This window comes from Mesoplodon densirostris, chromosome X (genome assembly GCF_025265405.1).
Source record: "Mesoplodon densirostris isolate mMesDen1 chromosome X, mMesDen1 primary haplotype, whole genome shotgun sequence".
In the NCBI taxonomy this organism is placed as follows: domain Eukaryota; kingdom Metazoa; phylum Chordata; class Mammalia; order Artiodactyla; family Ziphiidae; genus Mesoplodon; species Mesoplodon densirostris.
The window spans coordinates 115938490-116010578 of NC_082681.1; positions in this window are offsets into that span (position 1 = coordinate 115938490).

Sequence of the window (72089 nt, forward strand, 5' to 3'; positions counted from 1 at the left end):
ATTTTAAACATGTTAAGCCAGAGATCCAGTCAATAATTCATATTCGGGCAAATGAGCTGATCATATAGTTTTTATGTTTTTCTAAATATATATTTCTGGAGTAACCTCTAAAACTTTTTAATCAAAGTTTCTGAGTTATTTAGTGATAAAGAAGAGACCGTCGCAGGGAAACAAACAAACAAAAAAAGCACCCTAGAATAAGAGTCCCTCTTGAAATTCTTATTACAGTTCCTCATCCATTTTTTATATACATATAATGTCTTCGTTTCCTTGCCTCTTCAAAAACTGCTTTTCTGGCATCCAAACTGATTTTGAGATTGAGTTTCCATTTAAAAAGCCTAAATTGGAAGTTAACACGGAAGCAAAGCACAAATAGAAACTCAAACTTGAAAGCTGCCTGGGCCCCCTGTTGAACAGCTACGGAAGCGAGGGTGGAGGGCCTTTGGGCTGTGGATCCTGCCCGGCAGTGCCTCGCTGCTCCAGCTGCTGTGGTCAGCATTTCTCTGTTGACGGCTAGTCCACAGGCAGTTTTTGTTCCCTTTAAAAGGCTAATTTAAGGATTTTATTTTTGAGAGCAATCTGGTTGTACAGTCTCCAATACCTACTGGCATTTCAGAGAGCTCAGATGGGGCGAGAAATGAACATTACTGTCTTCATTCTGAAGCATGCTACTGGTCTACAGGTTCTCCATCAAGGATATTGGATTTCTGTTAGATGACAGAAAGTGTGTGTGTGTGTGTGTCTGTGTCAGTGTGTGTGTGTGTGTGTGTGTGTGTGTACCAGCAAGAACAAGAGTGACTGAGAGAAGATGAGATAGATGAGATGTTCATTTGAGGACCTGCAAAAAAATTCCAGAAAGAAAATATTCTCCAAACAAAAGCACAATTTTAGTGGTAGATTATTACAATAGCTGTTCACAGTGTGTTGACCTCTCCCTCTATCTGTACCTTCCAGCCTTCCCCTCTCGCACAGTCTCTGAGCTGCTTCATATGACTTGCTTTGGTGCTTGGGAGATTTGAAAAATGTTTGTGAATCGAGACTCTTCCTTTTGTTGGAAACTACTGCCATGTGAACAAGCCTGGGCTAGTCTGCTGCGAGATTAGAGACACATAGTGTAACAGAGAAGAGCCAACTTTGACTCCATGTTGGATCTGTTTCTTTGACTTTAGCCTTTGCTTTTCATTGCTTTTGTTATTATAATCATACATAATGGCCTGCCTCCAGGAACCCTACCCACCTGTGAATGGCTGCAAGAAAGAAGTAGTTAGCACTTCCCCTCCCCAGGCTGGTCATTCCAGGAGATGTTTTGCAAGACTGTTGGCCCTTTTTACTTTGCTTCCTCCCCGCCTCTCCCTCTCCATTCTGCCTTTTTACTTTACTTCCCTCTCTGATTCTATCAAAGAAACTGGCATCCAGACCCTGATAAGATGTTTTTATGGGGACCCTAGTCTGCCATCTTCTCGGTCTGCCGGCTTTCCGAATGAAGTCGTCTTCCTTGCCTCAGCACCTCGCCTCCAGTTTATTGATCTGTTGTGCAGCGAGCAGAGCGAGCTTGGACTCAGTAACAAATTTGGCTTAGCCAGCCAGGAGCCCTGCTGCTTGTGGCTAACTGGCCCCGGTCAGGGAACACTGGGGCAAGGCCCTAGCAGCTGCTGGGACCATTTGTCCTAAGGATCTTCCCTTCAAAATTCCCTGAAGGGGCACCAGCTACCCCAGCGCTTGGCAGTTGAAGCAGGGAACTGCTTCAACTACGAATCAAGTCAGTCTACGAGTCGACCGACTTGATTTTGAAAGGTAACTTGCTCTGGTGTGCACACCGGGAACATATTCCCCCCTCAATTTGGGCTTTTCCTTCACAGGACAAGCCAATTTGTTTGGGTGGGGTACCCTGTTGGAGAGGGGAATCGTTGGACTCTACCCTGATCTTGGGAACCGGTTCGTGGGTTTTGGTTTTGGTTTTGTGTGCATCGACGTTGGAATTTGTTTGCGTCTTTTGTGTTTTGATGTTCTCAAGCTTATAGAAATGGGAAATACTCCATCTATCCTGAAGGAGAGCACTTTGTGGCATATATTAAACGGGCAAAACACAGCTATGAGCCTATGACTAAGAAAGACATGATATACTATTGTAATAGGGTGTGGATCCAATATATGTTAGGATCACAAAAACGACGGCCCCTGAATGGCTCACTCAATTATTTTATGATCTCGCAGTTAGAAGTGTTTTGCAAAAGAGTGGGGAAAAGACATGAGATTCCATATGTAGAAGCATTTAGGCTATTGCATCAGGAGGAAAAGGGTCAGAGGGCTGCCACCTTATGGTGCAGCAATCAGAAAGAAAACCTAAGGGTAAGCTATTCTACAAGAAGAGGGAGAAAATGAGAGTGGGGACGTATTATTTCAAAGCTTAAACCCCCCTCCTCCAGCCTATCCAGCTCCCCCAACGGGTGAACAGGCTGCACCTGCAGTTGTTCCAACTGCCCCCCCCATGCCGCCAACATATTCACCGCCTCCTATTTCCCCTACCCATGGGGATCAAATAGTAGTTTCTATGTTAACCCCTGGAGCCCAGGAACCTGGTTTAGTATCACCATCTAAGAACCAACAGAGCACCCAATTTGGACCGGGAGCCACTTCCACAGCAGGGCAATTTCCCTTGCGCCAATATCCTGTAAGAGTCCAGGGGACTCCCTTGGACTTGAGGCGTCCAATTCTAATTTCCCCACAAGAGCCCCAGGTAACATTGACGGTGGGGAACAAGTTGATTGACTTTCTAATAGATATTAGATAAATAGATGATATATTAGATAGATAATATTATCTAATATAGAACAGATATTAGATATTGCCATATTCTGTGGCAAACACCAAGGTGGCACAGAAAACATCTGTCTATCCCGGTCATGGAAGTTTCTGGAGAAGTACAAAACCGTTTGTTCTTACAATCTCTAGAAGGCCAACTAGGGGACCTCACCCTACAGGGCCATGGATCCCGAGCGAACGTGGACCCCTCCTCCCCCAAGGTACAGGCCCTTTTGGCTATGCATTTCATGGCCCAGTCTGACCCACACATCAGGTGCAAAATTCAGAAAGCAACTGCTGGTCCTCAGACCCCAATGAACGATTTGCTCCAATTGGCTTATTCGGTTTTGAATAATAGGGATATGGTCGAAAAGGCTGAATGCACTCAGAGAAATACACAAAAGTCCCAAATGATTGCAGTGGCTTTGTCTGCTCAAAGACCAGTAACTAGCAGGCCAGGTTTTCCGGGCCAATCTGGCCCTGGCGGACCACTAGGCCCATGGGTACCCAGACAGGACCAGTGTACCCTGTGTGGACAAAAGGGGTACTAGAGGGAAGATTGCAATCGATGTTCTCTTTGCAAACAGCCAGGGCATTGGAAGAGGGAATGCCCCAGATGCCAGAGAGCAACAGGAGCCCCTCGGCCATTGATGGTTTCTCAATCAAAGACTGAGGGGGCCCAAGGCTGAAAGTGGCTCTGCCTAGGGGTACCATCTACATAACTAATGTCAAGCCTTGGGTGGTCATTGATGTGGCAGGCCTCTTGATAGAATTTAGCTTATAGATACTGGTGCAACCTTTTTGGTCTTAACCCAAAGGACTGAAAACCTTAGTAATCATAAAGAGTATGTAATGGGGGTGTCAGGGAAGAGGCAGGGGCACACATTCCTGGAACCCCTTTTGTGCAACATCAATGGCCAGTGTTTTTACATTCCCTTCTGTTTGTGCCTGATTGTCCCATCCCTTTAATGGGAAGAGATTTATTAACTAAGTTAGGGGCCACTATGTTCCTTGAGGGGCAAGGGAACCGCCCTCACAAATTTCTTAAACCTAAGGAAGATCCTCAAAAGTGTTTGTAAATAGATTACCAAAATAGGAGGCCACTGGTCTGACTAAACTACCCATAGCTGATATTCAGAGCCTGATAGGAATTTTGGAAGAGGCCTTCTCCCCTAAGCTAAATGAGGAAAAGTAAAACTTTCCAACACAGGTAAATGGGTATGTTAGTCCTTCAATATCATTGAGGTAGCCACCCAAGTCTTTGAAAAAAAAAAAAAAAAACTGACCTTGTTTCACAGATGTAGTCTTTACAGGACCAGAAGTATGGCTCCAAAGATAATCCAAAGCCCACCAATCCTTTTACCACTCCCCAAACCTTCCCTATTTATCTTAAGAGGCTTGTAAGTATTAAAAGGAGAAACAAAGACATCCTAGGAGAAACTTGCCTATATTATTAAGATTGAAATTTCCTATCTGGTGTCTCAGGAACCCTTATCTCTGCCATCTTTCTAAAATGCAAAGTTTTTATATAGATAACTCCCGTGAATTAATTGCAAAAATAAACACTTCAATAGAAGAATGGATCAAAAACGTAAACAAGCAATTCATAAAATAATTATAAATAGGCATAAAACATATGAAAAAAGTTTCAAACAAATCTGCAAATAGGGCTTCCCTGGTGGTGCAGTGGTTGAGAGTCCGCCTGCCAATGCAGGGGACATGGGTTCGTGCCCCGGTCCGGGAAGATCCCATGTGCCACAGAGCGGCTGGGCCCGTGAGCCACGGCCACTGAGCCTGCGCGTCCAGAGCCTGTGCTCTGCAATGGGAGAGGCCACAACAGTGAGAGGCCCTAGTACCACAAAAAAAAAAAAAAAAAAAAAAATCTTTATTGGAGTATAATTGCTTCACAATACCGTGTTAGTTTCTGTTGCACAACAAAGCAAATCATCCATATGCATACATACGTCCCCATATCCCCTCCCTCTTGAGCCTCCCTCCCATCCTCCCTATCCCAACCCTCTAGGTCATGGCAAAGCACTGAGCCGATCTCCCTGTGCTATGCAGCTGCTTCCCACCAGCCAACTATTTTACATTCAGTAGTGTACGTATGTCGATGCTACTCTCACTTCGCCACAGCTTCGCCCTCCCACCCCATGTCATCAAGTCCATTCTCTATGTCTACCTCTTTATTCCTGCCCTGCAACTAGGTTCATCAGTACCATTTTTTTTTTTAGATTCCATATATATGTGTTAGCATACGATATTTGTTTTTTCTCTTTGTGACTTACTTCACTCTGTATGACAGACTCTAGGTCCATGCACCTCATTACAAATAACTCAGTTTCATTCCTTTATATGCCTGAGTAATATTCCATTGTATACAGGTGCCACATCTTCTTCACCCATTCATCTGTCGATGGACATTTAGGTTGCTTCCATGTCCTGGCTGTTGTAAACAGTAATGCAATGAACACTGTGGTACATGTATCTTTTTGAATTATGGTTTTCTCAGGGTATATGCCCAGTAGTGGGATTTCTGGGTCATATGGTATTTCTATTTTTAGGTTTTTAAGGAACCTCCATACTGTTCTCCATAGTGGCTGTATCAATTTACATTCCCACCAACAGTGCAAGAGGGTTCCCTTTTCTCCACACCCTCTCCAGCATTTATTATTTGTAGATTTTTTGATGATGGCCATTCTGACTGGTGTGAGGTGATACCTCATTGTAGTTTTAATTTGCATTTCTCTAATGATTGGTGATGTTGAGCATCTTTTCATGTGCCTCTTGGCCATCTGTAAGTCTTCTTTGGTGAAATGTCTCTTTAGGTTTTCTGCCCACCCCCTTTTTTTTTTTTTTTTTTTTTTGCGGTACACGGGCCTCTCACTGTTGTGGCCTCTCCCGTTGCAGAGCACAGGCTCCGGACGCGCAGGCTCAGCGGCCGTGGCTCACGGGCCCAGCCGCTCTGCGGCACATGGGATCTTCCCGGACCGGGGCACGAACCCTGTCCCCTGCATCGGCAGGCAGACTCTCAACCACTGCGCCACCAGGGAAGCCCCTAAATGTGTGTTTTTAATTTAAAAAATTAATTTGTATTTTTCATAAAGGAGTATTTACCCAAAGTTTATGAAGCCAAATAGTATGTAAAGTCTTGGTACAAAAAAGCAGTCCGCTGGGGGCACCACCCTCTCTTGTTCTGCTGGTTTCTTCTGGTAGATACCATCATATTTCTAAGTAACATGTAGATGTGGCCTGGTCCGGGAGGATCCCACATGCTGTGGAGCAACTAAGCCCATGTGCCACAACTACTGAGCCTGCATGCCACAACTACTGAAGCCTGCATGCCTAGAGCCCGTGCTCTGCAACAAGAGAAGCTACTGCAATGAGATGCCTGCACACCGCAACAAAGAGTAGCCTCCGCTCGCCACAACTAGAGAAAGCCCGCACGCAGCAATGAAGACCCAATGCAGCCAAAACTAAAAATAAATTTTTTAAAAAAAGATCTTTAAAAATAAAAAGAAACTATTCAAAATGAAAAAGACTAAAAATAAACATAGTCTCAGTGCTCTGTAGGACAATTTCAAGCAGTGTCTAGCATATATGTAATTATAGCCACAGGAAGAATGGAGGGCTGGTGAGTCAAAAATAATATCTGAATTAATGATGGCCAACAATTTTTCAGTTGATGAAAACTAAACCCACTAGTCCAAGAAACTTAACAAGCCCAAAGAAAAACACAAAGAAAATCACACCATTTTATAAGTTGACAGAAAACCATTGATAAAGTCAAAAAAGCAGCTAGAGGAACAAAGGAACAAAGATAGAAAATATCATAGACTTCTCATCCGAAATTATGCAAGGTAGAAGAAAGTTAAACATTTTTTAAATGTGGAAAGAAAAACTGTCAGTGTTGAATTCTAGGTATTATGAAAATACCCTTCAAAAATTAAGGTGAAATAAATATTTGTCATCAGACACACAAAACCTGAGAGAAATGATCACCAACAGACCTGTACTATAGGAAAATGTTATCTACATTTCAAAGGCAGAAGTGAAATAACAGATTAATTTTGTGATGGTTAATTTTGTGTGTCAACTTGACTAGGCTTACCAGATGCCCAGATAGCTGGTAAAATATTTCTGGGTATGTCTGTGAGGGTGTTTCCAGAAGAAGAACAGATTAGCATTTGAATCAGTACTGAGTAAAGACAATCACCTTCACCAGTGCACATGGGCAGCATACCATCTGTTGAGGGCCTAGAAGGAATAAAAAGGCAGAGGAAGAGTCAATTCCCTCTCTTTGCTAGAGCTGAGACATCTACCTTCTGCCATGGGACATTGGCAGTCCTGGTTCTCAGACTTTTGGACTCGGACTGAATTACACCATAGGCTTTCCTGGGCCTCTAGCTAGCAGATGACAGATCATGGGAGTGGTCAGCCTCCATAAGTGCATGAGCCAATTCCTATAATAAATCTCCTCTCATATTTATATATCCTTGTGGGTTTGTGTCTCTGGAGAACTCTGACTAATACAAACTTGGAGCTACACAAAGGAATGAAGACTATTAGAAATGGTAAATATACAGGTAAGTATAAAAGGATTTTTTTCCTCTACTTTTTTTTTTTTTTTTTTTTTTTGCGGTATGCGGGCCTCTCACTGTTGTGGCCTCCCCCGTTGCGGAGCACAGGCTCCGGACGCGCAGGCTCCGGACGCGCAGGCTCAGCGGCCATGGCTCACGGGCCCAGCCGCTCCGCGGCATATGGGATCCTCCCAGACCGGGGCACGAACCCGTATCCCCTGCATCGGCAGGCGGACTCTCAACCACTTGCGCCACCAGGGAGGCCCAATTCCTCTACTTTTAAAATGAAAAAAGATTTGAGAAACAATGAAATAATGTATTTATTGTGAAGTTTTAAACATACATAGAATAAAAAGTATGACAGCGATAGCACAAAGGACAGTAGGGTGAATCAAAGTATACTATTGTAATGATTTTACATTATTTGTGAAATGGTATATTATATGAAGGTAAACTGATAAATTGATAAATTAAAATGTATACCATATGCCCTAGAGCAACCTCTGAGAAAATAAACTAAGGAGTTATAGCTAGGAAACAAATAGTGTAAATAACATGGAAAACAAAAACATACTCAATTTATCCAAAAGAAAATGGGGAAAGTTGGTAGAAAAGGGCAAACTGCAGATGGGAGAAATAGAAATGAATAGCAAGATGGCAGATTTAAACCTAGATGAATATGTAATTAAATTAAATAAAAATGACCTGAATTTCCAATTAAAAGGCACAGATTGTCAGACTGCGTAAAAAATGCAAGAACCAACTATGTGCTTTCCTTAAGAAACCCACTTAAAATATATAGATTGACTAAAAGTAAAAGGATGGAAAACAAGATACCATACAAACATAATCAGGGATTTACCCAAGAGAAATGTAAATGTATGCCCATCCAAATATTGGTATGCAAATATTAATAGATGCTTTATTTATCATGGTCAAAAACTGGAAAGAACCCTGGTATCTCTCAACAATTGAATACATAAACAGTTGTAGTACATCCATACAGTAGAACCCTACTCACTAATAAAAAGCAATGAACTACTGATACAACAACATGATTGAAGGTCATTATGCTGAGCAACATAAGTCAGATATAAAAGCATACATACCACATGATACATTTGTATGAAATTCTAGAAAAGGCAAAACTAATATATAGTAATAGAAAGCAGAGCACTGGTTGCCTGGGGCTGGGGAGAGGGTAGAGGTATTGAGGGTAGAGGTACCTACAAAGAGGTACAGGCGAACTTTCTCAGGTAATAGAAATGTTCTATATTTTTGATCATTGGTTGGATCATTGATAGTTACACAGGAGTATACATTTGTCAAAACTCGTACAACTGTACCCTGAAAATTATATTCCTGTAATTTATCCATCAATAAAATTGATATTTATTGAAACACTTTCTAAGTTGTGAGCTAGTGCATCAGGCTCCATCTCCCTATTACTCTTCATGCAGCCTACACTTCAACCTCCCCGAACTCCTGGCAATTACCAGGAAGAACAATGGCTTTTCTTTTACATAAGTCTTGACCTGGAGTGTCCTTCCTTCTATGTGTACTTATTGGCAAACTCTTATTTATTCTTCATGACATTGCTCAAATGAAGTGTTACCGAGTCCAGGCTCACTCTGCTCATTGCATGACACACCAATAAATCGGGAGATGAGGTGCTGAGGCAAGGAATAGTGACTTTATTCGGAAAGCCGGGCCTCTGAGAAGCTGGCGGACTAATGTCCTACAGTACCATCTTATGGGGTCTGGATGCTAGTTTCTTTTTTAGAACAGAGAGGGGGAGGAGGTGAGGAAATAAAGTAAAAAGGCCATAAATCTTGCAAAACATCTCCTGGTTTGGACAGCCTCAGGAAGGGGATGTGTTAATTTCTTCTTTCTTGCAGCCATTCACAGGTGGGCAGGGTCAGGGTGTCTCCCTGTGAGCCGAACAAAGGCACCTGAGCTTAACGTTTAGGCAGAGGGGCAGGGTTCCCTGAGGGAGGTCATTATGTTTGCTTAAGGTTATAGACGGCATCATTTTAGTGATTATAGTAACAAAAAGTAACAGAGAGCAAAGGTAAAAGTAAAAGGAACAGTTCCAACATGGAGTCAGATTTTGTTTTTCCCTGTTACAGAAGGAGCATCATCTCATAGAGTAGACAGATCTGAAGAGAATGTGATCTGCCCCATTTTTGCCCCACAACATTGAAAAGGGCAATTAATCATCTTCAAGCTAATATCTTCCTTTATAACAAAAGTATATAAATTTCTCCTTCAGATAAATTTTTCCACGAATTAAATACAATAGGATACATAAAAAGTGCTTGGCACTACTATATATAAAATAGATAACTAATAAGAACCAGTTGTACAGCACAGGGAGCTCTACTCAATATTCTGTAATGGCTTATATGGGAAAAAAAATCTAAAAAAACACAAAAAACTGGATATATGTATATGTATAACTGATTCACTTTGCTGTACACCTGAAACTAACACAACATTGTAAATCAACTATACTCCAATAAAAATTTTTTTAAAAAAAGTGCTTGGAACACATCAGACATGATAAATGCTCATTTTCATTCCTATATTCCAGCTCTCATCACATTGTGATGTAATTATCTCCAACTACCAGAGTGTCTCACAAATAATAAACACTAACTGTTAATTATATTAACATGGATGAACATGGATGAACAAGGAAACACAAGGGCTAGATATTAATTCTAAGTTCCTTTTTACTTTTACTTCTTTACTTATTTTTATGAAACCTTGAACTCCTTTATTCCTTTTTTTTTTTTTTGCCTTCAGCACAAATATTTCCCATGCAAAAGACATTAAGTTTGTACAATATAAATGGCTTAAGTAGATAATTGGTATCTTTCAAGAGGTATCTGTATTTGAATAATAAGAATCTTATAAAACTGTATGATGATGCTCCAATGAATATATTACTATTAATAAAAATTAATAAAGATTATTTTAATGACTGGTTCCAAAGAACATTGGTGGTGATATTTATTACCTTCCACTTAGGACCAAAACACGTAATATTTTATGGGTATAAGCCAGCATTTTTCAAAAATGTTAGTCAGACCTCTTAATCTTTTCACAATATAAAATACTTATCGTTTTCTACCTTCTGAAGAGTGACTGAACCAGTAGACAGACTTTTCTAGCACCTTTATATTAATGTCAACAACCCTGTGTTTTCTTTCCTCATCTTCCTTAAAAGCAGCCTATTCTGGTTTAGATAAAACCCAAGATTTCTGTATTCAAGGCTGACACCATAAAATGGGGGCAAAAACATCTGGTGGGTGTGGAATAGAGTCGTCATTTTGTACAGGGTGATGGCAGTTGTAGGAGAGAAGCAAAACGACAGCTGTGAGGAGGTTCTGAGCAGTTCCTATTTTCAGGATGTGCTGAACTCATAATTCAGGCCTAATGAATGTGTCTTTGAGATGTAACAGCCTGTTTAGATCCCTGCTTCCGCCACTGCAGAAATACTGAATACAGAAATGGTAATGATTTCATGTAAAATTCATAAATAAAATACAAAGACAAGGGGAATGGTGCACCCCAGTGCTACACAATGGATTGTCATGTGGTATGAGGGCTGAGTCAATGTAGCTGTTTTTAAAGCCTTAACTGCACTTTATTTTATTTCAGTTGAAATATACACAGAGCCAAAATATTTATAAAGGCCTCTGACACCATGCTGGATAATAAACAGATATGCTCTGTTCTTCTTACAAAACTACTGGGTTAATGTCACCATCAATATAAATACCTGGTTAAATCACAGGGGGCACAGGCCAGTGATCAAGGTCCACAATGGAGGACTGGATGGAGAGTGTACTATATATGTCTTTATTCTGGCAAATATTTTTTACATTACAGGTTTGGTTTTACATCAAGTACCTATATATATCAGCATTCAGATGCCCGTATAGTTACTTTCTATGAATGGCTTCCATAAATAGTTTAGAAGAAATTATTAGTATTCTGTGATGCTGGTTGATAAGTGATAAGCACTAGCAAACAATGAAAAAAGAAATGTAATGAAAACCTCACCGAATTCTTAGTCATCTAGCTAGCTAGCTATAGATACAGATGTAGATACAGGTACAGATGTAGACCTAGATACAGATGTAGATATAGATGAAGGGAGTCTAATACTGGGGAAACTTCTCATATATACTTTTTCCTTATTCTAATATTCTGCACAAGTGATAAAAAAAAAACCCAGGAAAAAATCAGGTAGGCAAAGGACACACCAATTATAGATAATGATGTGGTTCACAGAACAAGAGTAAGCTCCCCATTTGAATTTTAAATCACAGAATGCAGCAATCTTTAACCTTTCTCATTTCTTGGAAATGAGCAACATACAGCACCTGCCTGAATACTGTCACAGGACCGCTAAGTTATACAGTGCTTTCTGCACTACAGCTGGCATCAGTACTGAGTGAAAGGTCATTTCCCAATGCAAATAGGAGAATAAACACATTTTTCAAAGTACTGCATAACTGTATTCAAGGTAATGAAATCGAAATGTATAGCTAGTTCCATTCAAAAATTGTCACTTTAAAGTCTTTGCATTCATACTGTTGTCTAGCTTAATAAAAATTTGTATACTCACAGCAGATTTAATCCTGGAGCATGTCTTTTTCTCCCAATTTCCAGTGAGCAAATATGACAGTAAGTATGGCACTGTTGAAGGGAAAGTTTGTGACCCGATATAAACTAGACCTTGATATACAGTTAGAAGTGGCCATTCCTTATAATGTAAGGACACGTGCAGCCCTATTGGCAGGAACATTTGTATTTACATTGCAGTGAATCGTGGCCTCAAAGAAATCTCTCACTGAATTTGTCCCCTCAAAATGCTCCAACCCTTTCCAGCCACAGGTAGACTAATAAATGGTTACGGGAATTCAGGGCAGCCATTTTAGGGCTTGGGGTTGGTAAATTCCTACCCCAGGGACAGTCCTTTCAATTGAGTTAACAACAGATAATGAGGACATTATGACTACAAACTTTCTTTAAGGATTTTTATGGTACTTTACAATAAAAAGCCTAAAAACCACCAGACAGCCAACACTCAAAATTTATCTATTTTACCATAGTTCCCAAAATATAGGCTCTAAATTGTATCTTCAATTAAAGGTTCCAAGGATTTCTTAGAGAAATGGCTGAATCAAAGAGTGGAACAGGAAATGTACAAGATTAGCTTAGGACATTACTGTGCCAGAAAGCAAGAAAGCTGTTAAAAACTAACGGGTTAAGGGAGTTCCCTGAAGGTCCAGTGGTTAAAACTCCGTGCTTCCGGGCTTCCCTGGTGGTGCAGTGGTTGAGAGTCCACCTGCCGATGCAGGGGACACGGGTTCGTGCCCCAGGCCGGGAAGATCCCACATGCCGTGGAGCAGCTGGGCCCGTGAGCCATGGCCACTGAGCCTGCGCTTCCGGAGCCTGTGCTCTGCAACGGGAGAGGCCACAACAGTGAGAGGCCCGCGTACCGCAAAAACAAACAAACAAACAAACAAAAAACTCCGTGCTTCCACTGCAGAAAGCATGGGTTCGATCCCTAGTGGGGGAACTAAGATCCCACAAGGCACAACGTGGCCAAAAAAAAAAAAAAATTTAAAAAATTAAAAAAAAAAAAAACGAATGGGTTAATATCAAGATGAAGAAGCTTCCAGTAGACTAACATGAGATAATCTGAACATCAAAAAGAATAATGACTTCAGTGGATTTAAATATGTCAAGTGTATACAAATCCATAAGTTCATAATGATACTAAAAATAATCATTTGTCAGAATTCCCTGGTGGTGCAGTGGTTAAGAATCTACCTGCCAATGCAGGGGACATGGGTTTGAGCCCTGGTCCAGGAAGATCCCACATGCTGCAGAGCAACTAAGCCCGTGTACCACAACTACTGACCCTGGGCTCTAGAGCCTGCGAGCCACAGCTACTGAGCCCACATGCCACAACTACTGAAGCCCGCGTACCTGGAGCCTGAGCTCCGAAACAAGAGAAGCCACCGCAATGAGAAGCCCATGTACCACAATGAAAAAAAGCCCCCCCTCACTGCAACAAAGACCCAACACTGCCAAAAATAAATAAATTTATGAAAAAATATATTTAAAAAAAATCATTTGTCACAATTAGAAGTTTCCAGGGCACTAACTCATCTCTCTGAAACTTGATAAATTAAGAAAAGAAAAATTTGTCCTGCCTCTCCAATGCTAAGTATATTTCAGGATAACCAAAGAATTGATGAGTAAAGTCCTTCTGTATATAAACCTTCCATCTAATAAATGCAAAATAAATTCTAAAATCAGAATATCACCATTGTGCAACCATTAATAAAACAATAAATCTAGCGAAGTAGCATGAATGGACACTAAATGCATTAGATAAGAGGCTGATGGGGAACTTTATAATGGGTGGCTAAAGCTGATAACACCTGAACCTACTGATCAAGCATAGCAGCACTTAAAATAGGACACCAGACATTAGGTCCTTGATGTACAGCTTAGAGAGTACCCTGTGAAGTCACCTACCCAAAATTTAAACTCAAATGAAATGAAAATCTAATTACCTGTTCAAAAGATGTATGAGGAATAATAGAAGAATTTGAATGACATCATAAGGGAAAAAAAATGAGCCAAAACCAGTATGTGGGACACGCTACTGGATAAATGCCACAGTTTCTTTCTTTCTTTTTTTTAAATTAATTTATTTATATTTTGGCTGCTTTGGGTCTTCGTTGCTGCGTGCAGCAAAAGGGAGCTACTCTTTGTTGGTGGTGCATGGGCTTCTCACTGCGGTGGCTTCTCTTGTTGCGAAGCACAGGCTCTAAGCACACGGGCTTCAGTAGTTGTGGCTCATGGGCTCAGTAGCGGTAGCTCGCAAGCTCTAGAGCACAGGCTCAGTAGTTGTGGCACATGGGCTTAGTTGCTCCACAGCATGTGGGATCTTCCCGGACCAGGGATCAAACCAGTGCCCCCTGTGTTGTCAGGCAGATGCCTAACCACTGCACCACCAGGGAAGTCCCTGCCATGTTTTCTTATCACATGAAACGTGTAATAATTTTGTAGCATGAAAACGTTTCTTAAGGGACTTAAGAGACACAACCAAATTCATTCTGTGAAAGTGGATCCTGATTCAAACAAAACAACTGGACAAAGATAATTTTGAGGCAAATAGAAAAAAATTGAAAATGGAACGGATATTAAATAATATTAAGAAATTACTGGGCTTCCCTGGTGGCGCAGTGGTTGAGAGTCCGCCTGCCGATGCAGGGGACACGGGTTCGTGCCCCGATCCCGGAAGATCCCACATGCCGCGGAGCGGCTGGGCCCGCGAACCATGGCCGCGGAGCCTGTGCTCCGCAACGGGAGAGGCCACAGCAGTGAGAGGCCCGCGTACAGCAAAAAAAAAAAAAAAAAAAAAAAAAAAAAAAGAAATTACTATTAAAAGAACAAAGTTGGGGCTTCCCTGGTGGTGCAGGGGTTAAGAATCCACCTGCCAATGCAGGGGACATGGGTTTGAGCCCTGGTCCAGGAAGATCCCACATGCCGAGGAGAAGCTAAGCACTCACTTCAGTGCCACAACTACTAAAGCCCGCACGCCTAGAGCCTGTGCTCCACAACAAGAGAAGCCACCGCATTGAGAAGCTCACACACCATAACGAAGAGTAGCCCCTGCTCACTGCAATTAGAGAAAGCCCTCACACAGCAATGAAGACCCAACACAGCCAAAAATAAATAAATTAATTAATTAATTTAAAAAAAAGGAACAAAGTTGGAAGATGCATACTACCTGATTTTAAGACTTACCATACAGTTCTCATAACCAAGAGAAACATATAGATCAATTGAACAAATTAGAGAACACAGAAATAGACCCACACATATATAGTCAATTGATAAGTTTCAAAGTCAAAGGAAAAATCATAATCTTTTAAAGAAATGTTGCTGGACAGTTGGATACACACACACACACACACACACACACACACACACACAAAAGAGAAAGGAAGAGAACTTCAACCTGTATCCCAAACTTTTCATAAAATTAACTCAAAATGGATCATAGGCAGAAATGTAAAATTTTAAAGTATAAAACTTTTAGGAGAGAATCTTCATGATCCTGGGTTAAGCAAAGAGTTCTGATCCATAAAAGGTAAAAAAGATAAAGATGACTTTATCAAAATTAAAAACTTTTGCTCTTAAAAAGACATTATTAAAGGAATAAAAAGATAAGCTATAGACTGGGAGAATATATTAGCATATCACTTATTCAGCAAGGGATCTGTAGGTAAAATATATAAAGAATCCTCAAAACTTAACAATAAGAAAACAAACAATGCAATATAAAAAATGGTCTAAAAGTCTGCCAGTTATATGTCTTCCACATATTTTCATCAAAGAAGATATATGGAATGCAAATAAGCATGAGAAAATTTGCTCAAGACCATTAAGTCATTAGAAAAACACAAACTTAAATCACAGTAACAAACCACTATACACCTATTACAATGGCTAAAATAAAAAAACAAAGCCTGACAATACAAAGTGCTGGTGAGAACGAGGAACACCTAGATCTCTCATACACTGTGTAAATGAACAATGGTACAGCCACACTGGAAAACAGTCTGCCAATTTTTTTTTTTTTTTTTTTTTTTTTTTTTTGCGGTATGCGGGCCTCTCACTGTTGTGGCCTCTCCCGTTGCGGAGCACAGGCTCCGGACGCGCAGGCCCAGCGGCCATGGCTCACGGGCCCAGCCGCTCCGCGGCATATGGGATCCTCCCAGACCGGGGCACGAACCCGTATCCCCTGCATCGGCAGGCGGACTCTCAACCACTGCGCCACCAGGGAGGCCCAGTCTGCCAATTTTTAAACTTTAAACATATACCTACCATATGACTAAACCCCTAGATATCTACCCTAGAGAAATGAAAATGTATATTCACACAAAAACCTGTATATAAGTATTTTTGCATCATTATTTATAATCCCCTGACACTAGAAAAACCCGAATGTCATTCAACTGATGAATGGAAAAAAAAAAACTCTGGTTACATCCATACATCCTTACAATGGAATCCTACTCAGAAAAAACAAAAAACAACATGCTATCGATACACACAACATGGATGAATCTCAAATGTGCTATGCTAAGTGAAAAACAAAACGGATTCAAAAGATTACATTCAGTATAATCCCACTTAAATGGCATTCCAGAAAAGGCAAAATTACCAAGACCGATAACAAATCAGTAGTTTCTATTGGTTAGGAGTACAAGGAGGGTTTGATTACAAGTGGGCAGCACAAGAGAATTTTTGGTGGTGAGGAAACTGTTCTCTATTCTAATGGTGGTGGATGTTAGAGAACCTTGTGCATTTGCCAAAACTCAGAGAAGTGTATATGCACAAAAACACAAAATTACTCTATGTAAATTAAAAATAAGAACATTTAAAAATAAATTTTATGCAAACCAAAACTACAAGGAGATATCACCTCACACCAGTCAGAATGGCCATCATCATCAAAAAAATCTACAAACAATAAATGCTGGAGAGGGGGTGGAGAAAAGGGAACCCTCTTGCACTGCTGGTGGGAATGTAAATTGACACAGCCACTATGGAGACCAGCATGGAGGCTCCTTAAAAAACTAAAAGTAGAGGTACCATATGATCCTGCAATCCTCCTGGGCATACATCTGGAGAAAAAACATGGTTCAAAAGGATACACGCACCCCAATGTTCATTGCAGTATTGTTTACAACAGTCAGGACATGGAAGCAACTTAAATATCCATCAACAGACGAATGGATAAAGAAGATGTGGTACATATATATAATGGAATATTACTCAGCCATTAAAAAGAATGAAATAATGCCATTTGTAGCAACATGGATGGACCTGGAGATTATCATATTAAGTGAAATAAGTCAGACAGAGAAAGAGAAATATTATACAACATGACTTATATGCAGAATCTAAAAAAAATGATACAAATGAACTTATTTACAAAATAGAAACAGACTCACAGAGGTAGAGAATGAACTTACAGTTACCAGGGGGGAAGGGTGGGGAGTGGAGAGGGATAGATTGGGAGTTTGGGATTGACATGTACACACTGCTATATTTAAAATACATAACCAACAAGGATCTACTATTTAAAAAATTAATTAATTAATTTTAAAAAGAAAATATTGTTAACTTCGTTAACCCTTTTACTAGAATGGTGATATTTAAAACAAAAAGATCAGTTAGATGTGCAGCAAGAGAAACTCATCTTTTATAGTGGGAATACAAAATGGTACAGCCACATTAGAACCAGCTTGGCAGGTTTTTACAAAACTAAGCATAGTCTTATCCTATAAGCCATCAGTTGTGCTCCTTGGTATTTACTGAAAGGAGCTGAAAACTTATGTCCACACAAAAACTTGTACACATATATTCAGAGCAGCTTTGTTCATAACTGCTAAAACTCAGAAGCAACCAAGATGTCCTTCAGTTGGTGAATGGATCAACTGTGATACATCCAGACAATGGATATTATTCAGCACTAAAAAAGGAATGAGCAAAAAAAAAAAAAAAAAAAAACGGAATGAGCTATCAAGCCATGAAAAGATATGGAGAAACCCCAAATGCATATTACTCTGTGAAGAAGCCAATCTGTAAAGGCTACATACTATAGGATTTCAAGTATATGACATTCCAGGAAAGGCAAAACGATGGAGATGGTAAAAACTCAGGTGTTGCCAGAGGTTGGAGGGAGGGAATGAATAGGGAGAGCGCAGAGGCTTTTTAGGGCAGTGAAACTACTCTGTATGATACTATAATGGCAGATACATGTCATTATACATTTGTCCAAACCCATAGAATGTAGAGCACCTGGGTGAACCCTAATGGAAACTATGGACTCCGGATAATAATGATGTGTGAAGGGAGGTTCATCAATGTCAACAATGTACCACTTTGGTGGGACACGTTGATAATGGGGGAGGTTGTGCATGTGTAGGGGCAGGGAGTATATGGGAACTCTGTACTTTTTGCTCAGTACTGCTGTGACCTTAAAACTGCTCTATAGAATAAACTCTATTTTTAAAATGGCAACAACTATTCTCATTCCTCACATGCCTCTGTGCAATGTGACTTTGCCCCTCCTCCCATCTAGAGGTAGAATCTATTTCCCTCCCCTTGACTCTAGGCTGGCCCTGGGAATTCCTGTGACCAGTAGAATCCAACAGGAAATGGTAGTGTGTGAATTCCAAGGCTAGAACTTATGACATCTGTTTTCTCTCTCTTGGAATCCTGAGACGACTTTGCAATGAAAAAGCCAGGTTTAGCTTACTGGAAGGTGACAGGCCATGTGAACAAAAGTCAAGGTGCTCTAGCATACAGCCATTACCAAATACCAGACATATAAGTGAGGCCATTTGGATCCCAAAGCCCACATTTAGCTGACACCCAACTGAAAAGGAAGGAGTAAGCCCAAATGACGTGACATAGAGCAGAGACAAGCCACAGTGCTGAACCCAGATGGAATCATCCAGTATTGGGGTAGTTTGTTATACAGCAACCAATAACTATAACAGAAATGTAATACTGAGGGTATTCAAGGGAGAAATGGCAGTAACTATAAATGCTGAGGAATTCAAGGGTGAAATGACACAATACTGAAATTTAAAATACCCTGGATTTACATTGGATTTTATCATATTATTCTCTCTACTTTTGTGTAAGTTTGAAAAATTCTACAATAAAAAGGTTTAAAAATTACACTTTTAAAATGATTGTAATAAAAACTTACTTACTTGTATATTTACCACATAAATAATAATACACAAGACAAAAAAACCAATAAATTAAGTATAATCTTGCCCAAGTAGGGCAAAGGAAAATAATAAAAACATCTTAAGTTTCCAAAAGGTTCATTTAAAATCTTTTGACCTATGCTTAATGCTTTTTTCAACTGGTTTCACTAAGTCAGAGTCATTCCATACATAAAACAATATTTTTCTAGTTGTTATATTGAAGACTAATGGTGGGTTTTTTTAATTGAGTCTACCTGTTTATGATATTTTAGCCACCTTAAAAATAAAGAGGTCAAAAGGTAAAAAAAAGAAAAAATTAAACTTAAAAAAATAAAGGAAAAAGCAACATCCTGAGCACAGGTACCTCATCTTCAAATAACCTAAGCTCAACCACAGCCTTCTAAAAACAAAAAAGATCATCCCTTGAATCTCCTGATGTTTAGTTTATCAGAGAAAGAATTTGCATGAGCAAGCATATATGAAATCTTTCTATTAAATTCAAGATATCTACATATACTGCAGAAACTTAATCACATCCAAATATGAATGCCTCTCATAGCTTAACATCATCAGTAAAAGCAGAAAAGCATGATGAAGTGATTTCATCACTACCTGTGGAGTCTGAAGTTGGAAGAGCACCAACAAATGAAACAGGAGATAAGAATGCATGTCACACTGTAATAGCAGATAGAGGTGGTAGTGAAGTTACCTTGAATTGTTAGTTTCACTCTCATTTCCATCTGGCTATTTGGAGATTAGGAAACCAAAGAGAGGGAGTACAGATTAAAATATGCAAGAAACCTAGATTAATTCACAAGAACATAATTAGAATCATCAGGGAAACTTTTAACAGTAAAGATGAAGAATGGCCATGGATAGCTACCATTTTTAAGAGCCGAAAATGTGAATGATATGTGCCAAGGTTGAGAACTACTATAAAACAGACAAGTTAAAAAGAAACAGAAATAACTGAATTCATAGAAAACCAAGCCTCCTAGTCAAAATTTAAACTTTATAATTAAAAAAAATTAATTTTATTGAAGTATAGTTGATTTATAATGTGTTAATTTCTGCTATACAGCAAAGTGACTCAATTATACACATATATACATCCTTTTTCATATTCTTTTCCATTATGGTTTATCACAGGATATTGAATATACTTCCCTGTGCTATACAGTAGGACCTTGTTGTTTTCCCATACTATGTGTAACAATTTGCATCTGCTAATCCCAAACTCCCAATCCATCCATCCCCCAACCCCCCGGGCAACCACAAGTCTGTTCTCTATGTCTGTGAGTCTGCTTCTGTTTCATAGGTACGTTCATTTGTGTCATATTTTATTTTTTATTTTTTATTTTTTTTTCTTTTTGCGGTATGCGGGCCTCTCACTGCTGTGGCCTCTCCCGTTGCGGAGCACAGGCTCCGGACGCGCAGGCCCAGCGGCCATGGCTCACGGGCCCAGCCGCTCCGCGGCATATGGGATCCTCCCAGACCGGGGCACGAACCCGTATCCCCTGCATCGGCAGGCGGACTCTCAACCACTGCGCCACCAGGGAGGCCCTGTGTCATATTTTAGATTCCACATATAAGTGATCTCATATGATATTTGTCTTTCTCTTTCTGACTTACTTCACTCTGTATGACAGTCTCTAGGTCCAGCCATGTCTCTACAGGTGACCCAATTTCATTCCTTTTTATGGCTGAGTAATATTCCATTGTATATATGTGCCACATTTTCTTTATCCAGTCATCTGTCAATGGACATTTAGGTTGTTTCCATGTCTTGGCTACTGTAAATAGTGCTGCTATGAACATAGGGGTGCATGTATCTTTTTGAATTATAGTAAAACTTTAATTTTTTTTAAAGGCAATATATCTCACATTTCAGGTAATTATCTAGTGCTTATTATGTACCAGTCCCTGAACAAGCCACTTTCTGAAACTGTGTCATGTAATGCAGAAATCACTTCAAAGTAGGTTATTTGCATTTGAGAAATGAGAAAACTAAGGCTCAAAAGTGAAAAATGATGTCAGCTCTCTTTGATCCACTATCCTCGTTGTTCCGAGTGCACTGTACAGACTTTAGTGCTCAACTCAGAAATTACTATTAGGATGTCTCAGTTAAAGTGAAATCACGTTAGCAACGTACTTTATTTCTTTGTCTGCTATCTGCAAGGGTCTTATTCAACTAATATACCTAATTTGAGACTCATAACCTTTAAAAATGGGGAAAGAGGCTAATAGGCCAGGAAGTACCATGCTGATTTGGGGAAGATTTGTCTTTCATCTCTCTCTATAGATAATCCAATTTGTATGCCTCTCAAATTCTATAGCTTCCTGTTATCCTCTGCCCAGTGTTTTCCCTATGCTCACTGTGTTATTTGCCCCAAGGTATACCACACATGCTCTGGACCCCATCTGACCCCCTCATCATTGTTAAAATCTGTCTTTTGTCTATTCCCTGGGCCTCTGTTTAGTAACTGGCTCAAAATGTTAACTTGTACTCCAAAAAAGGAAGTGGGAATTATTGGGAACTATGGGAATTTTGGACAATATAACATGGTCAATTGGAAAAATACTTTGGTTTCGAATAGGATTAGAGATAGTATAACTTTTCTTAAAGCGCACCAGGCCTGCCTATCAGGACACACGAGTGGATTTGAGATAAATGAGCAGCTCTTTGCCAAGCCTATGTATCTCTACATAATAATAACAAATAAGGATAACTCACTTTCATCAGCACAAAAATGGTTTGTTGAGAATATTCACTTTCTGTGGGCGGGTAGTTGAGAGGGTTTATAGGTAATCATTCTATAGAGCTAAAGGGACTCCAATCACTCCATGAAGTACATATTGTTTTACACATGAGGAAAGTGAGGCTCAAAGAGACTTAAGTAAATGACCCCAGGACACAGAGCTTGTAAATGTTGGAGCTAGCACTTCTGCTATATGATCTGCTGCAAAGTTTACAGAATGGGAAATATTTCCCAACAAATGAAAATGGGGGGAAAAAAGGGAGAAAACACAGGAAGAAAGATGAAAGAAAAGTGGAAACCTATGAAGTATCTAACTCAGATCTCAAAAAGCATCCTTTCATTCTACTGTCAACCTTAATAAAGAGGTAAACTTGAGTCAAACTCAAATTACCAGAATTGGAATTTATTCAGGAATAGCAGAGAAATTGCATTTCAGGAAATGCATGCTGTAGCAAGCTACAGCCGAATCCATTGAGGGTTTGTGGTGAATTGTGTTTACAGGCAAGGAGCACAAAGAGGGGGCAGTCAAGCCAGTGTGTAAGGAGTAAGTTCACTGGCTTGAGGATGGAGAGAGATTCTTGGCAGATGTTCACTGTATAGGAGATAAGTCTCAGTCTTCTATAAATCAGGCATTTGATGGAAGCTGAAACCGAACAGGACCCTGTGGGGTCCTCCTGGGTACAAATACTTTCCATGTCTCCCATTTCTTGTTTGTAGGAAATGGACTTCACTCAGCCTCCCAGACCTTCCCTGCGTTCCAAAGGGCAGATTCAAACAGTTTCTAATCAGGGAATGGAGGGAATGCAGAAACAGAAGAGCAGTCAAGAAACAATGGTGTAGCCGTGGGGCAGGGTCCTGGTTCCTCCTGAAGAAATATACATAACAGAATCATTGAATCCTTCTGCAGGAACTAAGGCCCCTACCCAGGTGGAGGATGGTAACTTCAGGCTGAGCACAGGATTCCTGGAGCACCGCCCTGTTACCACATCACCAACCAATCAGAAGAAAGTCACACACCCTGCAGCCCTCACCCCAAATTTTGCCTATGAAAACTTCTCCCCCCAAACCATCAGGAAGTTTGGGTTTTTTGAGCACTAGCCACTTGTTCTCCTTGCTTGGCACTGCAATAAACCTTTCTCTGCTCCAAACACTGCCACTTCGGTTTCTTTGGCCTCACTGTGCATTGGGCACACAAACTTCCATTCGGTAACAAAGTCAATCTCTCAGTTCTTAAGTTTCTTTCTTTTGAGGGCAAATGTGTGAGATTCTCCATTTCATATCCTCTGGTTCCATTTTAGATTAAAATTCTTTCACACCATCATTCAATGAACACTTATAGAGGATAACTATTTGCTAGTACTGGAGATTCAGAGAAGAATGAAAAAAAAAGAAAGGGAAGGAAAAAATGCAATTCCTATCCTCCAATTTCTCATAGTCTAGGATTGGGTTTCCTAAACTAAAATGCTTTGAAGGGCATCAGGGGGTCCTTGAACCCAACAAAACTTTTGGGAAATATTATGTGTATATTATTTTGTTTTCTGCGAAAATATTCTTAGCTTTTATCAGATTCTCAAGGGGTTTGATACATGAGATTGCAGGGGAGGAGGAAAATCATTTCCCTTCTACCCCTCTAGGTTCTTGGCTGAAATGCCCCCTGTAGGAAAAGACAGATTAACTGGAGAAAAACAAACACAAGTTTAATGACATGTATACCTCCTGTATACATGGGAGATATCCAGGAAAACTGAGTAACTCCTCAAAGTGGCCCAAGCCACCACCTTAAATACCATCTCCAGCTAAGGACAAAAGATGCTGGGGGTGGGGAAGGCCAGTTATGGGAGGTTTTCAGGCAAATCACAGTAAACAAGGTTAAGGTTGTGATGCAGATTTAAGTCTCTGCCTTCTCCATTAATAAGAGTTCCTAGAGATTTAGAGTCATCCTTGTCTTCCTGGTACAGGGAGATGTCCTTACACATGGAGATTTCCCTTATACATGTAAATGTCTCTTACAAAAGGATAACTTCTCAGTTTTCAGAGCCTTTCTTATGTCTGCTGTTTCTTAAAAATAACTAGCTTAAAATAATCCTTATGCCAAGGAAACATATTTTGGGGTGGAAAATTCTGCTCTCCTTCAAGATTCAAAATAAATGAAGAACCACTGATTCAAATACAACTGTGGACTCAGTAACAGGTACTGTCAGGAATCTTAAATATAATTTTCCTACAGAAGCTCTTTAAAAGACCAATTTCTCAAAATCAACTGAGCAACAATTTGTTAGTTACTATTTTTACAGCATAGTAAAACTGTAAAAATCCTTGCAAAGACAAAAGAAGTAATGATCTATCAAAAACTAAATTACAACCTTATATTTAATAGAACCCATTCAAATAATTAAAATCATTTATATACAATAAGATCGTAAAAAATGGTCTTAACTGTCATTTAAAACATCAAGGATAAAAAAAAAATCAAGGATGGTTTATCTTTGTGAGAGGCAGATAAAAGGACTGTTGTGGTGAACTGAATTACCTTAAAAGCAGGAAATCAACTTAGTAATCTCAAACATAGAGCTCATCCATGTTTCTTTGGGTAACCACATACTTTCTCATCCAAACAGGAACTTTTTTTTTTTTTAAATAAATTTTCATTTATTTATTTATTTTTGGCTGCATTGCGTCTTTGTTGCTGCACGCAGGCTCTCTCTAGGTGCGGCAAGCAGGGGCTGCTCTTCCTTGCGGTGCACAGGCTTCTCATTGCGGTGGCTTCTCTTGTTGTGGAGCACGGGCTCTAGGCATGTGGGCTTCAGTAGTTGTGGCACGTGAGCTCAGTAGTTGTGGCTCGTGGGCTTTAGAGCGCAGGCTCAATAGGTGTGGCACATGGGCTTAGTTGCTCCGTGGCATGTGGGATCTTCCCAGACCAGGGCTCGAACCCATGTCCCCTGCATTGGCAGGCAGATTCTTAACCCCCGCGCCAGCCGGGAAACAGGAACATTTTTGATAGTGAAAAGGAGCACTAAAAATAATCAACAGTCATAAACCAGGATGTATGGTCATCCCAATGTTGTTCAATATATTAAAAATATTAAATTGAGTTTTTGTTATTGTTATTGTTGTATTGGTAGGCTTCCCCCCCCCATTTTATCTGCTTTGCTTTGTTTTCTTTTTTACTGAAGGACCCAGATCTACAGTCCTATAATCACATATAAACCAGCCTTATATATTGGCTGATTTATACTTTAGAAATGCAATTGTCATGAGACTGTTATTTTTTTTTAAGTCCTTACCTACAAATTTTACTTCCTCATCAAGGAAAGAGTTCATCCTATAAAATCTAGTTGCATGCAAGGACCAAGATTCTTGGGGTATCCAATAGGCCAGATGACCCCCTAAACCTCTCTGTAGCAGAAATCCAGAGAATCATATTGTATTTTTAACTAAACTTCTAAACTAGGAAATCTCCAGGCTCTAATATGATGCCTGCACAAAACAAAGAAATCATTTAAATATAATATTACTATGTTTACCTTTTCTTTAATTCTTTCATTCCTGTTGCCAATATCTTTAGCATACTGTAGTAGAGCAGAATTTGCCACCCTAAAATATGTCTCTTTGGCATATTAATTACTGAATTTTAAGCTGCTTACTTTCCAAGAAACAGAAGACAAGGGAAAATTCTGAAAACCAAGTAAGAGTTACACTTTTGTAAGAGAAATTTACATTTGTTAAGGAAAATCTCCATTTGTAAGGGTGTCTTCCTCTCTGTACCAGGAAGTGGAGGATGGCCAAGTCTCTAGAAACTGTTATCTTTGGAGAAGGCAATGATTTAAATCTGCATTACAACCATACCCTTGTTTACTGTGCTTTTCCTGGGAACCTCCCATAACTGACATTCCCCACCCTCAACATCCTCTTTTGTCTTTAGCTGAGGATGGTATTTAAGGTGAGGGCTTCAACCATTTCCGGGAGTTACTCAGTTTTCCTGGGTCTCTTCCATGTGTACATGTTACTAAACTTTTGTTTGATTCTCTTCTATTAATCCATGTCATGTCAATTTAAGTCTTAAACCAGCCAGAAGAACCTAGAAAGGCAGAGGAAATACCCAAGGACTAATGACTGGATTCCAAGTAGACTTCAACTTTTGTCCTTTATTTCTAACCTGGTTTCTGAGTTTCCTTAGAGCCTAAACTACTGGCATGAACTTTCAGTCTATCAATGAAATCCAATAAGAAGGACATTCTTGTTGACATCTAATAGCTTGTCCCTTGTTAATTCATTAGTAAGTCATTCTTTTAATTTTCAATTGATAATTTATCAGCCACAATAAAAAGCAAAGACCTACTAGAGAGAGCTACAAGTTTCTGGATTAAGTTGCACATTTTGATTAGCATTGCCTTCTACATATACTTTCTGTATTATTATATTTTAGAAATTAGTCAATCTCCTAAATGCCTGGCAAATTTAAGAACAAGATGTTACCACTTGAGGGGAGGGGTGATGAAGAACAAGAAAAAGATGACCCAAAATCAGAGGCAGTGGTTGAAAATGTCAGTGGAAACTCATTAAAAAATAATATTCTGTGTATTTTAAAAAACCCCAAAACTGAAGAACATTGATTCTGGCAGAAATAACTGCCCACCCTACAATTATTACTTTGGTGATCAACTGAATATAAAACAAAAACCTACTCTCAGACAAACTAAATCCTTTAAGAGATCCATGCTCCAAAGCAACCTAAAGATCTTTTGCTTTGCACTGGATCCAAAATGAGATTTTTCTCAGTTTTTCTCTATACTGACTCAGGAAGAGCCTTCCTGAAATTACATTAAAGTGGGAATTCTAAGGGAAAAAAATACTATCTGTTGAGTTCATGACGTAGTTAATAATAATTTCCAGAACAAGTTTAAAGTAATAAAAAGTCGATGGGATTGGTACTGTAAAATCTGTCACATAAATGCAAAGAGAACATAACCCCCCAAGATAGCTTTCACATAAATCTTACCACCAGATAAAAAATAGCTTTGGGGTTAAAAAGGAGAGACCGAGTGAGTCCTATCTCCAGCAATATCCATAAATAATTTACCGCTAGCTTGTAAACAATAGAGCAGCACAGTATGAACGCCAAAGAGGGTCTTTATGTGTCATAAAGCCACTCAAAAGTGCACTAGCTGCTGCAAGTCTGACTGTAAGCTTTGATGTGCTGGAAAAGAAACTGCTAAGCTGAGGTTATCAGTTAGTAGAAAATAATTTCCCTCATACAGAGAAGCAGACTGACTGCTGTGCATCTGACACAGACAAACTGGAATTTAAAAACAGGGGTGAGGGCCTCCCTGGTGGCGCAGTGGTTGAGAGTCCGCCTGCCGATGCAGGGGATACGGGTTCGTGCCCCGGTCTGGGAGGATCCCATATGCCGCGGAGCGGCTGGGCCCGTGAGCCATGGCCGCTGGGCCTGCGCATCCGGAGCCTGTGCTCCGCAACGGGAGAGGCCACAACAGTGAGAGGCCCGCATACCGCAAAAAAAATAAAAAAATAAAAAAATAAATAAATAAATAAATAAAAACAGGGGTGCATAATGTGAGGTAGCTGGGAAAATGAATCTTGGATGCTTCTTCTGAATGACCAGAGCTAAAGAAAAAGGTGGTGCTTCCTCCAAAGCAGGGTTTCTCAGCTGGCACTGTTGAAATTTGGAGCAGGTAACTGTGTTGTGGGTGCTGTCCTGTGCATTGGAGGATGTTTTTAGCAGCATCTCTCGCCATTACCCGTCAGATGCTAGTAACACCCCAACCCCTCTACCCCCAAGCAGTTGTGACAACCAAAAATGTCTCCGGACATTGTCAAATGTCCCTTGGGTAAGGAAAATCACCCCTGGTTGAGAACCACTGGTAGTGGAAGGCAGAACATTATGAAATTATTCTAAGGCTCACATGGTGGCTTTATTTACATTTCTAATTTTATTTTATACTTTTTTAAATTTTTGGCTGTGCCGCGTGGCATGTGGGATCTTAGTTTCCCAACCGGGGATCGAATCCGCACCCCCTGCATTGGAAGCACGCAGTCTTAACCACTGGACCGCCCGGGAAGTCCCTACATTTCTAATTTGATCCTGGTATAATTAGCTTTCTTTCCTAAATCCAAAAACACTTTGAAAGTAACACTACCTGTTAACTGTCACATCCTTCCCCCAAGCACCTACCCCCAATCAAAAATAGTGAAATAAGTCTGTATTTTATTTCAGATCATATAAAACAATTTAAAAAATTACAGTGAAGCCTCTAAATTCTCTTGCAATATTTTTTCTTTTAGTATCTTGACAAATACTGTACACAAAGCAGTGTTCTAGGATGCAAAGGTGGAGAATCCTAATAAAGACCAGCTCTTTATTAATATTGAATGCATGCAACTACTCAAATCACAAAGCCCTGCTAAGCAGAATGTATATTCACAATCATAAACAATGCATAAAGGACGTGGATTCAGGAGGAATTAAATTAAATATTATGATTAAAAAGTATTGGGAGTAGGGCTTCCCTGGTGGCTCAGTGGTTGAGAGTCCACCTGCCGATGCAGGGGACACGGGTTCGTGCCCCGGTCCTGGAGGATCCCACATGCCGTGGAGCGGCTGGGCCTGTGAGCCATGGCCGCTGAGCCTGCGCGTCCGGAGCCTGTGCTCCACAACGTGAGAGGCCACAACAGTGAGAGGCCCGCGTATCACAAAAAAAAAAAAAAAAAAAAAAAAGTATTGGGAGTACACAAAAAGGCACAAAAATGTAATTGTACACAAATGCCTTTAGTCTGTCAGGTCTCGAAAATGTATGTGTTGAAAGTATTGGGGAGAAAGAATTTTCCTCTACCCTTCAAAGGTCCTTCTGCTGGTCTAATAATCAAATCGACAGGAGACAGATTAACAGGAGAAAAACAAAGTGATAAATGTTGTACGTATAGGAACCCCACATACATGAGAGGTTCCAGTACAGAAAGGAAAAGTGAGGTATATGTGCTATCCTGAGCTAAGGAATGAGAAAGGTGTCTGGGGCTTCAAAGGGGAGGAGCGCAGTTCACAGGACAAGAAGAACAAGAGTAGATGTTTGGTAATTAGGTATTTACCCCGCTATATAGATGGATAACTCAGATAAAATGGATCTCTGGTAGTAATTCTCATTCTGGGAAGGACCCCCAATTTAAATTCTTCCAGGTAGCTAAGGGAGGAGCAGTGGTTTCTCTTGAGCCCCCAGGGTCTCCATTGCCTTCAGTTCAAAATAATCCACATGCCAAGGTGGCACATCTTGGGGAGGCTCATTCTGAACCACTTCAGAAGACTTACCATTTTAAAATGCTGGCCTCTAAATCCTTATCCGTTCTGTGGCTTGCAATACTTGATGTCAAAAACTCTGCTAGAACTCTTTTTTTTTCTTTTTTTATGTTTGGCTGTGTTGGGTCTTCATTGCTGCACGCGGAGTTCTCTCTAGTTGCGGCGAGCGGGGGCTACTCTTCGTTGCAGTGCTTGGGCTTCTCATTGCGGTGGCTTCTCTTGTGGCGGAGCACAGGCTCTAGGCGCGTGCACTTCAGTAGTTGCGGCATGTGGGCTCAGTAGTTGTGGCTCATGGGCTCTAGAGCACAGGCTCAGTAGTTGTGGCGCACGGGCTTAGTTGCTCCACGGCATGTGGGATCTTCCAGGACCAGGGCTCGAACCCGTGTCCCCTGCATTGGCAGGCGGATTCTTAACCACTGCACCACCAGGGAAGTCCCGCTAGAACACCTTTGAATTCAATTTAATTCTAAAACTTTGCTTAAACTCTGCTTCAAGCTTCTACTCACCCAAGGCCAGAACCTCCAAGTCAAATGAATGACAGGACTAATGTAACTAACAAGATATCGCCTTGAATTGCTTCATAAAGCTTTCAATCTAATAAGTCATTAAGGTCTGAATATAAATTTATTCCATTGAGGTTAATAGAAGTTTGATCATATTGACTGAATCCAAATGAGTCAACTGGATCATGTTGGTCAATAAATGTTGATCCAAATTATAAAGAGCAGCCAGGGTCCAGTGTAATGAAACTTACAATAACCTATACAATGTGTCTTTTGTTAAGGAACGTTGCCTCTGAGAATAAAAATAAAGCTTAAGGTAACAGTATATTAATGTCGACATTCGATCCCAAAGAAAACTGTGGAACCCATGTTCAGGTATAATCAGAGCCATGCTGCTGTAGCGCTTTGTGATAATATCATTAACTTGCTTTAGTATGTTTTTTTCACTCTCAAAATAATGAAATTGTGTGAGTACTGTGGACACCAACATCTATATAATCAATTTGGTGGGCACTGGCAACAGTGAGTTTTTAGTTAACTTCCACACCGCAAAAAAAAAAAAAAGTAAGAATAACTCATAGAGATACTCTTCGACTACTTAAATTACACAGTAAATAAGACAAAGAGTGAACAAATAACTCATGAATAACCATAATGACTAATCGTTATTATGTGTCACATACTACGGATTGACTCATTTAATTCTCACAGCTCTAGGAGATAAGTGTATTGTCTCCATTTCATAGATGGCAAAACTGAAGCATAGAGAGGCTACACAACCCTGCTATTTAGTGGTGGAGGCGGTCTTTGAATCCACAGAGTCTGATTTCAGAGTGTACAGTCTCGATCATTATACGGCACCGTCACTTACAAGAAGGAATTAGATATCTGAAGACTTGCAAAAAAGATGTTTCAGGTAGAGGGATCAGGCCATGCAAAGGCTCAGGTAGAGAAGAAACTTAGCATGCTGGAGAAAAAAAACAAGGAAAACTCAAGAGAGTTGAGTCAGCTATCATTTATATTATGTACATATTAAAAAATTAGTTTCTCTGCATACCAGCAGTAGCCAGCTGGAAAATATAATGGGCAAAAATTCCATTTACTCTAGCAAAAAAATAAATGTGTGTGTGATGCCTAGAAATAACACACACTCTCAGTTTTGCTTTGCAATCTTCTATTTACTCTGTTTTCAATCCCTGTGCAGAATGCTCAGTCCCTCCTCTCCTGCCCATATAAACCTGAACCTTCCCTATCCAGTGTTCCAATTCAAGCACCTCTACATGACATCTCCTGTATCCACACATTTATTCCATTCTATTTATTTTGGTTCCTGGTAACAGGACCCTTCCCCCACAGCAGCTGAGACCTCCTCGAGTCCACTTGGTAGCCTCCTATGGCAGGATGAACTTTTTCAGCATTAATTGATATGCCTATAAACTCCACCACACAAACTCACCCCACCCTGTACTTCTTTTTAACCTACACGACGCCCATACCACCATGATTTGAGGCTGTAAGACATGAGGCTACCATTACCCTGCAAGAGAGATTATCACGATAGAACCAATCCCCGTGAGGTGTAGTGAGCATCATAAAACCGAGAGACAAGGTTTTGAGAGCAGAGGAGGAATCTGGTCCATCAGGCCTGAGTCACCACTGCACAGAGCGCAGTAGGCCTGAATCAGTCCTGCAGACTTGCAATTGCTCCCTGCCACCACTGCACGTCCTGGGGAAAAGTCAAATATCTTCTCATGTGGTACTGATGAGACCCAGAGCACCGGTGGGCACACAGACACCTCGCCTGATGCCAACGAGGAAGAGTGACCACAGCTGAAGACATGTAGCCTGGTCGACCTCAGTAGATACCAGCGCAGGTCACGTGACCACAGCTTGGAAGCCTGGTGCCACCAGGTAGTGGTGCTACATCAACCTGGAACTTGGCTGCCATCTTGAGAAGAAACAAGGAAAGTTCTTAATGAAGCGCATTCGAACCTTAAATAACCACTTGCCCAGAGCTCACTGCATTTCAGTTTTGTGCCACTGGAAAGATCAGGGGCTTCAAACAGAAATAGGGTGAATTGAATTAGAGAAAAAATAGTCACAATTTTGGAAACACAAAAACATCACTTGGAAATATCGTGTCCACTGCACCATAAACTACAAGGACAAATCTCATTCGACATAAGGGACAACCATGCGCTGTCTCAGCTGCCTCAAAGGAATGTAGTTTGCCCCGGTTTAGGAAAAACCACAGACGTATCTACTACAAAGAACAGCAGAAGAAATTATTGTACTGCCTGTCTTCTAGGGCTGAGAGGAAAGTGGGGGAGGGAGTGACCATCTGTGTGATCTCCCACTGTGTGGTATGATCGAGTGCAATTTTGCACCTTGGCATTTCACATTTGCTCACCCCAGTATAAGGAAACACTCCGGTTTCCACTGGTATAAAGGAAAAACCCAGGTCTTCCCTACTTTTTCTTTACTGTGAGTTTCCTTTGCTACTCACACAAAATACACTTCTGACATTTTTTGGTCACCAACTATGTTTGGGTTTTTACCCACAATAACCAATTCTCTGTGACGCCAGCTGGGTGTACTACAATTCAACAGTTCTGACACGACCTGGATGTAGCATCATGTCCCACAGGTAAAGGATTCAGTCCTACAGGACCCACTCCTCAGGTTTGCCTGATTTGCTAGAGCAGCTCCCAGAATGCAGGAAAACAGTTCACTTACGTTTACTACTTATGTCAAAGGACATGATAAAGGATACAGATGAATATCCAGACAGAAGAGATGCACAGGGCAAGGTAAGTGGGAAGGGGTGCAGAGCTTCCATGTCCTCTCCTGGCATGCCGCTCTCCTGGCACCCCCACATGGTCACCAACCCGGAAGCTCTCTGAACCCCCATACTTTGGGGATTTTATGGAGGCAGGCATGATCCATCATTAACTCCATTCTCAGCCTTATTTCCTTTTCAAGAGAATGGGGAAACAGGCTGAAAATTCCAAGCTTCTAATCACGTCTTGGCCTTTCCAGTGACCAGTCCCCATCAAGGAGCCCAGCCGGAGTTGCTTATTAGAACAAAAGATATTCCTATCACCCAGGAATTTACAAGGGTTTCAGGAGCCCTGTGTCAGGAGCCAGGGGTAGAGACCAATATATATTTCTGACTACAAATCACAGTATCACAGCCGGGTTACCTACATTTATAGATAAAGCAGAAGTGAGAAGAGAGCAATAGCATTCTAAAATCAATAGCAGGGTGGGACTTCCCTGGTGGCGCAGCGGTTAAGAATCCGTCTGCCAGTGCGGGGGACGTGGGTTCAAGCCCTGGTCCGGGAAGATCCCACATGCCACAGAGCGGCTGGGCCCATGTGCCACGACTACTGAGGCTGTGCTCTAGAGCTTGCAAGCCACAACTACTGAGCCCACACACCACAACTACTGAAGCCCGTGCGCCTGGAGCCTGTGCTGTGCAACAAGAGAAGACACCACAATGAGAAGCCCATGCACCGCAACAAAGAGTAGCCCCCATTCACTGAAACTAGAGAAAGCCTGCACGCAGCAACGGAGACCTGACGCAGCCAAAAAATAAATAAATAAAATAAATTTTTTTAAATTTAAAATAAGTAAATAAATAAAATCAATAGCAGGAAAAACAGAAGAAATAGTATAAAATAGTATAAAAGATATACATATTCTGCAGATGCCAGGCAATCATGATATTCTGCTTGAAGATGTCAGATACCTAAAAATTTCTTTCTAGGGCTTCCCTGGTGGCACAGTGGTTGAGAATCTGCCTGCTAATGCAGGGGACACGGGTTCGAGCCCTGGTCTGGAAGGATCCCACATGCCGCGGAGCAGCTGGGCCCATGAGCCACAACTACTGAGCCTGCGCATCTGGAGCTTGTGCTCCGCAAAAAGAGAGGCCGCGATAGTGAGAGGCCCGCGCACCGTGATGAAGAGTGGCCCCCACTTGCCACAACTAGAGAAAGCCCTTGCACAGAAACGAAGACCCAACACAGCAAAAATAAATAAATTAATTAATAAACTCCTACCCCCAACATCTTCTTTAAAAAAAAAAAATTTCCTTCTAGTTTGCCTAATTTCCTTCCATCTCTCTTTGCATATTAAACCCTCGTAATCCTATATTAAACTTGTGTTTTCTTAAAACCAGTTATCAATCTGGACACTCAATCACAAGGTTCCTAAAATTATTTCTTGTATCAAATAGATTCTAAGTAGAGCTTTGATATCGTTCTTTCTGGTCATCCACAAATAAGTTTATTATATCCACATTTCTTCTAGAAAAATAAATATAACTCAAGAGACCCAAGACTAACAACTTAACAATTAAGTAAGAAGATGACCACTTAGTCTGTATATGGAGTTCTGAGAGGAGGCGAAAGTGAGCAATTAAATTAAATTAAATATGAGCAGTTGTGTTGGCCAATATTCTCCTTCTGTGGATTCTGCCTACTGAAGGCAGGTGGTGTATTACAACTTGGAGAGGACTCCTGGAAAGCTAACTATTCCTCCCAGAATTTTAACTCCGAGGTAAAAATTTTGGATAAAATTTTCCTATTTATTCAACACACACTGCCAGGTAAATTGGAAGCTTCACAGCTAGCTGAATGCAGGAAGTCAAACAGCTGTTACTTGCTTCATTCCCCAAACTGGTTCAGTTCCATTTGAACTTGTTAGGCTCCAGAAAGAACCAGGCTGTCCCAGACAACCAGTCCCATTATCATAAGACCTGCTGGAGCCAACCGAACCCCCAAGGTGCCTGCATTTCTACAGCCATCTCCCCCTGAGCATAAGCCTGATTAAAAGTTTCCAACAAGTTGCAGGATCACTCTTCAACACACCCATGATGATGTCAAAAGACTCAGTGACTAACACTGGCTGAGGGCTATTCCCAGATGACTCCCCGGCCCCAGGAGAGGCAGAAGCACAGGTATACACCAGTCTCACCTTCTAGAGAAGTACTCTGGCCTTGGGAAGTCTTCCAGTATCAAGCGTGGCACAAAGATGACGCGAGTATTTAAGGCCAGGGCCAGCTCTAGTAAAATCACAGATGATTTCTACAGAAAAGTACTGGGCTCTGAAGTTCTGTGGATACACATGTCTGCCCACGTGCATGCATGCGCGCACACACACACACACACACACACACACACACACACAGTTCCCCTCCCCCCAAAAAAAGATTTCTTCTTTTTATCAGCCTAATTTTGTGAAAATAAATAATGCTCATAAAAGAGGAATTCCTGATCCTTGGATTAATTGATGAGTTCACAATAACCATTATAGCTTCCTCTCACCCATTATTGAGTTTTCTATACACGGGGTTTTTTGTGCTTTGTTGGAATGCTCAGGTCCATTCCTATTTATACTTACCAATACATAACCCACCTGATAAAGCAGTATAAAATATCTGGTAACAGAGCAACACAACGTGTGACTCTACAGAAATACAACTGATTTTTAAAATAGACATATGATGAAAATCATAAAAACTCCAATTTGGAAAGAAACTTCTAAGTCTTCGTCACCCCCCAAAATTAATAAAAACAGAACTCTGCTGTCTGATTCTACAGAGTCATGTTGAGAATCTATACCTCTATTGAAGTTAAGCTTCATTTGTGCTAAACACCTTATAATTTTTTTTATTAATATGACCTTGAATCTGTAATAGATCCTTTGAAATGTCCTTAAGGGTGCTGAGACGCCTATGGTTACTCTGGATTCTAGGATAGCAGAAGGAATACAAGGAAGGTATATCATAAAAACTGTAAGTCTCATGAGGAAGGATGGTCCAGAACCACCAAGCTGACAGTGGTTTCTACCCAACCTGCACGTGATCCCTACTTGATTCACCACTTACCATCCTCAGCTCTGTGATTCTCCCTTGGGACTCTCCCTTGTGCTTTTCTGCGTGTGTTAGCAGTCCCTAATGGTGTCTGCTCACACATTCCCTCAGTCCCTTGCTTCTGCTTGGCTGGTTACTTCTCCAGGTGTCTTAACTTCCACAGGAAAAACAGTACACGCATGAAAGAAGGACCCAAGCCTCAGCTGGTTTCTCAAGCACAGCAAATGTATTAGTTTGCTAAGGCTGCCAATAACGAAGTACCACAAACTGAGTGGCTTAAACCACAGATTTTCATTGTCTCCCAGTTTTGGAGGCTAGAAGTCTGAGATCAAGGTGACAGCAAAGCCATGCTCCCTGAAGGCAATAGGCGCAGGACTGTTCCAGGCTCCTCTCCTAGCTCCTGGTAGTACCTTGGCTTATGGCAGCATAACTCTCATTTTCACATGGCGTTCTCCACTGTGTGCGTGTCTGCTTCTGAGGCCAAATTTCCTTTTCATAAGAATATAGTCATATGGGATAAGGGCCCACCCTAATGACCTCATCTTAATTTGATCATCTGTGAAGACCCTATTTCCAAATAAGGCCACATTCACAGGTACTGGGGGTTAGGACTTCAACATCTTTCAGGGAATACAAGTCAGCCCACCCCAGCAAAGCACCGTGTACACGTTCTCCACTTGCGTCCACGCCGTCCTCCCTCTGTCTCTGCTCCTCTCCTTACTCCTCAAGTCATCGTTAAGAACAATCTTTGAGAATAAGTTCAAAAGGTTGTTTTGAACAATGAAAAGTTATTAGTGGGACCACGAGAAACATTTAAATTAGATCTGTGGATGAGCTAATAGCAGTGTAGAAATATTAACCTTCTGGTCTTGATAGTCGTAGGACAGTGCTAAGATATGAACCTTATGGGAGACTGAGTGAGGGCGATATGGGAACTCTGTACTACATTTGCAACTTTTTTGTAAATCTAAAATTATTTCAAAATAAAAAGTCTTGTGAATCCAAATATAGAAATTTGGTAGTTATTCATACTATACTACTCCATGATTTAGAGGGACAAGCTAATTTATTTTTTATTTTTTTATTTTTTTTTATTTTTTTAAATTTTACAAATTTAATCAGTTATACATATACATATGTTCCCATATCCCCTCCCTTTTGCGTCTCCCTCCCACCCTCCCTATCCCACCCCTCCAGGCGTGACAAGCTAATTTAGATGCATATATTTTGGTAGAGTACAGTCCTTTATCCTCAGCATCATTCTTTGTGAGATTAGATAGATAGATAGATGAATAAAGCTTTTTTAGAAACAAATTTACTCATGCAGTAGTTTGCCCACTGCTTATATTGATTTACATGCAAATGATTTTGGCTGCAACTTTGAAATAGCAAATGAACTTTGAATAAGCTCCAGTTGTATACCTATGTAGACATACATCTACATTCATCCAAACTTCCCTGGCTGACCGGCTCTATTGCCTAGAATACTGGTTAACATTAATTTGTAAGAGGTAAAGTAAGGGACAAGTGGAATTATTAAACTGTATATAGTTGTTCAAATATGTAATTCTTTTCTACGTAATACTGCAAAACCTTGTTTTCCAAGGTGATGCCAGCACTGAGAGGGAAACGCAAAGGCTTAGATGACAACCAAAATGTCTTTGGTTCCTGAGCCTCCCGAGATAATGCTACTTGGACTACAAGTTCCCAAGATCCTCTCCTTCTTGATGGTTCTCAAATTACTCCTAAACACTCCTTTGTGGCTGTTGGAGCTTTCTCTCAGTTATTACTCCAACCTTGTTCTGCTTTGGAGTCACACAGCCCAACTTTGAATCCCTACTCTAACACAAATAATTCTAACCTGGGTAAATCATTTCCCCTCTCTGAACCTTATTTTCTGTTATCTCCAATGACACCCTTTTCCCCCTCTCAAATGTTGGATTTAATTAAATGTTTCTGGCACATAGCAAGCACTTAGAAAATGTTTGAAAGCATGAATTCTGTAGTCATAATCCTGGTTTGAATCCTGAGTAGCTGTATGTGATCTTGACACATACAGTTAAGTTAACACACACATAAATTTCAATTTCCTCATCTGTAAACTATAGGTAATAATGGGACCTCTTTCACAGGGTGGGTGTGAGGATGAAGATGAAACCTGCATGGAAAGCACTTAGCATCATATCTTGGATTCAGCAAGCCCCATATAAACATTAGCTGCTATCATTATTATTATGATTATTACTATTACTATTATTCATGAGCCTGTGAGAGAGCCCAGTGCTGCCACTGCAGGAGTTGTTGGCACTTTCGTCACTGCTTCCGTGTTCTTTCAGCAGTCATGGGGTGCCTGAGATGAGAGAATGGTTTCTCCTCAGCCATATTCTATGGCTTAAGAATGCAAATTTTTTTTTTTTTTTTTTTTTTTTTTTTGCTGTACGCGGGCCTCTCACTGCTGTGGCCTCTCCCGTTGCGGAGCACAGGCTCCGGACACACAGGCCCCGCGGCCATGGCTCGCGGGCCCAGCCGCTCTGCGGCACGTGGGATCCTCCGGGATCGGGGCACGAACCCGCGTCCCCTGCATCGGCAGGCGGACTCCCAACCACTGCGCCACCAGGGAGGCCCAAGAATGCAAATTTTTTTTCTTAAATTCCATATATATGTGTTAGCATCCGGTATTTGTCTTTCTCTTTCTGACTTACTTCACTCTGTATGACAGACTCTAGGTCTATCCACCTCATTACAAATAGCTCAATTTCGTTTCTTTTTATGGCTGAGTAATATTCCATTGTATATATGTGCCACATCTTCTTTTTTTTTTTTTTTTTGCGGTATGTGGGCCTCTCACTGTTGTGGCCTCTCCCGTTGCGGAGCACAGGCTCCGGACACGCAGGCTCAGCAGCCATGGCTCACTGGCCCAGCCGCACCGCGGCATGTGGGATCTTCCCAGACCGGGGCATGAACCCGTGTCCCCTGCATCGGCAGGCGGACTCTCAACCACTGCGCCACCAGGGAAGCCCTGTGCCACATCTTCTTTATCCATTCATGTGATGATGGACACTTAGGTTGTTTCCATCTCCTGGCTATTGTAAATAGAGCTACTGATTCACTTTGTTATAAAGCAGAAACTAACACACCATTGTAAAGCAATTATACTCCAATAAAGATGTAAAAAAAAAAATGCAAATTTAAGCTGGTCCTTTCAGTGTCTATAGATCTCTTCCCTAAGTGGCTGGAAAATGCCCCCTGGGCCTTTGTTGCTCAAAGTTGGTCCTAGGATCAGCAACATCAGCATCACCTGGGAGCTAGTTAGAAGTGCATCCCCCCCCCCCGCCCCACCCCACCCCGTCCTACCCCACACCTGGTGAGTCAAATCTGCATTTTAACTGGATCCCCAGGGGACTCATGCATAATAACATGGGAACAAGGACTGCTAGTCTGGAGCTATTTAGGGTCCTTCGAGAGCTACAACCTCCTGTTGGGTTTCAAGATACCTTCTCTAACTCTACACATAAATCCATCCACCCCAGCTTCCTTAGATGTCAGAGTAGAGTTCCACACTGCCTGGCCTCTTGGCCCCTACCTGCCACCCACTTCCACTTTCCAGATAGTTTCGGCTTCCATTCATCTTGCCTATTATACCCCTACAATGGGATAAGATTTCTAATACATAAATCAAATTATGCTCTCCACTCACTCTGAGCATTTCAGTGTTTTAAGTAAAGTCTGAGAACAATTCCACTGCTTCATTTAAACACACGCAAAGCCCTGAAACTAATAATCTCGTATTTTACCCTGAAAATATCTTTAATGTACTTTCAGATATTACTATCTACTGAGTCATGCTTTATTAATACCTGCATTATTAACAGATGAATACTTTGTGTTGTAACTCCCCAAAACAGTCTTCCACAATCCAAGTCACTTAAATATCTATTAAGTCTAAATGCATTTCTACTTTTGAAATGTTTTTTGACTATACATCTCAAAATTGTTTTTCAGTGCATATGTATATAATAATGTAGTTGAATTGGAAGGTTAGGTATAATGGTGTAATATCTAAGCCATGCTTATTCAAGGGAGCTACATAATAAAGATTTATTTTTGCATATATTCATCAGGGGACCAATAAGGCTATTTTTTGCTACCCTTTCCATCCCTGTCAAGTATATTCTTTGGTAAAAAAAAGATAACACATTATAAGAGATTACTTATATTCATTTTAATAAAGTAGAATAAATAAAGACAAAACCCATTATGTTTCACTGGCAGCAGAATCTTTTTTTTTTTTTTGCGGTATGCGGGCCTCTCACTGCTGTGGCCTCTCCCGTTGCGGAGCACAGGCTCCGGATGCGCAGGCTCAGCGGCCATGGCTCACGGGCCCAGCCGCTCCGCGGCATATGGGATCCTCCCAGACCGGGGCACGAACCCGTATCCCCTGCATCGGCAGGCGGACTCTCAACCACTTGCGCCACCAGGGAGGCCCTGGCAGCAGAATCTTATCCTGAAATGTTACCCAAAACTCAATGACAATTTCAAGGACTTTCTGCTGTAAAGGCCTGGAAATCTCAAGCCTATGGAATTGTTAAGATTATCCTGTGCATTTCTCTACCCATGTGTATGTATCTGCATTATAACCACACCGACCTCCCACGTAGAGTTGGAAGAGACAAACATAATGAAAAAGATTCTCTACGTTCTACACCCAAAGGCAAAATAGACTATACTGAACTGCCAATGTCAAACCAACAACTTGAAAGAGAAAACGAATAAATAAATTTGTAGAGCAAAATTTGTACCTTCTCCTCTGACTCAGGATTACAAAGGTGTATAGTATAAGTAGGCTGGGGATGAGTAAGGAGGGGGGAGGACATAGCTTCTCCCCCATCCTCCGAGCATCAGCTAAGGCAGGCAGTGAGGGGCTGACGGCGTCAGATGAGATGGGAGTGGACAAGGGATGCGTCCATTCTCTGAGTTACTAATGCTCTCAAGGAGTAAATATACACACCTATAAAGCCTGAAGTGATCTCTGATTTATTTTTTAACCTAGACTCCACAGACAATGTGCACAAAATCTACTTTACAAACTGAAATGTTCAGAGTCATTGTGGTAAGAATAAAAGAAAAATGTCAGAGTTCTGAAGGTCAGACGCAATAAATTTAAAGAAGTCTTACTCAGAACATTCACTGAGACGTTCTAATCTGTCCACAGTGTTCATGCCAAGCAGAGGCTACTTCTGGGTCTGGCACCTAAAACCAGCAACTGGCTCTATTCCTCACAGGCTGGTACAGGTGAGGAAGGATTTCATTTTGTCTCACCCTCTTTTTCTCCACCTGAATAAATCATTTTCTGACTAGATTATAAGTCTCTACATATTTTATCGGTATCTGTATTCATTATCTTTATATTTAGTACTTTGGCTACTCCTAACTCCCTAAATCATTCAAAATATTTTGATAAGTAACAATTCCTAAAGTGCTTTACCACTAGATTTATTACACATGAAAAAAATATGTATTCTAAATATGTGTTCCCTCTTTTACGTTGTGAATCAGTTACACTGGTTGATTCACTTATTGGGTGATTCTAAACCCAATATTTCACCCAAAACAAGTCTATGTTTTTCAATGACACCTCTGCCAATTCAAATTAATTCAAGAACCTTATCTTGAGATATACTATGCACCATGCTTTTCATGAATAAAGCTATGAAAGATACGTCCCCACCTTGAAGACGACCATGGTCTCTAGCCTTCTCTGATGATTGAAAAAAGAAAATTAATCATAATAGATAAGTGAGTTGGACACGAAATCCTAACAAAACTTTCGAACTTTCAACATCTTCTTAGGCCAAGGAATGTATAAGCCTAAAGGAAATTAATCAATATGTACAATAAAATTAATAGATGAAACTTTCCTGTGCTTCACTTCTGGTTAGATTTTAAACACTGGAAAAATAGCAATCAAGTGTTTTATTATCTTTGTATACCCCACAGAATTTGCTACAGAGCTGGTCACATAGTAAGTATTTGACAAAAAATTCTAAATTGAGAAGAATTATCATGGAATTGTATTTTCAAGCAGAGGGAAAGAGGAATATCTGAAAGCATTTTCTGCCAGCAAATAACTGCATTCTCTAAACCTTACAGAAGGAAAATGATGAGCACAGCAGGCAGGAGGAAAGGATGGCCAAATAGGCAGGCATGTGGCCAATGGAAAAATTTCAGGATTTTCAGACACTAAAAATGTCTGAGTAGATAAAATTGGTTGGCTTCCATTTTGTTGGGGGGTCATTTAAGCTTATCATAAAGTCTGTTTATATGACCATCCATCTCCTTTACATTATTGGCTTTTCTACCTTAACTTTGTATTTGCTAAAAAACAGTTGAACCTAGTAAATGGATAAGAGAAAAGCTATTAGGAGTCAACTAGGAAAAACATGGTCTCTCTCTTGAAGGATGAGAGAAATCAAATAGATCTTCTATCTAGAGAAAAATGTCTCCTCTTCTACCCAACCCTGATTTAGACTTGAATAGATTCTTCTTCAGATGAACATTTCAGACCCAAACTCACCATTAGCAAGGTTCACAGTTTATAAGAGATGCTGTAAATGAATCACCAAGAGGGTGAAAACAACTTACCACTTCTGAGACAAAGTTCTAATGTATATGACCTGAACACTGGAGCAAAAACCTCCTTTCAGTACTCCTTGCAGTACAAATTGGCTCCAGAGTGATGAAAGGCAAAGTTACCCATACCCCTCTGGACTGTTCGCAGACAGACTCAGAAGGACTTACTGGTGATGATGCTAATTCTTCCTGCTTCTCATAAACGTTGCATTTCTAAATATCTAACACTTTTTAAAGCTACTCAAGATATATAGAGGCCATCCTGAGGATGTCCGGCCCTCTTTTCCTTAGCTCTCACCACTACCAATTCTCATTTGTTTAGGAGAATTAAGTGCAGAGTAGCATTTCCCCTCAAGGCTGTCTCTAACTTCTGAAAATGATGTTATAAGCAGAGGCACTGTTTCCCACAAAAAAATGGACTTATACCATTTCCCTAGATCAGGATTCAGCCAAATCTGACCCATCACCTGTTTTTTTTTGTAATAAAGTTTTATCAGAACACAGGGGTGTATGGTCTGTGGCTGCTTTCATGCTACAATGGCAGAGCTGAGTAGCTGCAAGAGAATATATGGATCTCGAAGCTGGAAATATTTACTATCTAGCCCTTTACAGAAAAAGTTTGCTAACCCTGCTCTGGATAACAAAAGTACTCTGTCACTGTTATATCTGCCTTCTGACAGCTACCTTAGAAAAGGCGGGTCCAACTTCATGAAAGAAGATATACAAATGGCAATAAGAAAAGATGCACATCATTATTCAGTGGAGAAATGCAAACTGAAACCACAGTAATATACTACTTCACACCCATTAGAATGGTTGAAATTAAGAAGACTGACCATACCAAGTGATGGCAAGGACATGAGAGAACTGGAACTCTCACACACTACTTCTGGGTATATAAAATTGCACCACTACTTTGGAACTTAGTTTGGTGTTTTCTTATAAAGTTAAATATAACTTTCTCTATGACTCAGAAATTCAACTTCTAGGTATTTACCCAAGAGAAATGAAAACATATGTTCACAATAAGACTTGGACATGAATGCTCATAGCACCTTTACTCACAATAGCCAAAAACTGGAAACAACGTAAATGTCCATCAAATGATGAATGGATAAACAAATTGCAGTATATTCCTACAATGGACTACTACTCAGCAATAAAAAGGAATAAACTATTGAGGGAATTCCCTGGCCATCCAGTGGTTAGGATTTGGTGCTTTCACTGCAGGGGCCTGGGTTCAATCCCTGGTTGGGGAAGATTCCGCAAGCTGCACAGACATCAACAACAACAAAAAAGGAATGAACTACTGATATACACAGCAGTATGTACAAATCTCAAAAACATTATGCTGGCTACAAGAAGCCAGACAGGGCCTGAAGTGGGATTTAAAGGGGAAGGAGCACAAAGGAACTTTTGGGGGCAGCTGTAGAAATCTTCTATACTTTGTGGTGACGGTTACATAAGTGCCTAAGCCTGTCAAAACTCACCAACATGTAAATAAAATTGGTCTATTTTATTTTATGTAAATTATATCATGACAAAATTGATTTTTTAAAAAATTACTGTTCTATTACCTTTCATGAGCCAGATCGTCTATCCTAAATTCACCAAATTACTTTAATTCCTCTCTCCTTTCAGCCTCATCTAACAGTTCTGCATTACGCTCCCACCTTGATACTCCTTGTATTTCATAACTACACAATATTATACATCTTCTAAATATATTATTATTTCTTTTACATTCCTGTTAGATTTATAACGGTTTCATAGCTCCTTAGAGGTCATCACATCCAACTATTCAATCTTAAATGCTCTCTTAATGAGGAACAGGCCATATTCATCACTTGGTTATTCTAGACTCTGCCTACCACTGGTTTCCAGCCACTGGTTCCAATTCTGCCTTTTGGAGCCATATTCAAAAAGTTAATTACTCTTCCACCCAACAGTCATTCCAACATGTGACATACATTACACAAAGCTGATCGTGTCTCCCTCAATCCTTACTATCTCCAAGCTCAACACCCTCAATCATTTCTTCTGGAAAAAAGCTCTAACTCTCCAATGCCAAATTCGAGGGGTTTTTTTTCTTCAAAATATAAATTGTATTTCTCTCTTAGTATACGGAAGAGGACTGAAGGTCTGCATTCAGAGCTGCTATGAAGGTTCCTCGGTCATCAGGGTTTTTTGTTGTTTTTGTTTTTGGCCACGGCATGTGGGATCTTAGTTCCCCGACCAGGGATCAAACCTGCGCCCCCTGCAGTGGAAGCGCAGAGGCTTAACCACTGGATCGCCAGCGAAGTCCCTCTTTTTATGTTTCTGATTCACCATCTTGGCAGCTGCTTCCATCTAGAGTTGAGTTCTTGATACGCTCACTGTGTTAAGGTTTGGGTTCACAGTCCTTAATTATGCAACCAAGCGGGATTATTCTGTTAGTGCAGAGGGCAAGACTATAACTAGTAGGTAAAAATTTACAGGTAAAACTTGTTTAATAGAAGAGAAAATTTTCTAACAATTAAAACTGCCCCCAAATGTAATGTTTGAGCAGAGACTAGATCATCAGTCAAATATACGAGACAGAAATTTGTATTTAATAGAAGTTAGACTAGAAAACCTTACAAAATATACTCTCCAGCACTCTGATTCTATACCTTTCAAAGGCCCCCATGCTGATGAGACAAGGAACTGGTTAGTTTGTAAAAAAGACAAAAATTACAAGAATACAGAATGTGATTGACTGGGTCTCTCTTGGGCGTGGTTTGGGCCCTTGAATAAGATTAAACAATTATGGAATTGAGTAGGATGAAGAAGCGTTACCACACTAAAAAGAGAAAATAATTTCTCACGTTTTCCCTAAAGCCAGAATTGTATAGTCCCATCAGACACTAGACACTACATACTTTGTTCTACCCTGGTAGTTAAATAATGCCCAAAGTACCACATGAAATAAAGAAAAGGATGATGTCCAAGAGTGTTTTGGCCAGAATATCACTCTCGACAAATAGACTCACAATAAATAGTGTGTCCTGAAAAACAAACAAAAGGGCAGCTATTCAAAATAGTTCTCAGTCCTGCACTAAGTCACGCCAACAAAGAACTAAAAGAACGCAATCAGTGCATTTTCAGAGTTTATGTTGTTACCCACAGATTAAGGACTCAGAATTCCAATCTGCTTTGTGATTTCCTCCCTCCCTCATATAAATGAGCTTACCCTAGGATGTCTCTAGGTTGTGGGCTTTTCTTAAAACTGCTTTTGCTTGCAATTGATAGGATTTTTCCCTTTTTTCAAAGGAAAAAAAATGCATTAAAGATTTCGTTCTTTATAGTTCCCCAAACAACATGAGCTCAGCAAACAGATTTAGTTTTAAAAGTAACTTATCAACACTGACAGCGTCCTCTTAAGAACAGCTGTTGCCTCATAGACTGCAGCGTGAACATACCCCTGAATTTAGAAACAATTCTGCTTAGAAGGAATATTGCACATTTAGCACCCTCCCCTTAATTACCGAAGACATTTGCATGAAAGCCCCATCTTTGTTTGGCAACTTCACTTTATTATTTTTTCTAGGATTGAAAATTTCAGTCTTGAAAGGTGTCATTCTGTAATGATGAGTTTCGCTTGCAAAAGAAGAGCCATCTCCTCATTGCCTGCCTCAGTCTAACGGCCTGGTTTTTGACTTTTAGAATTGCTCTTTCCTTTCTCTTATGGAGTTGGCTGACTGTCGAAGCTAGCTCTTTTGCAATCCTAATTGTGAGTTAAGGTCATATGAGTCTTGGCTCTGACAGTTGAAAATGAATTTATGAAGATACTATTCTTCATTCTTTTAATGTTCAAGATGCTAAGGAGAATTTGCATAATATGTGCTTTGCAATTTTTGTAAAACGCCATGCCACACTTTTACAACTGACACTGAGTAGATAAGCTTATGTATCATAATGTGTGAATAGAAATAGGTTGGTGAGAGTTAGAGGAAAGCAAAACAAAAGAAAATATTGATGCAATAAACACTAAAATCCTCTCACTGTTCTTTCACAACAATCGTTTATAATATAGAATGGTTTCTGTAAATTCTTTGCCTCCTATATGTCTCAAAAGAAATTCCTACTGATCTTCTAGAGTTCGCTGCTCACTGGAGCTAAGTTAATATGCACAAATGATTGATTCAAAGCCTCACAAATTTTATCATTTCCTCTATTAATGCACTGTATGTGCACACAAGAAGAGAACTACACAAGTATCTTTTTTAACCTTTCATTTTATCATGAAATACTTTAGGAATTGAATATTGTCCTAAGGGAAACAGAAATAATTAAGAACATAATGAAGACAGGTATGAAGTGTTCTTAAGCTGGCAGAGCATTAAATGCACTTATCCACTGCTAACGAGGACACGATAGCTTTTTTAGTAGAAGGAAGGGATAGATAAAGGTAACAGAAAGGAGAGGCTCAGGGTGCCCCAGACCACTTTTTCATCTGCTTAGAGTCAACCCTGAGTAGCAGTATTCCTGACAATGCACCAACGTTGATAAGGGACTACTGTGGCAGAATAAAAGGAATATGGTTCTTCACAAGACTCAGTTCATTTTTATGATCACTTACAGTTATCAGGATTACTTTCAGTATTTAAAAAAAAAGCAGGCAAATTGGCATAGCTTATGCAAAAACACAACTGCCCTGAAAATGCACCACACATCTACAGTGTGGTGTCACAGGGGTTTTTTCCTTTCCTCTTTCTTGCTTATTTGTGCCTTCTGGAAATTATAAAAGGAATATCAAACCACTCAGGATGTAGTAGATGATGCTGCAGTAACAAAAAACCTCCCAAGTCTCTGTAGGTTAGCATAACAAAGGTTACACCTCACTTATTGGTCAGTCAGAAACTTGGCGAATGGAAGCATCATTTGGACGAGTGCTTCTATGGCTATAGTAGCAGCTGGAGGGAAACATAAATCTCAAGATGTCTCAAAGTACCACCTGAAAGTGACACATATATCCCACTCCCATTTCATAGGCCAAAGCAAGTCATATGGTCACACTTACAGTCAAAGGAAATGTCCGAGTGCAATCCTACCATCTACCCAGAGAGCCAGAACTATTTGCAAAAAGGCATTAATATCTGCTAAAAAACACTTAAAACCCACTAATTATACTTGGTAAATATTCTTATGTTTTTATGAAAACACATGTATTTGTAATATTTTTATAAAATTGAGACAATATTGTACACAGTTTATCATCTGATTTTCTCTTAGCATATCATAAACACTGATTAAATATTCTAATACACATTATTAAATCCTACAGATGTTGCATATTTTATTTAAATAGTCCTCTCCTTTGGAATTTTAGCTCTTTCTAATTTGGTTGAAAAGAATACTAGAGAAATAGTGAACTGGAAGACCTAAAAGAAAATACATGTAGGAGAGGAGGGACTTAAACATGAGGCTGAAGTCTCCAAAAGGAGGTCAGGAGGGAGCAAACCAGGCCTGGGAAGAGGAAACAGTTACATGAATGCTTTTAATGGAGGCTTACATGGTAGACTCCACACATATAGATTCAAAATCAGAAATTAACAGAGAGGAAACTTGAAAGGACTTCATACAGAGCCCAACAACACTAGCAAAAGGAAGTGTGGGCTGATTCTAATTTGGGTTGAGGTACTCCACACTGGTAATACATTACATCTGAAGTTGGAGGCCAGCTCCATTTACACAGGCTATGGCAAAAAGTCATAATTTATTATCTATCCTGATCTAACCTCCACAGCAGATCGACATCAATAAAACAGCATGAACAAGTTATTCAAACAAATATGATGGTTGCTCTTTCATACACAGTGAGCGTCCTCAATTGGTAAAGCATCTCCTTTGAGTTATTTTTCCAAAAGCAACGGCATACTTGCCCTGGTACCTTCAGAGGACACTCTAAACTAAGTGTTTATTAAGCTCAGCACTTTCCTGGGTGCTGCAGGAAACACAGAGGGAGTGATAGACATGCCCAGAGTATACCTGTGGAGGCAAAATCAGCACATGCAAGACATCTAAAGATTAAATTCACTGGACAACTGACTATAAGAGCCAGCAAAATTGAGCAATGGAAGAGTTGATTATGAATTAAAATACTGGGAAAGACTTAATAGGAGAAGGTAGGATTTGAGCACAATTTTGAATAATAAGCAGCAGTAGACTAAAAGGCACTTAAGTTGGGGGAGAGAGGGGTTGGCAGGACACAAGTCACAGAAATTATTGCAAAACACTAAGAAGGACAGAAAACCCTGCTGATCTCAAATGGAGGGGGCTGGACAATGCAACTGGAGAGGTCGGGTAGGACCAAAGGATGGAGGCCTCTGAAAAGCAGAAAGAAGCTTCTGGGAATTCCTCTAAAAGGAAGTCATTACAGGTTCTCAAGAAAAGAGAATGATGTAATCAAAGTGATGTTTCAATTAAATTAATCAGACGGTAGTAAGCGTGACTGACTGAAATCCCATTCCTTCCCCTCAAGCAACTTTCACACACACATACACAGGCAAAAATTTACGCTCTCCATTCTTCAGACTTTAGATATCAAACAACAGTAAACATAATAAGTAGTAATAAGCATAATAAAATCGTAATATCCATACAGTCCCTATATCTATCTTTACCACTACATAGTGCATCTCAAAGGCGGGAGCCATGTCTTATGCATCTTTCTATATCCAATCCTTAACACAGTATCCACCACATAGACAGCAAGCTTTGAATGCGTGATTAAAGAGACTAGAGTATGGAAGATCGCAGAGTTAGGTCCTCACTTTAAGAGTAACAGGAGATTAAAATATGATCTGACTTAGAAAAGGAATAAAAATATTATTCCCCCCATCCATGTGCCAGGTGTCTTTTATTTGGCCCTTGAGAGCCATGTTCTACCCTTCTCCACCTTGCTCTGAGCCTCAAAGAGCTAATTTGTATGTACCTCATCAACAGGATTCCTTTCCAATTGAGTTCAGCCAATTGGAAACCCTGAGAAGATTGGAGGGAAAGAGAACAGTGAGGTCAGGGTATTTATATTCTATACCCCCAAGGTCTGTGTGGCCTGGTCATATCCATTGACTAAAGGTCATTTCAGTTCCAAAGGTTGCCAGCTCTACAGGACTGTCTATCCTTGTAGATAGAACCCAACCTCCCCTCATCCTTTTATACTTAGGGATGGTAAAAGCTCAGCTGTTAACTAGCTTCAGGTCATTGCAATTTCCTTTGAGGTTCCACTACATCCAGACACACTTTTAAAAATAACTCCTTCCTAAATAAACCCTCAATTCAAATTATTTTCCTTTGAGTGTGCCATTTGTTTGCTGTTGAACCCTTGACTGATTTATTTTCCTTTATTTTTGCTAATACAAGAAAAGGTAAGAGGAACCCAATCAATGAGGAAAGGTTTTCAAGAAGACTCTTTTTAGAGGTTGGTCAAATTTCACATCTAGAATTGGATGAAACATTATTGAATTAGCTTATCACTTCCTGTAACATTCTCCAGAGATGGGAAACTAAATTACAGGATGTTGATAAGAGATTCACAACAAACAATTTTTAAAGTTTCAGATAAACAGTGGGAAACAGTTCCAAACGTTGATGGGAAATGAAATACTTTTTTATTCATTATACTTCTTCCTCATTTAACACAAAGCCATCGACCTTTCACCTTTCTCCAATCGCTAACCCTTCTGCTTTTTTTCATCTTCTTCCTTGAGTGGACAATAGAATCCACAATTAGCATTAAAAAAAACCCAAAAAAACATAGGTGAAAGTCAATTACTCATCTGTCTTCCATCATATCCAGCTAAGTAAACCCCCAATCTGGATGAAACCAAACATTTGCTTTCTCTAAGCCTGCACCAGGTCAGCTGGGTGCTGCTGGAGGAGGTCACAAGATGCGACACACTGTACCATAATAAATTCACAATGGTAACCTGAGTTGGAACCTCCACAATTACCAAAAGTCCTCTCACGTTTCTCTGCTCAACTCCCACCCCCAGCAAAGGCTTTTCAAACCTCTCCATCCTCTTCAAACCTCTGATCCCTACCTCTCGTCCAGTTTTAAAAGATGGCGATGCCTGATCGTTCACATAAAATGCTGAGGTTATCAACCAAGCTGAACGGAGCAATCTACCACAACTGTACACCTCTACCTCCTCTCCTCCTGCTTCAAAAGAGACGGCCAGCCATGCCACCTACATCTGATCATCACTCCCTCCCTCATTTTCAGGAAACTCACCCCCAGAGACTATCCTCCTCTCTATGCTCATCTCTTCCTCTTAACAAGATCTTTACCATTAGGATTTAAACATGCACCTATCTCACCCACCTTTTACAAAGAAGTGTTTCACACACGTATAACTATTCATGATCAACACATCTCTCTCTGAAGACACCTTATTTTTTAAGAAGGGTGTATTGTGTAGCTCTAGGATCTTTAATTTGCTAAGAACTAATGACATTTCATCCCCAGCATTTCAGCCTTTGGCATGCCTGACAACTGTATTAAAAATGGCTGGAGGTGTGCAAGCTTGGAGATATTAGGTAGCTGACCTCAAATTCTCCATATATGAAAAGAAGAGAAGGTGGTGATATCTGACAAGAAGCAAGACCTAGGAATTCTGAGAAACAATGGGTGCAAGGCCAAGGAGAGAGATCTTTGAGAAGAGACAAAATACTTCCCCAGGGAGCACTTCCCTGAGAGAATGACAAAGCTGAGATGGGAAGGAGTTAACTCTGGAAAGAAGAATGAGAAGAATGTCCCAGCCAGATAGAACATCACATGCAAAATCCTTTGACAGAAAAAAGTGCTGTGAGACTAGACCGCTGAGATCATGGGAGAAACAGGTGAAAAAGGAGACTAGGTGGGAATTCCCTGGCGATCCAGTGGTTAAGATTCCACTCTACCGGACTTCCCTGGTGGTGCAGTGGTTAAGAATCTGCCTACCAATGCAGGGGACACGGGTTCGAGCCCTGGCCGGGAAGATCCCACATGCCACGGAGCAACCAAGCCCGTGTGCCACAACTACTTAGCCTGTGCTCTAGAGCCCACGAGCCACAACTACTGAAGCCCGCGCACCTAGAACCTGTGTTCCACAAAAGAAGCCACTGCAGTGAGAAGCCCGCGCACCACAACTAGAAAAAGCCTGTGTGCAGCAATGAAGACCCAACACAGCCAAAAATAAATTAAAAAAAAAAAAAAAAAAAAAAGACTCCGTGCTACCAGTGCAGCAGGTATGGGTTTGATCCCTGGTTGGGGAACTAAGATCCCACATGCCTCACAGTGCAGCCAAAAAAAAAAAAGAAAAAAGAAAAAAACCTCTATGCCTGTGATGCCTGTGGTGATAGTTACACAACTCTGTAAAAATACCAAAAATCATTGAATTGTACAAGTAAAGCAGGTGAATTGTATAGTATGTAAATTATAACTCAATAAAATTTTTTTAAAAAAAGAAAAAGGAGACTAGGGAGGTATGTAGAAACCATGCCACATAGGGCTGTAGGCAAAGTTAAAAACAAACAAACAACAAAAAACCTTGCTTTTATCCTAAAAGAGTTAAAGAAATTATTGAAGAGTTTTGGGCAGAGAGATTGAGAGATGACAGATCACGTTTGCTATCGGGGGAAAAATACATAGTTTCAACGTGAAGAACAAATTGTAGAGAAACGAATTGCTGTCTGGGAGGAAGAAAAGTGGATAGACTCAGAAGACACTGGGAAAGTAAAATCAGTAAGACTTGCTGAAGGACTGGCTATGGAGTTGAGAGAGTGAGATATGAAGTATATAACTCTGGATTTCTGGTTTGCAAAACTGAAGTAAGGTGCCAGAAAAGAAAAACAGATTTGGAAGAAAGATTGGAATTCGGGTTTGGTTGGACATCAGGTATCTACAGTGTCTTTGGGTCATCAACAAGCAAATGTTAAGTAGTCAGGCGGACATAAAGGTTTCTGTTTCACAAGGGGTTTCAGGGCTACAGTTTAGATCTGTAAGTCATCTGTATTGAGAATAAACTTGAAGCCACAAGCTTCGAATAGATCATCAAGGGAGAGCATAGAGTGAGAGATGTAAATGACTGAAATTCAAGCATTAAATAACTCCAACATGTAAAAGCGGAAAAGAATAGGATGAAATGCAAAGAGAAAGAGAAGTGACTGAGGAGATGTGAAGAACAGAAGTCGAGAGAAGAGATGGTTTCAAGAAATGGTTAATGTTATGAGGTCAAGTAAAATGAGAACTGAAATGTGTCAATTGGATTTAACAACCTGTTTTTAAGGAAGGTTCTGTTCTCAGAAAACTAAAAAAAAACCAAAATCATAAAAGCGCTACTTACACTTTGTCTCTTGGACACAGCCTTCTTACATACTGTTTATCCTCTTAAGTTGTATTCTTTTTCTTCAGATCGTCTACTGGCATAACTCCATGAGCATGCTGTTGGGGTGAAAGAATCACCATTTTCAGCACAATACTGCTGTTGTCTCAAATGACTAAGTTTATGAGACCAAAGCATCTTGCCAACATTGATAACATGTTTGTTTTTTCAAATTTTCTTCTCATTTTAAAATACTAGTAGCAAAAATGCAATGAAGAATAATACTGAAATAATTGATTAAAATAACAAAGATGGTGTGATGCAAACTGCTGCCAGTAAGCCAACTCATTCTTCAACAACTTGAAATGTTTTCAATTCACGTATAAAAGTATGAATTTAATTATTGAAATATGGTGAGGCGGCCAATAGCTAACATATAAAATGTAGGTGGTTAAAAAGCCAAATATCTGAAAGTTGAAGTTTACTTGTATCCTACACATAAAATTTAAATTCACTGAAATGTCTTCAAAGGGGAATTTAAAGAAAAAAGTAATTTAAACGTTTTCAATTCCAACTTTAATGTGAAATTAATGAGCATGCACTTTTGAAAATCCTCTTCTTTTCTATACCACATCCTTTTATTACATCTAAGGAAGTAATAGTCAATGTATAAATATGGCTTGAGATACAACTTCAGTCACATACAAAAAGCGTAGGTAGGTTTTGGATGTTCTTACCCATTTGAAGGACATGGAAAAGATACAAATGCAGGGAAAACACACTTTTACAATTCAAAATACAAATTTATTAACTGACATGTAAAAGTCTAATTAGTACTGAGGGAGATATGTGAGGGGAGATGCATATTTATAATGCATATTAATTGGGAAGTCATAATGCATGCTTAAAATTATTGGTAACCAAAAAAGGATTATTTAATTAATTATGTTGGGATAATTGATCAATAGTTTGGGGAAAAATTACATTGGATCCCTATATCCCAACTTATATAAAAATAAATTCCAGGGACTTCCTTGGTGGTCCAGTGGGTAAGACTCTGCACACCCAATGCAGGGAGCCTGGGTTCAATCCCTGGTCAGGGAACTAGATCTTGCATGGATGCTGCAACTAAGACCCGGCGCAGTCTAACTAACTAACTAACTAAATAAATAAATAAATAAATTCCAGATCAATTAAACATTTTAAATATAAAAATATAACCATGATAAATTTTTAAAATGTAAAAAGTAAAATATAGATGCAAAATGATAATATAAAAAAATGAAATCACAAATCGTTCTTTAAAGCAGAAATAATGAAGTGAGTGTTTTTATAATATTGCAGTGGAAAAGACTAAGCATCATGCCAAAGTACAAACTGTTTAAGAAATGATAAACTTACTAATTTAATGTGTAAAATTTCTTTACAGCCAAACCCATCATTATTAAAATTAAAGGTCAAACTATAATATGAAAGAAATATGTGTGTGTATGTATGTGTGTGTATCTATCTATGTAGAGAGAGAAGAAGAAAGGGGAAAGTTACGAATCAGTGAAGAAAACTATACTCCCATAGCACAAAAATTAATGAATGATATAAACAATTCACAAAATACATGGCCAAGAAAAATATAAAAAGTGTATGTTCAATATCACTTTCAATGAAGTAAATGCAGGTTAAAACAAGAGTATGTTTGTTCATCACATTGCCAAATATTAACAAGTTTGATAATGGTCAGTGTCTTCAAGCTTACGGGGGACGGGAAGCAGGAGGGATGCTCTATTCGAATACTGAGTGCCATCCTTCTGAACGGCAATTTTTAATATTTATCCAAGACCCTTAAATGTGCATACCCTTCTGGAAATATATGCTTGATAAATTTTATGCTAAGGAAATATGGGATAAGTGCAGAAAGAAGAATGACCAAGGATGATTACCAACAGTTTTTTATAATTGTTAAAAAAAAAAAAAAAGAAAGAAAATGGTGGGGCGGTGGGGCAAAGAATGTAAGTGATCAAAGGCAGAGAATAGGATAAATGCTGATACACCATGAAACCATTAAAATGATCATGCAGGTCTGTCTTTATTGACATCGAAATAACATCAGATTTTACTGTGAAGGGGAAAAAAGGAGATTTTAAAAGAGCATGGCTAGTCTGATCACACTTGTGAAAATGTGTGTGTGAACGTGCATATATATTTTTTTTATGGGAAAAAAATCTAGGGAGACGAACAGTGTAATTTTAGCAGTTATTATGTTCAGGTGGTGATTTTATGGATGATTTTCACTTTTTTCTTTATTTCTTCCTTATTAATTGAATATTTTAATAATGAGTTTGTGCTATGTCACAATAAAGATTAAATAAAACTCCCTTTTGAGAAAAACAACAAACAAGTTCTTTAGCCACTTTCCAAAAATGCATGAAGAAACTACATAAAGTTTTCTCTGTAAAAGATGACCCTAACTTCTGTTACCAGCTGTGGATCTGAGAAACACAAAGCTCCTAGGAAACCATCCTCCACCGAGGGATCAATACAGAAGGACTGATTTAAAACCACACCGTGGAATCTAAAAAACAACCCAAACTCATACAAAAGAAAGAGATTAGATTTGTGGTTACCAGAGGCAGAAGAAGGAGGGGAGGGAGAACTGGAGGAAGATGGTCAAAAGGCACACATTTCCAGTTAGAAGATGAATAAGTACTGGGTAATGTACGACATAATGACAGGTAACGCTGCTATATGATATATTTGAATGTTGCTAAGATAGTAAATCCTAAAAGTTCTCATCACGAGGAAAAATATTTTTTTGATAACTATATGAGATGAAAGTTAACTTATTGTGGTAATCATTGCACAGTATATGTATGGCAAGTCATCATGTGGTACCCCTTAAACTTATACAGAGCTGTATGTCAATTATACCTCAATAAAACTGAAAAGAATAAAAAATAAAACCACACCAGAGGCACTGAGCGGACTGTACTAGCTATCTTCTGCTGTGTAAGAAATCACCCAAAAACAATGGCTGGAAACAAAAAACATTTATTATCTCTTATTTTCTTGGTGTCAGGAATTTAGAAGCAACTTAGTTGGGTGGTTCAAGCTCAGAGTGTCTTACAATGCTGCAATCAAGGGCTGCAGTCATTTCAAGGTGCAACTCAGAAATAATTAGCTTCTGAGCTCATTCACGTGGCTGTTGCCAAGGCCTGAGCAGTTCATCTCCCAAATTTACTCATGTGGGCCTCTCCCTAGGGTCATCTCATGACATGAAAGCTGGCTCCCCCCAGAGTTGGCAGGTCAAGGGACAGTGAGAGATAGCATCTCATCACTTATGCTGTTTTCTATTCACTAGAAGTGAGTAGGGCTTCCCTGGTGGCGCACTGGTTAAGAATCCACCTGCCAATGCAGGAGACACGGGTTTGAGCCCTGGTCCGGGAAGATCCCACATGCTGCAGAGCAACTAAGCCCATGTGCCACAACTACTGAGCTAGAGCAGTTAAGCCCATGCGCCACAACTACTGAGTCTGCTCTCTAGAGCCCACGAGCCACAACTACTGAAGCCCGCACGCCTAGAGCCCATGCTCCACAACAAGAGAAGCCATCACAATGAGAAGCCCACACACCACAATGAAGAGTAGCTCCTGCTAGCCACAACTAGAGAAAGCCCGCGTGCAGCAACAAAGACCCAACACAGCCAAAAATAAATTAATTAAATAAATCTATTAAAAAAAAAAAAGAAGTGAGACAATGAGTGCAGCTGACACTCAAGGGTGTGAATCCCAGAAAGTGGGGATCTTTGGCGGTTACCTTAGGGACTGCCTTCCAAAATGCACCAAAAGCAAAAAAACAAAAAACAGAAAGAAAAAAGAAAAGAAACAAACTAAAATTAAAGCTTGTATAAGAATGTTCAGAGCAGCTTTATATGTAATAGGCCCAAACTGGAAAATGACTCAAATATCAATAGGAGAATGGATAAACAAATTATGATCTATCTATACAGTAGCATACTACTCAGGAACAGAAGAAACAAACTTTTGATTTAGGCAGCAACATGGATGAGTGTCACAGATATCATACTGAGCAAAAGAAGATGGACTCAAAAGATCATACTGTATAAATCCTTTTATATGAAATTCTAAATAGAAATAATTAACTGATGGTGAAAAAATTGGAAAAGTTGTTGCTTTGTGGTGGGAAGATTAACTGAAAAGATCCATGAACAACATTTCTGAGGGGATGGAAATTTCTACAACTTGATTAGGAGTATGAATTACACAGTTGCGTGCATTTGTCAAAACTCACCAAATTATACACTTAATATCTGCACATCTCTTCGTATATAAATCTTACCTTAAAATGTAAATAAATATTAAACTCAAAAACTGAAGGTTTGTTGAATGTTGGGATAAGCTTAAAAGAAAGAGCAAACTACCACCTCCTTTGAAGTCTTCCAAAAAGAAGTGAAAATTCTAATCTGTCTAAAGACAGTGTCAAGAATATCTACTGGGAAACAGCTGGATGAATAGCAATTTTTCAACACTGGGAATTAAATTTGGTTCAAGTTAAGGGCAAAGTAGAGGATCAAGGGATCTCTCAATGTCTAGTGCCATACCAAAAACAAGTCATTTTGTGAAAAGAAATTTTGGCACAGGACATAGAAGAAAAGAGAAGAGAGGGAAGAAGGTCACCAATTTAGTTAAGAGATTGAAGTCAAAGGATGAATGATATTCACCCTGAGTCATTAAACAAATCACAAATTGGGGCCAGAGCTCCTATTCTGATGTTCTAACTAGATCCCATTGCTCTGGGTATTTGCTTATCTTATCTGAAAATACTGCTATAATTAAAGTATTGCTTTCACTTGAAACCTACAAAGAAAATTTGGATTTTTTTTTTTAATCTTGCTTTCCACACACTGAATCTAAACTCTTAATGATATGGCTCCTTCTGGTTTCAAAAGTTTCCTCCCCAAACCAACTTTAATAAAGAAGAAAAAGATTTGTCTCTGAAGCTAGGGGGAAAGTTTTAATTGAAACCACTCTCCAGAGTCTGCCTAGATTTGAAGTAATTAAGACCAGGTTTTCTCTCCCGTAAAGAAATCTGTAGCGACACTGCAGCCTACCTGTTCCATTTGGTGCTGCTTAAGCCGTGAACATCCATTCGAATTAAACCACATATTTTTGTTTTTCGGAAGCATCTTGTTTTTACTGCAATAATTTCATTGTCCTTTCCCCAGTGAGGAGGTGATAGTCTGAGTATGATTCAGCCTCACTAGGAATGTTCCTAATGGAGCCACCAAAAACTTCAAAACCATGAAAATAAAACCCTACATTAAAAGCTTTGGGGGAAGAACACCACAGCACAATCAACATTCTTCAAAAACAGTAGCAATAATTTAATGACTAGCTTCTCACCAACTTTCAGAACCTTATTTTCCATGTCAGAGAGCAAAGCAGGGCCACAAAGACTGTAGACACACTACACACACACACACACACACACACACACACACACACACACACACACACACACACACACACCCCTTTCTCTATATTTTGTGTGGAAAACCTGAAAAACTTGGATTTAAAAAATAGTGCCAAACTGAATGAGATAGTCTACCTTAACAAAGATTTCTTCACTTCCAGTGTATCAAACAATACTTACCAGAGAGGATGATGAGGAATGCAATCTGTAAAATGAAGGGGCTAGCCTGGATCATCCCTACTGTCCCTTGTAGTTTGTATTTGACACATTTGGCCCATAAACCACCGACAGCCTTCAAATGTCTCCACGTCCAAAACAGTCCCATGAACAGCTTCCCCATTCCACACAGCTTCTCCCCTATTCTTTTGCAGCGCTAGCTCCCTTTCTATTTCCTCTAAATATCTTAATTAAGCAAATTCAGGTGGAGCTTTATACTAAAGATCAATATGTTTTACACAGAGTACAGAAGAGTTGGACTAAACCAAAATTAGAATACAATTAACTTGCAATGAAAGGATTATTCTTCTGCCTTTTTAGGTCTTTTCTCCCATTTGTCTCATTTTATTTTGTCTACCAGCTTTGACAATGGACAAACATTTTTAAGAGTTCAAAGGAAAAGTCCAATCAGAATAACTTACCAGAAATACTAAGTGCGCGTGCACACACACACATGCGTGCAGACGAGGAAATATTTCATTGTCCTAGGTAAAAAGAAGAACATTCTGCAAAGTCTGTCTCCTGTTAATTGGCCTTAGTATTATTATATGAAAAAAATAAGCATAGAGGACTTTGAATGCTCACAATCAAGGGTGCAATAATGAATATTTCAACAGGCATACATTTTGAAGTTTTAATTAAAATCAGTAGTGCTATTGATATGTAATGTCTTAGAGTAAGGCTCAGGCAAGTAATCACCTGACTCCCAAGTGAATGGCAATACACATGCAATTAATTATAGAAGACTTTGCTGCTGGAACCACCTTGGGACACCAAGATTTACAGCAAGTGTTCACACATTTAACTACAGAAGACAACTCCGCTGGCAACAGAATGAGTAGCTATTTAACCCAGATGCAGCCTCTCTCCTTATTAGGCCCAGTGCCCAAAAGCTTGCCATAAAATTTGCTCATCGTCTCTGGCACCACTAAAAATCTTCCTGCTTCCTGTGGTCAAGGCTTACTTTTCTATTGCAGAAGTTTACCAATAGACATTGGTAAAGCCATGTGGGGAGATCATCTTATTTTTGAAGATGCCCCCCATCTTCCTGCCTATGAGGGAACAGAGGGTTTCAATAGAGCAAAGTACTTTTACTGTCTCTCCTATGAGACATGACTCTTTTGTTTATGTTTTATATATATATTATTTTTTTTACATCCTTATTGGAGTATAATTGCTTTGCAATAGTGTGTTAGATTCTGCTTTATAACAAAGTGAATCAGTTATACATATACATATATCCCCATATCCCCTCCCTCATGCGTCTCCCTCCCTCCCACCCTCCATATCCCACCCCTCCAGGCAGTCACAAAGCACCGAGCTGATCTCCCTGTGCTATGCAGCTGCTTCCCACTAGCTATCTACCTTACGTTTGGTAGTGTATATATGTCCATGCCTCTCTCTCGCTCTGTCACAGCTTATCCCTCCCCCTCCCCATATCCTCAAGTCCATTCTCTAGTAGGTCTGTGTCTTTATTCCTGTCTTACCCCTAGGTTCTTCATGACATTTTTTTTCTTAGATTCCATATATATGTGTTAGCATACAGTATTTGTCTTTCTCTTTCTGACTTACTTCACTCTGTATGACAGACTCTAGGTCCATCCACCTCACTACAAAAAACTCAGTTTCGTTTCTTTTTATGGCTGAGTAATATTCCATTGTATATATGTGCCACATCTCCTCTATCCATTCATCCAATGATGGACACTTAGGTTGTTTCCATCTCCTGGCTATTGTAAAGAGAGGTGGAATGAACATTTTGGTACATGATTCTTTTTGAATTATGGTTTTTCTCAGGGTATATGCCCAGGAGTGGGATTGCTGGGTCATATGGTAATGGTAGTTCTATTGGTAGTTTTTTAAGGAACTTCCATACTGTTGTCCATAGTGGCCGTACCAACTCACATTCCCACCAGCCGTGCAAGAGTGTTTCAATGTTGAGAACATTAGCTGAATGTGGCATACTCCTCCTGTGTGATGTAACACCATCAAACCGTTGAAAATTATTTGCTTGGAAATTATTTAATCGTCTTAAACTAGCACTTACAATCAACAAATGAAGCTAACAGATTTCAGTCTATATGGAAAACAAAGAAAAATGGCCAAGTCTGCTGAATCCAATGAGGAGTATAGAACTCTGGTTTGCCCAGCATTTCTCCATGATTCTGCTTATTGTCCTTGAATGCCTTGGATAACAGCAACACCTCACTTTTACTGAACACTTACTGAGTTCCAGGCACTATGCTAGTCATTCTATGACCATTAATTCATTTAACATCCCCCAAACAAAAATCAATATTATGCTCTCTTTTCAACACATTTCTTTAAATGTGGATATTGAAGGGTATCAATTCCCCCAATTTACACAGCAAGGGATGAGGAAGGCCATGATTTGAACTTCACTTTATTATGCTGTATTGTCCCACATACCTGTCCCACCACATACCAGTCATAGCTCCTACGGCGTTTTCAATGCCAGATGCTCCCTCTAACCTTTGATTTGTGAAATATGCAAATACTGATCCCACTTAAGTTTCTCCTCCATTGGTTCCAAGTCTTTCATTCTGTAAACAGGCCTCTCCTGGCTCTGCAATCCAGCTACTGCTGCCACAAGCATACTGCATACCTTAGAAGTAGACTTTATACTCTCTTTTTCCTTTTACCCGGTCATCTGAGAAATGAAAAGTGGCCCTAACATATGACATTTGTTACCATTCTTATTAAGTGTGCCTGAAGCATGTTCTGGGTTCATGAGAATGTACAAGTAGGACAAAGGAGCTACAACAAGGAGCACATCTAAAGGAGCAACTGAGATGTGGAGGGCATGGCACATAGGGAGCAGGTTAACCAAAGAGAGTGCCAGTCCACCAAAGACCTCCTGAGGGCATGAGGCATGGGTGTACACACCTTGGCAACTGAAGCCAAAGAGTGGGCCAAGCCAGATGAAATGCACGAGCTCTTATCTCAATGTCTTATGGTGAAAATTTAGATTTTATGGAAAAGGAAAAAGAGGAAAGAACGAGGAAGGAATTGTGTGTGGTTATTGTGTGCTAGGCACAGTGTTCTTTATTTCATGGACATTGGCATTACTCTCCGTATTTTACAGGTAAGGAAACTGAGGTCCAGAGAGGTCTCGTGACAAAAGTACCGCAGCTAGCTAGCCGTAGAACTGAGATACAAACCCCAATTTTCCTCTTCTGAAGCCTGTGCCCTTTCCTTTACAGTGATCCAGGATGACAAACAAAGAATATCTGAATGGTATGCCTGTCTTTGGAGGCATCTGGGAATCGTGGCTTAGATAGTACCAAAGAGACTGGAGCAGGTGTGTCTATGCTTGTTAATATGTCAGAGGGGGAGTGTGTACCGCAGGAAACTGTGTGTTGTCCATTTGATTCATTGTCACAGTTGGGGCAGTTCCACCTCATTGGTTTTATAGGCTGATTGGATCATCTGCCTGTTCATCTGAGGTTATTTCCCTTGTATTCATTTTTCACCGCCACGGTTAGAATGTTGTTTTCCCAAATACCGTTTCTAATTATTAAGTGTAAGTAACACAATAGCACCCCATAATCCTCCAGTGCATAGAACAGGGTCAGGGGCCCTGGGCGTTAATTAATTTTTTTCATCAGTACAAGAGGTATATGCTCACTTGAACTGAATAAAGCAAAAAATGATGTTTTAACTCATGCAAAATAAACTTTACAGGCAACTTACAATGGTTACATGGTCACTCGGACAAATATTCTCCATCAACTAGCATTTGGATAGGAGGTTAAACCTCAGATTGGGAAAATGAGTAGTTTAAAGCCTTTGGGATGCCTGGCAGACATCAGAGCAAACTGGCATGACCACAAAAAATCAAAATTGGCCAAATTGCACTTATGCCCAATTGTCTTCAAGGACTGAGTATCTGGAATGGCCACTGTTGGCAAAATCACTCAATTACAGAGATAATACTGCAGTCTAGCAGCACAAAATGGCACAAGAAGATTCCCTGCTTTAAATCTTTGATGATAATCAGAGCTTGTTATTAAAACTCTAGCAATGTGAAGCCCATTCAGCTCAGCAAGCCCATGAGAAAGTGAATTATTATCGTAATCCCTTACAACTCCCTAATAACCCCTTTACAGTTATCTGGCTGAGTTCATATCATCCATAGCAGGCAAAAGAGACATTTCTAGAGCATAATGTAGGAAACTCTGGAGTGAAGCCATATGGTTACAGCAACTAGAGAAATTAGCCGAGTGTACAGAAAGAGTAGATACTTTATATTGGTAAAGCGTGGTCTGGTCAGCCTATAAAACCAACAAGCATCATCTCAATTCACAAAGCAAACATTTAAGTAGAATGGGTACCCCAGGAAAAAGGCAATAACTAACATTAATCTACGCTTTTAAAGCACATATATCTGCAGTATCTGCAGATGGTGACCGTCAATGACCATCTTAATGAGAAATACTGCCTTGTTGCATGAAGGACCATAGTACTATTTGTTATTCAGAAGCCAAATTCTTATAAAAGCCAGAATGTGTTATACTGTTGAAAGAGAAGTCAGGGATCTAGATTTTTTAATCTATATTATCAAAGGCCAATTTCAGAGTAATTAGCAGAATAAGTCAGAAAGATGAATTGATTTTGAATATACTTGGGTCACATCCTACTAAATTTATTCTCCTTTAGTGGACTGGCAGTATAAATGATGGTTCAAATGATAGTTCAAATTCATGTGACAGGACTAGTTGCAGTGAGCAGGGGCTCCTCTTTGTTGCAGTGTGTGGGCTTCTCGTTGTGGTGGCTTCTCTTGTTGCAGAGCATGGGCTCTAAGCACGTGGGCTTCAGTAGTTGTGGCATGCAGGCTCAGTAGTTGTGGCACACAGGCTTAGTTGCTCTGCAGCACGTGGGATCTTCCCGAACCAGGGATCGAACCTGTGTTCCCTGCATTGGCAGGCAGATTCTTAACCACTGTGTCACCAGGGAAGCCCGACACTCTAGATTTTAAAACCCACGTTGCGGGCTTCCCTGGTGGCGCAGTGGTTGGGAGTCCGCCTGCCAATCCAGGGGACATGGGTTTGTGCCCCAGTCCGGGAGGATCCCACATGCCGCGGAGCGGCTGGGCCCGTGGGCCATGGCCGCTGAGCCTGCGCGTCCGGAGCCTGTGCTCCACAACAGGAGAGGCCATAGTAGTGAGAGGCCCGCGTACTGCAAAAAAAAAAAAAAAAAAAAAAAAACCACATTGCATACTGCCAAAGTAGAACAGACACTTTACACAGAACTTAATACACTGTGATTTCTTTCAATGAGTTTGTTGCGGTTGGAGTTGTTTTTGAAAGTGATCAGAGCCTATGGATTATAACTTAAAAGGCAAAAAATATTTTTCGTAAATAATTTTAAAAAGCAGTAGGTCTTTTATCTGGAAGGTTCTTTGCTTGCTGCTTGGCCATGGCCACATTTAGAAATAAAAGGTTGGATTGAACTGCTCTCTGTAATAAAGATGAAAAAGGCGTGTGAAGATTCAAGGGGAAAGAGGAGGAGGATAAGGGCAAGGGGTAAATCTCAGGAGAACAGTAAAGGACCCAGAAAGACTGTACACAAGAAGGGTAGAAAGAAAGAAGCCTCGGCTGTCAGTAGGGGCTGGAAAATTCTGAGTTAAGACACAAGGGTAGTGATGGTTGCTTTTCAAAGTAAATGCTTACGCTGTACGTGACCTTACTTCATGAGCCACAAATCTTCATGACATGCTTGCTGTGAATGGCTTTGTGGAAGCCAGTGAAGGGACCCAGTTCTACATTAGGGTTGGCACAAAACCAACAATGTCAGTCCTCTTGAACAAAGGAACAAAATGTACAGGAAGCATAGATTTGAAGACTCAGTCAGGATTTCTGAACTAAGGCCAGCACTCAGCTGCATCTTTGATTAAATCATCAACCTAGAGTCTAGAGACTTGAGCCAAAAGCCTACCTGAGATTGCTGCAGTGTTGAGCAGACACGAGGTGCCAGAGAGGAGAGGCTTATCAAAAGTGAGTTGTGATGGTGCTGGGAATATCATTCCAAAGTCAGAATCACACGGAATTGTAAGCCCTAAAACCCTCTGAACAAGAGGTGAAAAAATGTAAAATTAAAGGCAGATATGAGGTGAAGTGAAAACTTAAGTACCTGTACTATATCATTAACAACTCAATCAAATATATCAATGCTGCTTTGATTTTATAGTGACCAAGAAGCTCATGTCACAATGACATGGCCCTCATTATATAGATGAGTAAAAGTGAGCTTAATAAATAGACCAAGAGACTACTATTTATTTGTAAATATTAGGTTTTTTCCCCTAATTCTCAATTGATTATCCTCCCAAGTGATCATTTCCACAAGTCTATTTTTTTTTAGCTGTTATTTTTTTTAACATCTTTATTGGAGTATAATTGCTTTACAATGGTGTGTTAGTTTCTGCTGTATAACAAAGTGAATCAGCTATGTGTATACATATATCCCCATATCCCCTCCCTCTTGTGTCTCCCTTCCACCCTCCCTATCCCACCCCTCTAAGTGGTCACACAGTACCGAACTGATCTCCCTCTGCAATGCAGCTGCTTCCCACTAGCTATCTATTTTACATTTGGTAGTGTATATATGTCCATGCCACTCTCTCACTTCATCCCACCTTACCCTTCCCCCTCCCCATGTCCTCAAGTCCATTCTCTACATCTGTGTCTTTATACCTGTCCTGCCTCTAGGTTCTTCAGAAACTTTTTTTTTTTTAGATTCCATATATATGTGTTAGCATATGGTATTTGTCTTTCTCTTTCTGACTTACTTCACTCTGTATGACAGACTCTAGGTCCATCCACCTCATTACAAATAGCTCAATTTCTTTTCTTTTTATGGCTGAGTAATATTCCATTGTACATATGTGCCACTTCTTCTTTATCCCTTCATCTATCAATGGACACTTAAGTTGCTTCCATGTAAACAGAGCTGCAATGAACATTGTGGTACATGACTCACAAGTCTATTTTTATAAAACTCCATTTTACAGTACTCCAAATATGGTATTCATATTGTCTTCATAAGAATGTATAACCCCTGACTTTGGTCTTAAAAGAAAAAGAAAAAAACAATAAGATGGTAGAAAATTGCCACCAAAAAACATCCAATATACTATACCAAAAAAGTTTAAATAATAAATAAAAATGATTCTTGGGAAAAATTTTTTGTCCCTGTTTAAAAAGACTTTGCTTCTTTTTTCAATTAGCAGCACTTTTTCATTTAAAAGAAACGTATGTTACATTTTTGTTCAATAACTCTTCCTGATAACCAAATCAAATGGGAAATTGATCTCTATATGCATAATTTTCAGAGTCAATACCTACTCAGGAATAGTATTTCATTTGGCTTTAGACCACAGATACTTTTTTAGTGTGGTATCTCAGATTCTATTGCAGACTACTTTAATCAAAAATTAACAGTAACAGCAAAAAAAGGCCTGAATGTTAAGAATCTTTTGATTTAGAATCTGTATTGGTTTCCTAAGGTTGCCATTAAAAGTAACCACAAACTGAGTCTTTTAAAGCAACAGAAATTTATTCTCACAGCTCTGGAGGCTAGAAGTCTGAAATAAAGGTGTGGGCAGGGTTGGTTCCTTCTGGAGACTCTGAGAAAGTGTGACATGCATCTTCCTAGCATCTGGTAGTTACCAGCAATCCTTGGTGTTCCTTGGCTTGTAGGCACATGCTTCAATCTCTGCTTCTGTCTTCACATGGCATTATCCTGTCTATATCTCTGTGAATCTGTGTGTCTTCTTCTCTTCTTAAGGACATCAGTCACATTGGATGAGGTCCCATCCTAATCCAGTAAGACTTAATCTAACTAATTACATCTATAAAGACCCTATTTTCAGGAGCTCCCTGGTTGCCTAATGGTTAGGATTCCAGGCTTTCACTGTGGCGGCTCAGGTTCAATCCCTGGTCAGGGAACTGAGATCCCACAAGCCACACGACACAGCCAGGAAAAAAAAAAAAAAGACCCTATTTCCAAATGGGGTCATATTCTGAGGCTCTGAGTGGACATGAACTTGGGGAGCACTCAAATCTTAGACTGTAAGCTTTTGGAGGGCACTCTCCATATGATTCAAATTTTAGTCTTCCAACACTTAGCCTGTATTGAATGAACACCAAGTAAAAGATGTGAAACCAATTACAAATTAATTAGTGCATACAAAAAAATGCACTAAAAATGTCTGAACTAAAGCAGCTTTTCCTGCAATTGTAAATACTTTATGGATCTTTTTCACTATCTTAAGCATATAAATCATACATCAGTCTCTGGAAGCCCATTCCCCAAAAGTCAAGTTCTCCTGGGTCACAACATTAAGAGAATAACCAAGAGCTTCAATTATTCCTCATAACAAGATTTATTCTCCCAATAGCTCTCTCAAGTTCACCAGGACTTTAACAACACAACTGCAACCCACTGAGAGGTCACAGGGCCACTATTATACTACCCAAGGCAATCTACAGATTCAATGCAATCCCTATCAAATTACCAATGTCATTTTCTACAGAACTAGAACAAAATATTTTAAAATTTGTATGGAAACACAAAAGACCCCAAATAACTAAAACAATCTTAAGAAAGAACAACAGAGCTGGAGGAATCATGCTCCCTGACTTCAGACTATACTGAAAAGCTACAGTAATCAAAAGAGTATGATACTGGCACAAAAACAGACACATAGATCAATGGAACAGAATACAGAGCCCAGAAATAAACCCATGCACGTACGGTCAATTAATCTATGACAAAGGAGGCAAGAATATACAATGGAGAAAAGACAGTCTCTTCAATAAGTGGTGCTGAGAAAACTGGACAGCTACATGTAAAAGAATGAAATTAGAATATTCTTTAATACCATATACAAAAATAAACTCAAAATGGATTAAAGACTTAAATGTAAAACCAGATACTATAAAATTCCTAGATGAAAACATAGGCAGAACACTCTTTGACATAAATCGCAGCAATATTTTTTTGGATCCATCTCCTAGAGTAATGGAAATAAAACCAAAAATAAACAGATGGGACCTAATCGCACTTACAAGCTTTTACACAGCAGAGGAAACCATAAACAAAAGGAAAAGACAACCTATGGATGGGGAGAAAATATTTGCAAATGATTAATCCTAACAAGGGATTAATTTCCAAAATATACAAAAAGCTTATATAGCTCAATATCAAAAAAAAAACCCAATCAAAAATTTGGCAGAAGACCTAAATAGATATTTCTCCAAAGACGACATACAGATGGCCAACAAGTACATGAAAACATGCTCAACATCACTAATTATTAGAAAAATGCAAATCAAAACTACAATGAGGTATCACCTCACACTAATCAGAATGGACATCATCAAAAAGTCACAAATAATAAATTCTGGAAAGGGTGTGGAGAAAAGGGAACCCTCCCTACACTGTTGGTGGGAATGTAAACGTGTGCAGCCACTATGGAGAACAGTATGGAGGTTTCTTATAAAACTAAAAATAGAGTTATCATATGATCTAGCAATCCCACTCCTGGGTATATATCTGGAAAAGACAAAAACTCTAATTTGAAAAGACACATGCACCCCAATGTTCACTGCAGCACTGTTTATAATAGCCAAAACATGGAAGCAATACAACTGTCCATCGACAGATGAATGGATAAAGAAGATGTGTTATATATATATATATATATATATACACACACACACACCCACACACAATGGAATATTACTCAGCCATAAAAAAGAGTGAAATATTGCCATTTGCAACAACATGCATGGATGTAGAGATTATCATACTAAGTGAAATAAGTCAGAGAAAGACAAATATCATATGGTATCATTTATATGTGGAATCTAAAAAAAATGATACAAATGAACTTATTTACAGAACAGAATTAGACTCACAGACATAGAAAACAAACTTATGATTACCAATGGAGAAAGGGGGGGAGGAATAAATTAGAATTTGGGATTAACATATACACACTACTATGTATAAAATAAATAAACAACAAGGACCTACTGTATAGCACAGGAAACGATATTCAATATCTCGTAATAACCTACAATAGAAAATAATCTGAAAAAGAATTATATATATATATGTATACGTGTGTGTGTGTGTGTGTGTGTCTGTGTATATATATATATATATATAATACACACACACACACACACACACACACACACGTATACATATAGTAGTAAAATAATGTCATCACTAGGTACACCTCCATATCAATCTAAAATACTGTTTTTTCGGCTTCCCTGGTGGCGCAGTTGTTGAGACTGTGCCTGCTAATGCAGGGGACACGGGTTTGAGCCCTGGTCTGGGAAGATCCCACATGCCGCGGAGCAACTAGGCCCATGAGCCACAACTGCTGAGCCTGCGCATCCGGAGCCTGTGCTCCACAACAGGAGAGGCCGCGATGGTGAGAGGCCCACGCGCCGCGATGAGGAGTGGCCCCGACTTGCCGCAACTGGAGAAAGCCCTCGCTCAGAAATGAAGACACAACACAGCAAAATAAATTAATTAATTAATAAAAAAATTAAAAATAAAATAAAATAAAATACTGCTTTCTTCAGTGGGAGTTATGATTATTACAAAAAACAAAGGAGATGGTCCATAAAGCCTACCTCAGGGACTTCCCTGGTGATCCAGTGGTTAAGACTCCACGCTCCCAATGCAGGGGGCCTGGGTTTGATCCCTGGTCAGGGAACTAGATCCCGCATGCCACAACTAAAATAGCCCGCATGCCACAACGAAGATCCCGCAAGCGGCAACGAAGATCCTGCGTGCCGCAAATAAGACCTGGCGCAGCCAAATAATTAAATTAAAAAAAAAAAAAAAAGAAAAACGCCTACCTCAGGATGTGGTCTTGGCCTACCTTCCCAATTCCCTAGGTCATATGACCCATATGGTCAGATATCACCAAGGACCACTGGATATAACCATTAAATTTCTCCCCTGAAAATAAAATCTCTGCTCCATTGTTCTTTTCATTCATCCTCTCCTTTTTGAGCTCTCGAAGTCTTCTATCCAGAAAATCTTACTAGATCTCTTTTATACCCTTATATTGTTTCTTACTTGCCCAAACCTAGTTTATATGCCTAAACACTCCAAGCAATGAACACCTTATTTAAACACAGAAGCTATGTGGTAGGAAAAAATAGTAGATTTGACGATCAGATAACCTGATGCTCTGGTACAGCTTCTACCACTAAGTGAAACACCCTAGGTTTTAATCTCCTTCAAAACTGAAATTTATGTTCTTAGGGGATGCATGCTAAAGTATTTAGGAATGAAGTTTTACTGCACCTTCAAGTTATTTTCAAATGGTTCAGTCAAAAACATAGGCAGATAGATAGGTAGGTAGGTAGATAGATAGATATAACACTAATAAGGCAAAATGGAGATTGTTGGATCTAGAATCTAGATGTATGGGATATATAGGTGTTAATTGTACTAGTCTTTCAACTTCTCTGTATATATGAAAAGGCTGATAAGGAAAACTGGGGAGGGGGGGGAATGAAGCTGAAATAAAGTTAAACTCTTCTATTTCCAAAAATTCCGTGACTGCATTATCTAAATTATACCTCATCAACGACCCTCCCAAACTATCTCCCATCTGGATTTCTCCATTTGTACCAATGTCACCTCATTACCTTACAACTGAGGTCTGACATGCTGGAGTACTCTTTGATTCCTCTCTTTCCTTCTGGCCTCACATTCACTAGTCTGAAGCCTATTGAGTCTCCCTTTCAAATGTCTTGTGTATTTCACTAACTTTTCATTCCCACTGGCATCGCCTTCAGTCTGCCCTGGTCTTTTTCAGCATCCTACTTCCTGATTTGACTTCCCTATCAACTGTGCTAACATCAGTTTTATCATGTCACTTCCATGTTCTATCTACTTCTTAAATGTTGTCTCCCACTATTCCTATATACAAGACCCAGACATCAGACAAATAAGCCCATTCCTCATTACATCCTGTGTTTGTGCTTTTGTTCACACAGCTCTCCTACCTGAAATCATCTTTTCCTCCTTGTTGTAATTATTCAAGCTCTATCAGCTGGCCCTTAGTGTGTATAATGTTGCTCTATACATAAACATCCTTTCATCTCCATCTCTAGCCTTGACCCTTATTACACCCAAAGACTCCCTAAGAATGTAACCTTCATGAGGGCAGAAACCTTGCCTGTCTTGGTCACTAATTTATCTCCAGCATATAATAAAGACAGAATATTATTTGGGGAATAAATTAATACTGTGTTCCCAGAAATGCCCATTTAGTTAATTTTACATTTTATGTTGTGATATTTATCACATATGCACACACAATTCTTTCCCACCAAAAAAGAAAACCGAAATATTTTTAAAAGACCTTGTATTAGGGTTCTTCAGAGAAACAGGACCAAGAGAATACATAGAGATATATCGAAGGAGATTTACTATGAGGAATTGTCTCAAGTGACTATAGAGCACTGAGCTGAGACAGCTATCTGCTGGCTGAAAGCTGGAGCCCCAGGAAAGCTGGAGGCATATTTCCAGTCCAAACTTGAAGGCCTGACAACCAGGAGCGCCGATACCCAAGGGCAGGAGAAGATGATGTCCCAGCTTGAGCAGAGAGGTCAAATTCGCCCTTCCTCCACCTTTTTGTTCTATTTAGGTCCTCAATGGATGGGATGACGCCCACCTGCACTGGTGAGGGAATCTTCTTTGCTCATTCTACCAATCCAAATCCTAGTAAATCTGGAAACACCCTCGTGGACACACCCAGAGATAATCTTTTACTGGCTATCTGGGCATCCGTTAGCTGAATCAAGCTGACACATAAAATTAACCATCAGAGATCTCCACAATTGTCAGGAAAGCATAGGAAAGAGAAAGAATAACTGTCTGAGGTATGAGAGGTACTGTAGATCCTCTCCCCTAAAAAGCAAATTTTGGGGTAATGCGGCCAAAATGCACACAGATATATAAACACACAGTGTTTATATACGCATATGGAAAAACAAGCATATGGAAAAATCCCAACTGTTAGTGCCCTAAAGACAAGGTCCGGGGGTAATATCTGTTGATGACTATGACAGTGAACATTATGTTTCCTCACCTCGAGCCCCACATCTGACCTTCATTACCGAGTCTCTCAAAGGCTACCTGTGTCAGCTCCTCCATGCCTGACTCTGGAACCAATCCCACTATGTGGAGGACATGGGGCACCTAAGAGCGCCTAGCTGAGGACCCCACTGATTCAAAATCAAGATGTTCTCACTGTTGGCCACACTCCTACCCTTGTTCCCACTTCCTAGAAGAATTTGTTCCTGTCTTCTCTCTCAGCTTTCCTAGCTCTTCTTAATCTCATCTGGATTTCAGACATTAAAATGCTCAAAAGAAGTCTCTGTTTAATAGAAGAAAGCCAGGATCAAGGTGTGAAAAGCAAGTTTAAGAACCCATCTCGGTGCCTGAAAGTCCTGGCCCTGAACATCAGAATCCCAGGAGCCCTTGAACTTGAAACTTTGACTAATTAAACAATGATATTCATGGGTCTGTTCTCCTCTGCCTTCTCTATCCTGTTATTAGATGTGTATGCGCACGCACACGTGCACACACACACACACACAGAATTTTCAGACCTCATATTCTGACTGAGACTCAGGCTTATATCACTCTGTAGCTCAGTACAAAAACCAATACCCAGACCTGCCTTCATGGTTAGTCACCCGTTACTAACC